Source organism: Gobio gobio (assembly GCF_949357685.1).
Source record: "Gobio gobio genome assembly, chromosome: 10".
In the NCBI taxonomy this organism is placed as follows: domain Eukaryota; kingdom Metazoa; phylum Chordata; class Actinopteri; order Cypriniformes; family Gobionidae; genus Gobio; species Gobio gobio.
The window spans coordinates 54,081,629-54,136,419 of record NC_137116.1 but is presented as its reverse complement, the minus strand read 5'-3'; the positions used below and the strand labels follow the sequence as shown (position 1 = coordinate 54,136,419).

Genomic DNA, 54,791 nt, shown 5'->3' with positions numbered 1-54,791 from the left:
GGTGGCTATTCTTGTGTCCTTTTACTGATATCCAATAAACCATTTTCAACTGTTGCCACCTATATACCACAGGCATTTCTCCCATTTCCACCTGTAATGCAGCAACTGGAGATGTCCTAAAAGCACCACAGCAAATTCTTAACGCCTGAGATTGTATACTTTCAACCTTTTTAATCTGCGATGCTGACGAGCCCCTGCTCTTTCTCTTGGTTTCTTTTCTTCCTGAGCATAGTTGCCAATTGGATGGGGGCGGAGCCTGATGATTCCTAACACCTGAGGCCTCTGCCTATTTAAGAGCTGCTGGTGGCACTTCAGTTTGGGGCCTACCTCAGGAAACCTGTTGTTTGTGGTTTTGGAGTTTGTGGTTTCTTTTGTACAGGATGGTGAGTTTCATTTGTCTAGTTATATTAGGTTAGCGGGAAAGCATAGGCAAGTAAGCTGACCCGGAAGATTCTTTTGTGTTTCTCGGGAGTTAGGAAAGCATTTACTCTGAGTTGTAGTTTAGATTAGTTAGCTCACCAGTCATTATTTTAAGTTCTGTACGTTTATATCGTTGTTTGTTCTGTTACTTTCCATTGCCAATAAATTTTATTTTTATTTTTTTTATTGCCCTGGCCTTTTGATGTCTTGTTTTGATACCTTCCTGAATGGCTCTTATGTTGGTCCCTATTTTGGGTCGTAACACCAGTCATTTTCGCCGTCATCACAAATGAGAAGTCGCGCGCTGTGAGAAGATTTTGTGTCTGTGCACTCATCCGAAAGCGCGCACACGTCTCACAGCGCGCAAATATTGAGTTCTCTTTAAAGTTTTGCTCTTGAACGGACAAACTCACACAAAAACTATGTCAACATGCCCATCTTGATGAGTATCCTAGCAGACATGGTCTTTATATGCCTTAAAACTACGAATATCCGAACATTAGGTCTTTAAGGGGCAGTAGCCTTTACTGCTGTCTGTTTAATGTCAAACAACAAAAGACAAGGACATCACTCACTGCTCTTGAATAGATTTTGTAAATTTAATAGGATTAATCTTTAATTTATACAGTCAAATATGCAATGTTATTTTACATTTGATCCATTTCTGTACCTGAAAACTAATGTTAGACGTACCTGAAAAACCTGAAAAGCATTGTTTGTTTTATTAGTGTCTTTGCTCAATAGTATTTATTTGTGCTGCTGCTTGTATTTAAATTATTTGTTCTTATTATTATCTTTATTTGACAGTAGTCCTTTTTGTTTGTTTGGGGAAACACTGCCATAGAGCCATATGATGTTTGTCCATATTTCTACACGGTAAATTAAGAAATGGGAAAGTAAAGTAATAAGTGGTGAAGTTACTTTTCAAATACAGTAACTAGTAAAGTAATCTCATTACAATTTACAGATGTAACTAGTAACTAATTACTTTTTTTGAGTAACTACCCCAACACTGATCACAAGTGCAGCAGTATCTATTCTACATCACTCATAAATCACAATAACTCATCAAATAAGGCTTTGGCGGGACAAAAATTTGTCTTGGCGGCCGCCAAAAAATGTTCAATGCAGGAAAAACCCTGTATTCAGAGTTACAGTGAAGCTCCTCCTCCTCTTCTCCCTCCCTCCCTCTGTTTCTCTCCCTCTGTGTCTGCCATCTCTCCGCTGGTGTTCAGTGGCAGCGCATCTCTTCACTACAGAGGCAGCTACATTCTCTCTTCCAGGATGTCGGGCCTTCTGACCAGCTCTGTTCTGCTTTTCCTCTCTCTGACGCTGTTCCAGATCCTCACACCAGAGGCAAAGGTAAACCAAACACTACATCAGACCCTCATCATGCGTGTTTGGTGAGACTGAATGCTTAACTCACTCGGATTTCTCTATAGCTACAAATTTAGCATGTTTTCTTTTTGCCTCTATGCAGATAGAATAAGGGTTTGCATTTGCTGGTAAATGTTGATTTCATTCTGTTTAAAGGGGACATCCCTGTTTTATGTCGCATATTTGTTTATGAATCATGCACATGGATGATTGTGAATATGAGAAAGTACACCAACGTGTTTTATATACGTTACTCTTAGCTGCGTGTTAATTTCTGCCGAACTGATGGAGATCACTCGAGCCAGATGGCGTGAAATAGGGCGTACAAATCATCATTGCCTGGCAACAACAGAGCACATATAAATCATGACTGAATTCTGGACATTTCTCTGAAAGGCTCTTGCAAACAACTAGAGATCACATTAAACATCGCATGCATTGTTTAATAACAGAGCTCTGTGTTGTTTTATGATGAGAGACGGCATTGGTTGTTGGTTGTCATTAACTAAAACTAGGTCTGTGATTTTAAACATCTATTGTTAGGGTTACAAGATTGAATTTTGATCCCTTTACAGTATTTATCATTAAAATGGCAGTCTGTTGTGAATTAAAGTAGCTGGTAGAGTTTGTTTTGCGCATCTGTTGCCGTCAGGGTTTCAGCACCACGGACAGCGTCTTCGCCGATTCAGAGCTGATTGTAAAAGCCAGAGATTTTGGGAATGTGTGAAGGATTATGGGCCGTATCTGAAGGACAACACAGGATCAAATCAATAGGGGAGGAAGCACAATCTCATTAGCAGAACAAACAACCCAAGCGGAGGAGGAACGCTGCCATGGCAACAGCTTTCAGAGAGCACACTCAGTCCTCACATCCATACTAGAGGTGTAACAGTACACAAAACTGACGGATCGGTACAGCAGTTTTACAAAATTGCTTTTTATTTATTTTTATTAAACAGTGGTTGAACAAATTGTGTCTGTCCTTAAATTAATTCAATTATAACTAAAAGTTTGTTAAAGATAAAGCTGTAAACTTTACTCGTTACTCACACATTACTATAATATTAAAGGACAGAGCCCAAACTATGAGCCTAAATTCAGCTGCTGTTTATGTTTAGATATAATAATCAACACTCAGATAACACACTGTGTGCAAACATGTAAACTTCACATAAGGCAGTTTTTGCATTAACTTCTAAATCTTAATTTTATATTTTCAGTTTGTAATTTGCATTTTAATTTTATTATGTGCTTTTATTATTTTTATTCGTTTCTGTTTCTATTTAGCTTTGTTTTTAGCTTCTATTTAGCTCAGTTTTAGTAATTGTTTTCAGTATTAATGTTAGTATTTATTTCAGTCAGTTGCCAAGGCAACATTCCTAATTAATGTGATTTTATTTTTATTAGTATGTTTTTTTATATTCATATTTAGCTTAATTTTAGTAATTATTATTAGTGTTAATTAGTGCTGTCAAATCGATTAAAGCACAATTAATCGCATCTAACAAAAAGGTTTGTAAATATATAATGTCTGTGTGCGTGAGCGTGTGTATATACATACATACAACACACACACACACACACACACACACAAACATACATACTAGGGATGCACCGATCCACATTTTTTCACTTCCGATCTGATCCCGATACCTGAATTTGGATATCGGCCGATACTATTCCGATACCAGAGCTGTGTTTGCTTTAATATTATCATTATCATTATTGTTGATTTTATATGATGCTGACATAAACTCCACTCAACAGGCAAGTATGATATGAACATAATAGTGACCCAAATTATCACGGTTATCAATTTATATTTGAAAATCAACAAACAAAAAATAAATCAAGCAGCTCTAAGCACTTTTTTAAGCTAGATTCTGTGGGATTTCCTTCCTTATAATGGCCGTCGTCAATGGTAACGCATAATGCATAAATCTCTAATATTATATCTGTAAATATATTCTCAAGCAATATTCTCATCAGTGTTCTATCAGCTATGACACATTTAAACCTAGCATTTTTTGTGTAAGAGCCCATACAGTATTCTAGTGAAATAAAGCATATATTTTCATATGATTTGATAGTTTATTTGATTAAATATCAAAAATCCAAAAGGTGTGCATCATACCTAACACCTAGATGAACACTTTACAGTCAGTTTTATGACTAAGTCATTCTCTTCAAATGCCATTTAAGTTAGAAATGTGTATAGCCTACCAATGTTGTATGTAACTTTAGAGACGGTCCCTAGATTCGCCAACGTCAAGCCAACCCAATGCCAGTCATATCAGATGCGCTGTGGTTCTGCTGTGTTTTGTTTGAAAAAAAATTCGGTGCTGAAATAGAACAAAAACTGTCAATCACTGTATGATGAGTGAATCTCCTGCGCGCATCGCACGTTTATCTCTGCTTTGAGTGTAGATTTCAGCGAAAGTGAGAGCCGCGCGCTCTGAACAAAACTACGCTAATCTGAACGCCTCTGATTATTATATTCATAAACTCAATATAAACACGTGTGATTGGTTATAATGCGCAACATGATTATAACAGATGGCTTTTGAGAAAACCATAATAAGTGCAAAGTGTCTTAAATGTCACCCTAGTCTTGTCTGCTTTTTTAAATGTTTGATTGCGTTCGTTGTGTTGTACGACGCGAGGGAGCTTCCACCTCTCTGAATTACGGTTTTGCAAACATTGTCTTTCTCTGCGGTGTTTCCAGTGTGACGTATTTCCACACAGCTAACATGTTGGCTAGCCACAATGCTGCTCAATGCTATCCTGCTGCAAACTGCGGAATGGATTTCCTGAGTGGGGCGTGTCTCATAACTCTGTGTCTCATTGAGCCGCGCCTCCGTTCAGGAAATCCATTCCATAGTTTGCAGCCAGCTAGCAGACAAGCCGGCGGGAATCACTTTTGGAAAGCGCAGACGTGGCTCATGGGTATCGGATTTCTCCGCAGGTTGGATCGGGAAAATCCGATACGTGAATTAAGCTGGTATCGGTACCGATACCGATACTGGATCAGATCGGCCCCATCCCTAATACATACATTTACAAACTTGTGTCAGATGTGATTAATCACTTTGACAGCACTAGTATTAATAATTGTAACGTTACTGCTCTGAGACACAAAGGCTGAGAATCAAAACGCAGCTTTATTAAAGGATAATCCACAATCGTAGTCATGAAACTGGCAAAAGGTCATACACATGCAAGCAATCAAGACAGGAGAGCCAGGAGAGCCAGGAGAGCCAGGAGAGCCAGGCAAACGGGTAATCCACGGAACAGGCGAGTTATCAAAAACCAAGAGGCGAGAAACCAGGGAAAACACTTAGAAATGCAGTAATACAACAAACAAGACTTCGCAGTGAATGACAGAGAGAACACTGTGTATATATAGGCAGAGGTGATGAGGTAATGAGACACCGGTGTAAGCAGTGAGTGCTAATGAGTCCAGGCAAAGGATTATGGGTAATGTAGTCTATGATAGAATGACAGGGGTTGGAGTGCCATCTGGTGGTGATCACTAGGGGTGTAAGAAAATATCGATACATGTGAATATCCCAATATTATGTTTGGCCATACTGTATCGAGTCTCAAAAACACTGTATCGATATTTATGTATTTACATCCAAGATTTGCGTCTTGGGTTTAAACCACAGACTGTATAAAACCCAACCGCTAGATGGCAGTGTTACCTAACGTAAACTGACGTGCAGACGGAGAAGCGTGAGATGAAGGTGCGTGTGTTTGTGTTTGTATTAGCAAACCCAGCTCACAAGACGATATAATTATTCCGCTCCCGCGGTCTTTGGCTTCAGATATAAAGAAGCCACTAAGGAAATCGACAAGAGTCATTTTGTTTGCAAAATAGGCCAAGTTAAAATCCAATACTCGGGAAACGCGTTGAATCTGAGAGCTCGCTTAACATCCGACGTCATCCGCGCTGCAGAGAAGCGTTTCGATAGAATACAGCACGTTTTCCTCTAAATAAACACACAACAGAATTGGCAGCAGAACGGAAGCATCTGATCATAGTGATGTGGATGTGGATGCACCAGCTCTGCAGTTCAGTACTTTAAATAGCACGTTATACAATAATAGATTGCTTTAAAAGCAAACAACTTTACAGTATTAAAAATAAAACAAACAGTCATTCAGTCATGGAATGGACTATGCACTTTCTGTTGTTAAATAGTTTCGAAATTAAAAACCGCTATACTTTGAATCTTTAAAACATATACACAAAGAATCCTGCACTTTACTATTTCCCTTTACTTAGATTGCACAAAATAGTGATTAGTGATATAAATTATACTGTATTAATTAAATAAAATAGTTACTTGTCAGGTTATACACATGGTTGTGTTCTTTATTCTTTTAAATTAGATCTCTCAACAAAAAAAATATCGCAATATATTGCCTCTTACAATATCGCAATATATAACAATATATCGTATCGTAACCCCTGTATCGTGATACGTATCGTAGCAATACACAGCCCTAGTGATCACGGGCACACACACTGGTGAATTGTGACAACAATAATAGTATTTTTTACATTTCTAATTATAATGTTATTTTATTTAAATTACTGAAAACTAATTTTAGTTTTAGTTAACAATAACAACACTGATTGGGTTACACTTAAACTGTTAATGTACTGTAAAATGTTTTAATGTAAACATTGTGTTTACACTAGTGGTGGGCCGTTATCGGCGTTAAGATGCTGCGTTAACGTGAGACTCTTATCGGGCGATAAAAAAATTGCGCGGGGTTAAGTCTACTAATTCCCACAGATTTTGCGCTCGCATATGAAGTGCACACACACATACCGCAATAAAGCCGCCTCTGACATACAAATGCAAAAATGAGCTCCTTTTTCCAGCTTATTAATGGTCAAATACACTCAAAAATGTCTCAATGCCCATCTTGGTGAGTTTTAACGTAAACACAGTCGTAATCAGCTCACAGGAACAGTGTTTGGAATCCATGCGTGCGTCAGGTCTTAAAGGGACAGAAGTTATTTATTATTCAAATTACAAAAAGACAAACGATCACTTACGAGCACACATATTCTGAATGCCTTCGGCAGAATTCAAATGAGCCATTTTAATCTAGATTAATTCCAACATTACGGTGAGATTAATCTAGATTAAAAAAAATGTATCTATGCCCACCACTAGTTTACACCATTATTATTCATCTCCAGCACGTTTTACAATGACACGCAACTGTAAAGTTTAACTCGCAGAGGATGTTTGTAACTTCTCAGATAGTTGTTCATGTTATAAATCTTTCCATTGGCGCAGTAATGCGGAGTAGAGCAGATGGTTAGGAACCGGAGGACATCAACACCACTTCAACTCATGATATGATCAAGACCTTCCCACCACCCACACACACACACACACACACACACACACACACACACACCGTACGTCACACAAGATTGTACGTCCGGGGCGCGACAGACGTCATAATGCGCTAGAGTGAGTCATTAAATTAACTCAGAGGAACCCAGTTCCTTTAGTTTCATACGCAACTATCCGCCTCATTTATTATGAATCATAACAGCCCTGAAATCCCACACAAAGCTCAGACTGAAGAAGTGACTCAACACAGAAACATTTCATTTCTCATTCTGGCGATGCAGAATATGATGTACAATAACACAAATCTTGCACAGAGGGTAGTTTTTGAACACCACTGCACTCACTTTGCCCTTTAAAATAATTGCGGTGAAGACAATGTCATGACTCAGCTCTCCGTTTATAACCTCAGGCTTGAGCTGGCCTGTTCAGTGGCTATGAGAAACACATTCAAGGCTCCCTAGACCATAAATCACTGCTGAGACGCAGGTCTCCCATCAGTAATGGTGGACATTGATCATCAGAGCCAGTGGCAGAACTACTATCCTCTGAAGAGGAGCTGGTTACTCACACTGTCAGAATGTGCTTGCTATGCACAGTGATTTCTGCTTCCTGCAAAGCATCTTTCTTTTCCTCTCAATAGTGTGCTTGACTCATGGAGACGAGGTGTGAGGATGAGAACAGATGAGAGGAGAGGAAAACGTGCTTACTAATGCTTCCTCTGAATGAAATGTGGCCAACTGTGTCGAATGCATGAATGATTAGTATGTAAAGTGTCATATTGAAGTGGGAGGTTCTACAAATCTACCATAACATCTTCCCATCTTACTGACATTCGGCATTCAGTTTGTCTAATTGCTACGATTAAATTTCATAAAACAAGAAATGCAAAAAGTGCAGCAAGGGGTGTATGATTTCAGTCTTTTCCCGCTAAAACCTTTTAAAACAATGCAAATAGAGCATCTATAACCATTTGTAATCAATTCAATTTCATACCCAGACAAATATGCATCACAAACTTACCGTCATATACAGACCGTAAACATTTATACTATATGAATGGTACCATTCCATCATTGTTGCTATAGATGATGCAAGCGATTTCAGTCATTTTAACAGAAAATAGCAAATAGGCAAAGAGGCGGGACGTGGGCGGAGCTGAGGTGATGACTAACAGACAGCAGACAAACGGCAATCCACCTGTCACTCAAAGTGGCCACGCCCTTAATTATGCAGAGCTTTAAGGCTTTATATAATGTAAATGAATGAGTAATACAAAAATTCACCTCCTCACAGTCGTCATGAAGGGCAAAATTAGCCGTATAGACCAAAACCACAATTTGTCCCAGACTGTAAACATGTGTTCTTCTGCTGTAAAGTTGGGCATTTTAACATGAGCTCAATGAGATTCTGCAGAGGTGGACAGTGAGTACATTTACTTTATTATTTTTTCTGGAAACTTATGACTTTTACTTCACTACATTTGAAAGACAAATATCGTACTTTTTACTCCACTACATTTCTATCAAGGCCCTCGAAGTAGAAAGTCGTAGCCGCTTTGAAAGACAGTGGATGATTTGTTTTCTTCTTTAAAACGTGATTAGTTTTTTTTTTTTTTTGTAGACAGCCTATCAGTAATCACTCTTGTAGGATCACATGAAGTTCAATGATTTCCAAGTATTTTTTGAACACTATCAATTGATGGCAAAATAGAAGGCGGCAGTTCCCAGACGCAGTGCGTGCAAACATAGTCATACTTAAAAGTTAAAATTCAGAAGAGCAGACGTGGATAAGTCTGAAAGAGTGCACACAGAAAGCTGCCTCTCAGACGCCAGACCACAAGTACTGAATTTAAGTCTATTGAATCTACTAAAATTGTATTATAGTTAATTAAAACTAGACTAAAACTAAAACAATTCAGATGCCTAACATGTTATAGTCAAAAGACTGACTAAAACTAAATCACAATTTGCTGTCAAAATTAACATTGGTATGAAATATGGTTGGTCAAATTATTTTTATAGATTTACCCGCCAAGTCGCCATAGCCTTGTGGATAGAGCGCTAACGCATAGCTAACGTACGACAATGATGTTAGTTAGCATGCAAAAACGTAGTTGGGCTAATAATGTTAACTAAAGTCCTTTCAGAAATGTGTTTTACATAATCCTGTCAAATAAACACAATGTAGAAACCTTTCTTTTCTAGTATGATTTTAACTTTGATAAGAGCTTTGTAACTTTTAAGCAAGTATTTAAATGAGTTCAAGGTATGCTAGCATGTCAGATTGAGCATGACTGGCCTAAACCACCATGATGGAACAGCGTGCTTTCATACAACAATGCAACAATAATAAAATAATGCGTTTACGTTTACTTTTGATACTTAAGTACTTTTAAAAGCAAGTACCTCTGTACTTTTACTTAAGTAAAAATCTATCTTTACAACTTTCACTTGTAATGGAGTAATATTTAACCAGTAGTACTTTTACATTAACTCAAGTAATGGAGTTGTGTACTTTGTCCACCTCTGCTCTAGTGGCCAGTCCATGAACTGCAGTTTAAGTCACTTCCGTATTGGCTTCAAGATGACGCGATTTATTTTTAACGGAGGGAAAAACTCAATTTATAAACATACCATGTACAGACTAGGCCTTAGTAGTTACTGAGAACACGTTACACGCCACTGCTGAAATCCACCCGCATTTGCCGGTTGTTAATGTCAAGCCCTGCTAACAATAATTCAAATTATTTTAACGGAAACTGCCACAATGACTGAAATCGATTACAGCATCTTTAACCTATAATGTAATTTCACAAATCTACAAAACTCCGTCCACCAAAGACACATCAACTGTCAACGAAACTAATCTTGCAGTGACATACAGAGTAAAGTTAGACCACATTATAAACATAAACATTTATATATGAATGGAGAGCCCCATTCCATCTAAGTTACCATCGACTTACTATTACGCAGATTAACGTTAACTCCGTCCTCCGCTCCACCATTACTGGAAATCCATAGCCTCTGGCTGCGTCCAATAACTGGAAAAGGCTGCCTTCTGATGAAAACGAGACGATAACGAAATAAAAACCAGGTTTGGGTGAGAAAAACTATTACGAAAATCTACTGTCATTTTGGTCGACGAATAAAAACGAGAGGAAAATGTTAGGGAAGCGATCCAGTCAGAAGTTGAACTGATGTCCTGTGTAAATGATGAGCACATTTGAATTAGCCTTTCGCTGGCCATTGTCCAATCACACATCATAGCAACCGTTACTATGTGAGCAGGTCCGACAAACATTGCTCAGCATCATTACTAACGTTAGGCTATATACATACTAAACGCATAAATATTTCAGATGATTAAGTAAAGATACCATAATCACAAAGGTATAAATATTAACAAAACTAATTAACGACCGTGGGTAATGTTACTTAACCAATTTGAAGCAGTTGTAGAACTTTTTTTATAGGCTATATATAACCGAGAGAAATGTCCACACATCCTCTCCAGCAGCTTGAATGTTCCCCGTTTTCATGGCAACTCTCAACGGCCACCAGGACTTATACAGTTTTATAAAAGCTATTCATTATTTGTTGTAAAGTGTAAGAATCACCTCAGAAAAATAAATTGACGCCTAGGACATACGCTGTCAAGGTGAGATGGTGTAGCCAGCCTATGTCTGTGTCATTATTCCAACATTATGTTCATTACTTGTTATGAAATAAAAAAGTTTCATAACTCAGAAAAATGAAATTTCCTCTCTTCAACATTAGCCTGGTGTGAGCGCGGGCGCGTGCTCTTCAGTTGTGGAGGCGCGCGCGCTGTATAATCACATCACAGAAAGACGTTGGATCAGGTAACGTTATTTGAACAAAATGGCTACTCACAATAGACAATAATAGACCATACCATATGAAAGAAAACTTACCCGGCAGTGCAAGAGCATGACTGGTCCACAAGGCTGTGCTGGTTGCATTTAAGGTAATGTTACAGGTCATGGGGTTTCTCAGATTTTGCTTGAGACCATAAGCATTAGCCTCAATAGTCATGTCTCCTTCATTATATTTTGATAATATCCCTCCACTGCATACTGTAATCCCTTTTGCCGATCTGGAGATATTGCTCCAAAAAAGGTCATTGACACGCACGGTTATACCTACGTCATGGCAATCTATCGCGCTGGTCGTGTTTGACCATTTGTTCGTCCGACGCAACAGTAACTAAGGGGGGCGGGGCTTGGCGAACGGCGGGAAAACAGGGCGCTGTTGAGCTTCTACAGGCTCACGTGACAGCGCTTCAGAGCGGCTCAATCAATCAATAACACACATTTATGACAGGTTATTGTTTATGAACAAATGCTGAGGAATAATGACAATGTTTACTTTACGATGTTTATAAGGTAATATGTTTTAGACGGTTGTAACAAAGCATATTTTATCTCCCTCATCTGAACTGCAATAGTAAAGACATTTCAAAATAAGACATTTCAAAATAAGAGTCCCGGTGTATTTCGAGCTTGTTTTATATTTAAAAGTCACGCAATATATAAACGTTTTTGGTTACACAAACTGTATTTAATTTAATTTTCATTTAATTCATAGTCAGGAGGAAAGACTAGAACAGTATTTGACACATATTATTCAATTAAGTATCAGGGTTATAATTAGGGTGACCACCATCAAACAAACCAAATGTGGGACAATTACTAAGTTTGTGTGGGACAATGTGGGACATGTTACCGACACTAAAACATAACCTGAAACTGTTACACAATGTCTATCTATCTAACTTAATAAAAACATATGTATTCTGCCTTTCAGATGATAAAAATACTTTGTTCTTTAGTCCCTTCCAGAAAACACCATTACATCACAATGTAACATTTTACATGTCATTTAAATTCAACATCACTGAGCCCAAAGGCAGCAGGCATCAGATCTGACTGAACAAATAAAATATAAAGCAACATGAAATATTATATATTATACTTATATATTATATTATATGTTAAGAATATAACCAATTTACCGAATTATCCATTCGTTTTCTACATGGAACGAATCCGCTCCACATTTTGATTGACAGCCGTCACAACCTACTAGTGACCGTGTTTACTCCTTTCTTTTCAACCATTGGATAGGATTTTAATAACGGCTGTTGTTGTAGGCTATTTGTGAAAGGCGGGATGTTACGTCTGACGAAGCGCTGTTAAATATGTCTAGGTGAAAAACGATGCCGCAAAAAGAATAAATGAAATACTTTCTTAAAAAGGCAAAATAACGCATGCATGTTTTCTTAATATGATAATTAAAAACCAACAGACTGATGAAAATGCGGGACATTTTCTCAATATGTGACGTGCGGGACAAGGGGTGAAAATGCTGTGCGGTACAACGCAAAGCGGGACGGGTGGTCACCCTAGTTATAATAGTTAACTAAAACCATTTAAACATATTCATTACTTGAAATTAAAGAAAAAACTTAAACTTATTTGAAGCTTTAGCTTAACCTGATATACTAACTAAAACAGAAATCGAACATTATAAGAACTATATAGATGTTTTTAATAAACAAACAATAGAAAGTTGATTGAACTCTCTTTCCTGTATTTTTAATGTCAAAAACACAATTATGTCAAAATGGCAGTTTTGACTTATTCAAGTAGCAGTCGGTTATGCTTAAATGCTCAATTAATACATTACAATTTAACTAAACTCATTAGATTTCAGTCGACTAATTCTACTGTAGATGTAGTCGACTAAAATCTTATGATATTTAGTCGACTAAAACTAAAAACAATTCAGGTGACTAAAATATGACTAAAACTAAATGGCATTTTAGTCAAAGGCTATGACTAAAACTAAATAAAGCTGTCAAAATTAACATTGCTTCGGAGGACACATTTCAAGGAAGGAAGGCATCAAGGCACGTCCGAATCCAATGTTAGCTTCACTTCCTGTCTCCTGAGAGACCTTCATCTGATGGATTTTTGAAAGCGTCATAGATGCATCCTTCGCTGCCTTTGATATCCCACAATTCTGTGCGTTCCATTCAGTGACCGTTGAAAAAGAAAAATGGCGTCTGAAAGTTATGTTTGCAGGTCAGTTTGTGTGTAAATGTACGTTTTTGACAAACGTTTTCCACTTCCTTCTAGCGAGAAATATCTACTGTAGTAATTAAATATTGGCTTAGTTACCACAAAAGCTCGAGCTATTTTGCTGTTGATCATTAAACTGTTACGCTGCCTCAGAAGTCTGCCTTACCTTATTTTTTTACGGTCTTTTCTTACAAGTCAGTTGCCTAGGTTTCGGATGCAGTCTCTCTGCCTGTCGCACTTCTTGTTTCGAGGTTTCTCTTCATCTGTTGTCCTAATGTGATTTGTGATATCACACACACGTAAAACCCCCCAGCAGCCCCCCTGGATATACTGTAGCTTTACAAAAGATTTTTAAGAGTGCAATGCATGTAAATAAAGTGCTTTAACCCCTAGGAGTCTGAGCTGTTTTGGGGCCCTTTAGAAGTTTTGACATGCTCTGACATTTGTGCATTTTTCAGTTGCTTATAAACACATTAATGGCAAAAGTGTAATTACACTGTATTCAGCACAAACTGGGCTACCATAATATCTGAGCAACATGTATGTACATGCTTGTATTTTTGAGAGAATAATGTTTATGCATAATTTTTTTAATTAAGGCTTCAAAACACACAATCGATATGTGTTCACAAGCCCTTTGATTATTGGGAGTTTTTGCTTTACACTGATGTGAGAATCATTGAGCCTACTCATTCACATAAAACAATATATTCATTTACATTTTGTAAAACACTTTTTCTTTACTCAGGCCTTATGCGAGTAGGCAACTCATGAATAATAATGTGATCAGTCCTGAGAAACAAAGACCTGCATAATAATGAGCTGCATAATAAATGAGCATTAGGTAGGCCTACTAGATTTTAGGTTTACTAGATAAGTACAGTAACAGTGAAAAAAAATAGTTTTTTGGGGGGGAAATCTAAATGTTAAATTATCTGCCAAAAAAGACACAAGATTTCAAATGTTTTTGAAAGAAGAGCTAAAAAAAAAAGTACAATTGTGACAATTGGTAATGATGAATGTTATAAGTAAAATATTTGGGATTTAAAACAACATAATGCAATGCAATTATGATTTCAAATATTATCTGGTGACTTTAGGTTGATCGGGACACTTTTTCCCAGTCATTTCAATGGCAAATATTTGGAATACATGGAAACGGGAGACATTTTTGACCAATCATCTGCTGTATTTCTCTTCCTCTGTTTCTCAGCCTCTCTCTGCCATGCGTCTCAGAAGAGACCTGCGTGATTCAGGGCCCTACGAGGGCCAGATGATGTCTTATCCCGTCGCCGACTTCAAGAGTCGGAGCAATGATCTCTACTACCAACCAGAGGTCCTGAGAGCTCAAGGTCTAGGACAGGCCCTCCAGCGATTGGTGGAGAACGATCAGAGGCGGGAGCAGGAAGCAGCTTATCTGGCATCAATGCTGCGTCTCCTTAACGAAGCGCAGAACAACGGACAGGGCAAACCTGAGGAAGATGAGGAGGAGGAGGGCGATTTCCAGGGGCCGTACCCACCGGACTACGATGAGACCGAGCAGGCCGTGAGCATGGCCAAGCCCCAGGGCATTCTGGATCCTCAGCTTACTCAGGCTCTACTCAACCGCTACAAGCAGGAGAGGCTGATGCAGGCTGGACTCGCTCCCACAACCAACAGGATTCCAGAGAGAGAGCAGGACAAAGACCAGGAGATGCTCAGGTAACGGAAACGTCTCAGGTTACTTGCGTAACCTATGTTCTCTGAGTAGGGAACGAGACGCTGCGTCACTTTAATGACGTAATGGGACGCCCTCTGGGTGTGCCGATTGTCTGAAGCCCTTATAGAATCACGCCAATTGATTGGCTGATGGCGCGCACGTCGCCCCACCTGACGTAGTCACCTATATTAGCGCTCGCGCGCGCCATCTGCTCCTCAGATTTCTCTGCCGAAAAGGAAAGCCTGTCGGCAGTGCGAAGAGCTTGGCAGCGTACGCAGCGTCTCGTTCCCTACTCAGAGAACATAGGTTACGCAAGTAACCTGAGACGTTCTCTTTCATAGGTTCACTCGACGCTGCGTCACTTTAATGACGTAATGGGAACGATATACCAAACACGCCAAGCTAAAGCGCTGCCGTATCTGGCTCAAAGAACACCAGATAACCTACATGACTAGGTTAAGCAGACAGGACATGCGAACCCGGAGCCATGTCGAGATCCAAACTATAGAATCTCACAAAAGTGTGCGGAGAGGACCAACCTGCCGCCACACAAATGTCTTCCAAAAGAGCCCCTCTAAAAAGTGCTTGAGAGGAAGCCACACCTCTGGTAGAATGCGCTCTAATATCAAGAGGTGAAGGTAAACCACGCACCTCATAAGCTAAGGAAATAGCCTCTGTCACCCAATGGGAAACCCTTTGCTTCGAAGCGGCAAGCCCGCGGCGGCCAGCACCGAAGCATACCAACAGCTGGTTAGATTTCCTCCAGCTGTCTGAACGGTCAACATAACACTTCAACGCTCGAACTGGGCAGAGCAAATGAAGTTTCTCGTCTTCCTCCGAGTCAAACGGAGGGGGGTGAAAGGAGTGAAGAGTAATAACCTGAGAGCGAAATGACGTGGACAAAACTTTGGGCACATAACCTGGCCTAGGTCTTAAGGTAACCTTGACTAAGCCAGGGGCAAAATCCATACAGGTCCCACTAACAGAGAGAGCCTGTAGATCGCCCACTCGTTTCAAAGAAGATAGAGCTAACAAAAGAGCAACTTTGAGAGTCAGAATTCGCTCAGGAGCTGACTCCAAAGGCTCAAATGGAGCCAAAGTTAGCCCTTCAAGGACCACGGAGAGGTCCCAAGAGGGAATACCAGGGGAGCGTGCCGGTCTCAGGCGCCTAACCCCTCGCATGAAAGATGAAACCAGTCTATGCTTGCCTAGCGGGATTTCGTCCGACTCCCTACCGGCAGCTATAGCTGCGACATAGACCCGAAGGGTGGTGGCCGCTGCTCCAGCAGCAAATTTCTCCTGCAGGAACTCCAGAACTGAACCAACCGGGCAGTTAACTGGATCCGCTGCATGAGTCGAGCACCACGACTCAAAGACCCTCCACTTGGAGGAATAGAGCTTCCTTGTGGAGGGGGCTCTCGCATTAGCAATGATCTCCTGAACGTCTGCAGAAAGACCAGCGTTTAGTATCGTTGGCCCTTGATGGGCCATACCCACAACTTCCAAATCTCCGGGTGAGGGTGCCAAATCCTGCCCTGAAGTTGTGTCAAAAGGTCCTTCCTGACCGGTATCTCCCATGGGGAGGAGTCCAGGAGGAGAACCATCTCCGAGAACCAAGTCTGGGATGGCCAGTGTGGAGCCACCAGCAGGAGGCTGGCCCCACTCTCCCTTACTCTGTACAGAACCGCCGGAATCAGTTTGATGGGCGGGAACGCATAGAGTTTCAGATTGGGCCATGGATGCGCGAACGCATCTATCCCCAACGGGGCCGGAGAGCTCAGAGAAAACCAGAGCCGACACTGGGACGACTCCTTCGAGGCAAAGAGGTCCACTTCCGCTTTCCCGAACATCTCCCAAATCTGTGACACAGTTTGAGGGTTCAGCATCCATTCCCCTGACCGGAGCTTCTGTCTCGACAGATAATCTGCAGCGAGGTTCAAGACTCCGGGTACATGGACTGCTCTCAGGGACAAAAACTTGTCCTGAGACCACAGGAGGAGTCGGCGCGCATGCCTGTCCAGGGTGCGCGACCGTGATCCTCCCTGGCGATTTACGTGAGACACCACTGCCATATTGTCGGTCCTGACAATGACATGATGCCCCCTGAGTGAGGGGAGAAAATGCTGAAGGGCCAGGGATACCGCTCTCAACTCCAGGCAATTTATGTGCCAGGAGAGAACTTCCCCCTCCCAGATCCCCATAGCTGGTCTGCCCTCGAATACCGCACCCCAGCCGGTAAGAGAGGCGTCCGTCGTAACCATTTGGCGACGGAAAACAGCCCCCATCTTGACCCCTTTCTGAAGAAAAAGAGGGTCCCGCCACATTGATAGGGCACGAAAGCAGCCGCGTGACACCTTCAATAGGCGAAGGGCCGATCCTGTTGACCGAGCCCCTGAGCGTTTCATCCACCAGAGGAAGGGCCTCATATGGAGCAGTCCCAGGGGAAGCACCGGGGAAGCTGCGGCCATGAGACCCAGGAGCCTGCGACACGTACCCACAGAAACATGATGGCCTAGCCTGAAGCGGACCAAGCATGTTGTGATACTGGAAATCCGAGCAGGGGCCAAACGGGCCTGCATCGGAACGGAGTCCAGACGAACACCTAAGAAGGTGGTCTGCTGAGCCGGAGTAAGAACGCTCTTGTCTGTGTTCACTCTCAAGCCAAGAGATTGAACGTGTCGAAGAACGACATCTCTGTGATGACAGGCTAACTCCCTGGAGTGGGCCAAAATGAGCCAGTCGTCCAGGTAATTGAGAATACGGATGCCCTGGAGCCTCAGCGGGGCCAGAGCAGCATCCATACACTTCGTGAACGTCCTTGGTGCCAGGGCAAGGCCGAAGGGAAGGACTTTGTATTGATAAGCCTTCCCTTTGAAGGCGAACCTGAGAAACTTCCTGTGTCGTCTGACAACCTGAATATGGAAGTAAGCATCTCTCAGGTCTATAGTGACAAACCAGTCCTCCGCACGTATCTGAGACAAGATAGTCTTTAGCGTTAGCATCTTGAACTTCCCTTTGTAGAGGGCGAAGTTCAGGCGGCGGAGGTCCAGGATGGGACGCAGACCGCCGTCTTTCTTCGGAACAAGGAAATAACGGCTGAAGAAGCCACATTTCTCTTCTGTTGCCGGAACTTCCTCTATTGCCCCCTTTAGGAGGAGAGAAGAGAGCTCTTGTTGTAGCACAGAAGCCTGAGAGGCGCTGTTTACTACCGTCTGAGCGACCCCGTCGAAGCGAGGAGGGTTGCGACAGAACTGAAGCGTGTAGCCTGACTGAATCGTGCGGAGGACCCAGGATGATATCCCTGGCAAAAGTTTCCACTCGAGGAGGAAATTTGACAAAGTGGGAGGTATGATGAGGTGCGGTGGACATACCTGAGTTGGGGTGTCGAGCTGGACCTCTGAGGGGGGTGTGGCCATCCGCAGAGGAGAGCACGTGGCGTCCTGGCGCGGAGTAGGCAGTGGAAGGCTGGGCCGCTCTGGTTCCCGGAGAAGACCGGATGTGTCTCCGTCTGGACGAGCGGCGGATGGTGAGCCAATCAGACGTGAGGGGAGAAAGCAGAGAGCGTCTCCTTCCTCCAGCGCCGGAAAAGGCGAGGATATATTCGGTTCTGTATTCCGAAGCGCGCTGGGCGGCGGAAATGACAGAGCTGGATAGGGAGAGCTGGTGGGGGGCGGGCAGAAACGCTTGCGCGGTCTGACCCAGCCCCGGTCGTGAACTGCAGCTCCCCTTTTTCTGACCGGAGGGTCAGGAGCGACTCGAAGTGGCCGAAGCAGAAGGTTTGCTGGGCCGCTTTGGGTCGATGCGTTTGTGAGGACGTTGACGGGGAAATGGACGACCGCGAGCTCCCCAGACCGTGGTGGGTGGAGGATAACTCTGGTCGCTCCTCCGGGCGGTAAACTCTCTTTTGAAAGAGGGGCGATCTCTGGACTGAGAGGGGGAGGGGGAAGGAGCGTCCCTCGCTCTCCTCGGCATGAACTGCTTAAGAGCGGCAGACTGGGATTTTGCAGATCTAAACTTCTCAACCACAGTGTTAACCGCCTCCCCAAACAATCCTGACTGGGAAATCGGAGCGTCCATAAGGAAAACTTTCTCCTTATCGCGAATCTCAGTGAGATTAAGCCATAAGTGGCGCTCCGCCGCCACCGCGCCCGCCATAGAGCGCCCTACAGCGCGAGCTGTGTGTTTAGTTGCTCGTAACGCCAAATCCGTGGCTTTACGAAGCTCCTTTACAGCTTCCGGCGTCAAACCGGTGCCCTCGTCCATTTCCTTCAGTACATCCGCCTGATATGCCTGGAGAATGGCCATAGTATGAAGGGCCATGCCAGCCTGACCAGCCGCCATGTAGGATTTTCCAATCAGGGCAGAAGTGGTCCTGCACGGCTTAGTGGGAAGAAGGGGGCGGGACTTCCATGAGGGAGCTGAAGATGGCGCGAGGTGAGTGGCCAGCGTGTCCTCAACCGCGGGAATAGCGGAATAGCCCTGTTCCTCAAAACCCACGAGGTTAGTGAAATCAGCGGCTGCCGCGTTAGTTAGGCGGGCTGAGAACGGCTGCTTCCAGGATCTAGAAATCTCACTGTGTAGATCACTGAAAAATGGTAGCTTCCTCCGCGGAGGCCTAGAATTAGGGCCGCTGAGGAATCTCTCATCCAACCGAGAAGATTGAGCTTCGCGGGGTTCATCCGGCCACTCGATCGCGAGCTTCTGTGTAGCGCGCGCGAGTACATCCACGAGCTCGTCATACGCCGCTGATGGCCGCGCTTCCTGGCCGCTTGGCGGGAGAGCGTCGTCAGTATTTGCAGCACCGAAATCCTCGGAGTCGGATGCTGCAGTGAAAATGACATCCTCCAGTCCGAAGGAAACCGCATCGCGTGCCTCCGGGCTGGGACAGAGATAATCGTGCGAGTATTCCACAGGCGGAGTCCCGCGCACATGCTCGGGGGAGAGAGGGAGAGAAAGGGCGAGGCCCGTCTGCTCGCACTCCACATCCTCGAGCTCTACATCCGAACCCCAGGTCGCGGATCCAAGAGAGGCCTGCGCGGCCTCGGGAGCGCGACGGGGAAAAACGGATGACTCCCTCTCAAAAACCGCGAGCCTCGAGCGGAGGGTTTTGAGAAGGAGGTTATCGCAGTATTTACAGTTAGAGAACCCCTGAACCGCGTCGCGTGCGTGTGGAAATCCCAGACATTTAACACACTTACTGTGGGGATCGTCGATCGCGATGAAGCGAGTGCACGGCGGTGGGCAACGTCGGAATTCCATAGCACTTCACCACAAGGAGAACAAAGTTCCACAATCCGCGGTCGCTGAAGTGCTGAGGTAAATATCGACTGTTTTTGGGCCAGAAAAATCGATAACCGAAGGGCATGAAATGGCCGCTTCGTGAAGGCAGAGAAATCTGAGGAGCAGATGGCGCGCGCGAGCGCTAATATAGGTGACTACGTCAGGTGGGGCGACGTGCGCGCCATCAGCCAATCAATTGGCGTGATTCTATAAGGGCTTCAGACAATCGGCACACCCAGAGGGCGTCCCATTACGTCATTAAAGTGACGCAGCGTCGAGTGAACCTATGAAAGAGAACATGCGGATCAAAAGCAAACCAATGCCTCAGAGTCAGGGAGAGATAGATGGATGATAGAAAGATGAAAGAGATAGATGGATGGATGGATGGATGGATGGATGATAGAAAGATGAAAGAGATAGATGGATGGATGGATGGATGATAGATAGAAGAAAGAGATGGATGGATGGATGATAGAAAGATGAAAGAGATGGATGGATGGATGATAGATAGAAGAAAGAGATGGATGGATGGATGATAGAAAGATGAAAGAGATGGATGGATGGTAGATAGATAGAAGAAAGAGATGGATGGATGGTAGATAGATAGATAGATAGAAGAAAGAGATGGATGGATGGATGATAGAAAGATGAAAGAGATGGATGGATGGATGATAGAAAGATGAAAGAGATGGATGGATGGATGATAGATAGAAGAAAGAGATGGATGGATGGTAGATAGATAGATAGATAGATAGATAGAAGAAAGAGATGGATGGATGGTAGATAGAGAGATGAAAGAGATGGATGGATGGTAGATGGATAGAAGAAAGAGATGGATGGATGGTAGATAGATAGATGAAAGAGATGGATGGATGGATGGTAGATAGAGAGATGAAAGAGATGGATGGATGGTAGATGGATAGAAGAAAGAGAAGGATGGATGGTAGATAGAAAGATGAAAGAGATGGATGGATGGTAGATAGATAGATGAAAGAGATGGATGGATGGATGGATGGATGGATGGATGGTAGATAGATAGATAGATAGATAGATAGATAGATAGATAGATAGATAGATAGATAGATAGATAGATAGATAGATAGATAGATAGATAGATAGATAGATAGATAGATAGATAGGATGGATGGATGGATGGATGGATGGATGGATGGATGGATGGATGGATGAAAGAGATGGATGGATGGATGGATGGATGGATGAAAGAGATGGATGGATGGGTGGATGGATGGATGGATGGATGGATGGATGAAAGAGATGGATGGATGGATGGATGGATGGATGGATGGATGGATGGATGGATGGATGGATGGATGGATGGATGGATGGATGAAAGAGATGGATGGATGGATGGATGGATGGATGGATGAAAGAGATGGATGGATGGATGAAAGAGATGGATGGATGGATGAAAGAGATGGATGGATGGATGGATGGATGGATGGATGGATGGATGAAAGAGATGGATGAAAGAGATGGATGGATGGATGGATGGATGAAAGAGATGGATGGATGGATGGATGGATGGATGGATGGATGGATGAAAGAGATGGATGGATGGATGGATGGATGGATGGATGGATGAAAGAGATGGATGGATGGATGATAGAAAGATGAAAGAGATGGATGGATGGTAGATAGATAGAAGAAAGAGATGGATGGATGGTAGATAGAAAGATGAAAGAGATGGATGGATGGATGATAGAAAGATGAAAGAGATGGATGGATGGTAGATAGATAGAAGAAAGAGATGGATGGATGGTAGATAGATAGAAGAAAGAGATGGGTGGATGGATGGTAGATAGAAAGATGAAAGAGATGGATGGTAGATAGATAGATAGAAGAAAGAGATGGATGGATGGTAGATAGAAAGATGAAAGAGATGGATGGATGGTAGATAGATAGATGAAAGAGATGGATGGATGGATGGTAGATAGAGAGATGAAAGAGATGGATGGATGGATGGATGAAAGAGATGGATGGATGGATGGATGGATGGATGAAAGAGATGGATGGATGGATGGATGAAAGAGATGGATGGATGGATGGAAGAGATGGATGGATGGATGGATGGATGGATGGATGGATGGATGAAAGAGATGGATGGATAAAAGAGATGGATGGATGGATGGATGAAAGAGATGGATGGATGGATGGATGAAAGAGATGGATGGATAAAAGAGATGGATGGATGGATGAAAGAGATGGATGGATGGATGAAAGAGATGGATGGATGGATGGATGGATGGATGAAAGAGATGGATGGATGAAAGAGATAGATAGATAGATAGATAGATAGATAGATAGATAGATAGATAGATAGATAGATAGATAGATAGATAGATAGATAGATAGATAGATAGATAGATAGATAGATAGATAGATAGATAGATTTTAATGTGAAAATATAAAAATAAAAACTAATTCAAAATATTAATAAAAACTATAATTGTATATAAATTATACTAAAATAACAGCCAAAGCAATTTATTATTTGATTTACAAAAAAAAAACATTTTTGGAAGAGCATGCACAGATGATTTTGTCCATATGTTGATTTCCTGTGCGCGTTAAGCAAACACTCGTCAGTGTGTGTGTGTGTGTGTGTGTGTGTGTGTGTGTGTTATGAAGGTATCTCGTGGAGAAGATCCTCTCCGGCTTGGCATCGGGTGGCAATCAGGGAAACCAGCGCGCTAAACGGGACCTGAGCGTGGGCGTGGCCAGCATGGAGCGATCCGGAGGCCCCGCCCTCAAACGCTCCCGCCGCTCGCTAGACTCCGCCCCTGGCCCCTCCCCCCAGGCGGAGTCACTGCTGAGGGTGAAGAGGCTCGACGACGACCTCGACGACGGCATCATCTCAGGCCAGAGCAGCAGAACGCCACACGCCGGCCTGCAGAGGATGAAGCGCATAGACACTGACCTGCCGCCGCCCAAAAAAACCAGCCGCAAGCGCAGGGCCCTGACCTATGACCCCGCCCTGATCGCACAGCACATCCTGCAGTTCCTGCCAGCCTGAGGAGGGCAAGGGAAATCTAGACAGAGCGAGAGTTTCACTTGCCTCAGATACGCCAGCATTCATTATCATCTGCCTAAATCTAATCTAATCCGGCCTGCTTGCCAAGGCCCTCTGATATGATGCTACTCTGTTTCGATGTTATTCTATAATAAATTCCACACACATAACCGCTTATGGAATATGCTTTTTGTTTTTCCTGCCACATTGTACAGGCGTTTTAACACTGACAGATCCGGCCGCTGGTCCCACAGATCGACCGGGTCATGCAAGAGTGCGTTTAGGCCACAGATTAAAGGAGCGTTTGCTGGCTCTGCTCTCGTCATATCCATATATCCTCATAAATCCGAGCTTTCCTACAGCCGTCAGTGTGTGTGTGGAGAACCTCCTTCCCTCATTTCAGATCGTAAGCGAAGCAATTGTGATGATTTTGAACCGAACTGCAGCTCTATATGGAAAATTAACTCGATTACAGGTTGCAGAATATTTCCCTTAATATGAACATACATTAGCGTATTAAACCATAGTAGGCCGTTGATAATACACATTGTGGAATTGAGTTTACATACACTACCATTCAAAAGTTTGGGGTTTATTTTTTTTAATTTATCTATGTTTTGGTTAAGAAATTAATAATTGTATTCAGCAAGGATGCGTTGAATTCGTCAAAAGAGACGAATTTCTATTTCAAGTAAATGCTGTTCTTATGAATTTCTTGTTTCTTGAGCACCAAATCAGCATATTAAGATTTCTTAAAGGGATAGTTCACCCTGAAATGAAAATAAACTCATCTTTTATTCGCCCTGCTGTTGTTCTAATGCCCCGTGTCCTTCAATCTTTTTCGGACCTCATGAGCATAAATGTTAAAAGCGTCCTGCACGCACGCCTCCATATAATGACAGTGAAAGGGCGATCAGGCTAAAACTACACGAAAATTACACAAAAATATAACGCAATGATAAAGTGAGACATGCGGCGTATATGGAAAGTGTTCAGGAGGCATAACTATAAGAAACCGTATCATTCAGTCAAAACCACTGAGCTCGGCGTGCGTTCCTGTGAGTGTGTGTCACTCACGCACTGTTGTCATGGCAACCGGTACACAAAATTTACTTCAGGAGGTTTACCTTATTATTAGTATCATTGCTTATTATTTACCTTATAGAAGAGACAAGAGTTTGTTTCTACTGAGCCTGATTTCTCAAAATGGTGCGTGTGTGTGCTTATCGTGGTTGCCATGACAACAGTACGTGAGCGGCTGCTGATGGCTCACACACACACACACTCACAGGAACGCACACCGAGTAACGGCCGAGCTCAGTGTTTTGACTGAATGATACGGTTTCTTATAGTTATGCCTCCTGAACACTTTCCATATACGCCGCATGTCTCACTTCATCATTGCGTGATATTTTTGTGTAATTTTCGTGTAGTTTTAGCCTGATCGCCGTTCACTGTCATTATATGGAGGCGTGCGTGCAGGACGCTTTTAACATTTCTGCTTTTGAGGTCTGAAAAAGAGAAGGACACGGGGCATTAGAACAACAGCAGGGTTTTTTCATTTCAGGGTGAACTATCCCTTTAAGAAATCACATGAAATAAACCATATTCCACATTATTAAATATATCAAAAATATGTCATGTTGTATATTTCATGTGTATTTATCATGTGTAACAATACAACGTATTAAAACAAACAAAAATAGTATTTTTAAATTGTAATCATATTTAACATTAGTTTTTACTGTATTTTTAATCAAATAACCGTATATTTCACATCAATACATATATCATAAATATATAACGTTGTATATTTCACATGAAATATATAATGTGTAAAAATACAACATAAAAAAAAATATTTTTAAATTGTAATGATATTTAACAATATTAGTTTTTACTGTATATTTGATCAAATAACTGCATATTCCACATTAATAAATATATCGAAAATATATGATGTTGTATATTTCATATTGTGTAAAAATACGACATTAAAACAAAAAAGTCATTTTAAATTGTAATGATATTTAACAATATTAGTTTTTACTGTATATTTGATCAAATAACTGCATATTCCACATTAATAAATATATCGAAAATATATGATGTTGTATATTTCACATTGTGTAAAAATACGACATTAAAACAAAAGTCATTTTAAGTTGTAATGATATTTAACAATATTACCATTTTACTGTATTTTTTTTGATCACCAAACTTTTGAACAGAAGTGTAAGGGCCGAACAGAACCTGCTTCATCCAGTCAATTTAATTTCACAAATTAATTGAATTTATATTTACAGCAAATAACAGAGCAGTTGTGAGTTTTACACGCCTACTATCTGTGTGTTCTTTGAGAAATGACGTCTTTGTTTGAAAGAAATGGCCGAGAAGGAAAACTCTCAGAAATGTCTTTATTGCAGAAGATGGTACAGGTTTAAACAGCACAACACATCAGATCTTTATTCAGCACCACACCAGCTTAGGCGTTTCCTGTCCTCTCTTTCTCTGATTGGCTGTTAAAGTGGTGTGCCATCTTAATGTCATTTGCTTGATGAGATGTTGTTTGTCCTTGACTTGGCTTTGAAACACTCTGTACTAATCACTGTCCCAACTCCCTGCCCTCTGGGTTTGTAATCTGACTATTATGAATTTGTGAAGGAAATCGTGGCTCTGAGTATATAAATGCTTTTCGATATTCGTGCAGTCATAAAATCTTGTACAAAAATACATATCTCTGCACTGCAAGTTTTGTCAAACACCAAAAATCACTGTACGTGCTAATAAAGTGAATGTGAACACCTACAGTTTGTTTAGAAGTTTGCTTTGCTTTTAAACTACAAATGTGGATTAGAAATGATTTAACATTTAATGCATTGCTTAATAAAAGACAAGGACTTGATATGTATGCAAACGATGGGTGAAGACGATTTTCAATACATGCGATATTAAACGGACACGCCACTATTTTCAAAAATAGGCTAATTTTCCGACTCCTCTAGAGTTGAACTGTTGAGTTTTACCGTTTTCGAATCCATTCAGTCGATCTCCGGGTCTGGCGGTAGCACTTTTAGCATAGCTTAGCATAGATCATTGAATCTGATTAGACCGTTAGCATCTCGCTCAAAAAATGACCAAAGACTTTCAATATTTTTCCTATTTAAAACTTGACTCTTCTGTAGTTACATCGTGTACTAAGACCGACGGAAAATGAAAAGTTGTGATTTTCTAGGCTGATATGGCGAGGAACTATACTCTCATTCCTGCATAATAATATTTGAGATATATTATAATAATAATTCCAGACATAAAATATATAAATCTCTCATCTCAGGGGGATCATTCGAATATACTACCGGGTTTCCACTGATACAAAGCTTAAAGCTAATCGCTGAAGTAACCCTTTAAATACATTGTTTCAGTTGATAGGTTGAAGTTTATAATATAATAAATTGATTATTCCAGTATAAATGGTTTTTGATGTATTGCTAAAAAGAGCAAAAACTGTCCCTGGTCTCCCCTACTACCACATTGTGTCATTTCCATGTGAAACGGCAAGAAAAGAAATGAGGGATGGGACTCGATTTCATCCATTATTTCTTGACTGGACTGTACAAAGTAAGTGGGCAGGAGGCCAGAAGCATGCTTTAAAGGGTTAGTTCACCCAAAAATGAAAATTCTGTCATTAATTACTTCCCCTCATGTCGTTGGACACCCGTCAGACCTCCGTTCATCTTCAGACACAAATGAAGATATTTTAGTGTAAATCTGATGCTCTGAAAGGCCTCCATTGGCTCAATGGCACTTTACACTCTCAAGACCCTTAAAAGGCACTAAAGACGTCGTTACAAAGTCCATCTCACTACAGCGGTTCTAAAATAACTTTATGAATCGACGACAATAGTTTTTGTGCGCAAAAAAACCCTAAATAACGACTTACATAGTGATGACAATTTCAAAACACAGCATCATGAAGCTTCAGAGCGTTATGAATCAGTGAGTCGTATCATGATTCGGATCGCGTGTCAAACTGCTGAAATTTGGCGATTCAAACCGCTGAATCGACTCACTGATTCATAACGCTTCGAAGCTTCATGATGCTGTGTTTTGAAATCGTCATCACTATATAAGTCGTTATTTAGGGTTTTTTTGCGCACAAAAACTATTCTCATGGCTTCATAAAGTTATTTTAGAACCACTGTAGTGAGATGGACTTTGTAACGACGTCTTTAGTGCCTTTTAAGGGTCTTGAGAGTGTAAAGTGCATTGAGTCAATGGAGGCCTTTCAGAGCCATCAGATTTACACTAAAATATCTTCATTTGTGTCTGAAGATGAACGGAGGACTGACGGGTGTCGAACGACAAGAGGGTCAGTAATTAATGACAGAATTTTCATTTTTGGGTGAACTAACCCTTTAAGAAACTAATAGGTCAACAATAAAACCGATTAACAGAATTATAATACTGAATCTTCAGATGTCGTCTTAAACACATGCATAAGAAACGTCCAGAACACATCATCTGAGACCCGGACTATAACTCAAACAGACACAAGCTCTCCTCTATTTACAGCCAGCGTTATGAGATCAGACTAATGCTCCGCCCTCAGGGGAGAAAGGGCTCTGTTGGATACGGTTGCCAGGTGACCGTTTCTACGCAGACGGGTTATGTAAGCTGACTTCACAGGATGAGAGAAGCGTTTTCTCTTCACGCGTTTTGTGTCATCATTATTTGTCGAGGGTGAAGATCACAGACGACGTGGTGGAGCCTGAGAGAGTGAGAAAGAACAGCCATGAGAGGAGAGGATGCTGAGTCCAATGCTAATGCTAATGACAAACTAGATCTTACCAGCAGTTTCTGACGGTGGAGAACAGCTCAGCTCGTTCATGCTGCCAATAACAAGCCAGTCACTGAGAAGAGAGGATGAATATGATCACATGATAATCAACAGAATTAACATGTAGCAAATGTAGGAATTTTGTCCAATAAGAACGAAAGCAGTGCAGCTCGCCATATCCCCTTATTACACTATCAACAGAAAAGTACTTTTTTTGTATATCTGTATTAAAATAATTTTAATATGAATATGTTAAAATATGATATAAAAATATAGGTTAATGTATAATATATATGTCAATATGAAACCAGTGTTATTTTAGTATTATTTATAGTCTATTTTATGTTCATATAGTTTAATTTTAATTTTAGTCATTTTATTAATATTAGTTTATTAATTTAGCTTGATTATTTTATTTCAGTTTAGTTTTGGGCAGTTTAGCACTTCAACTTTTTCATTTTTAATATTTTATTTAATTTTAATAGTTTTTATTTCAATTAACAAAATAGTTAATGGCTTTTAATATTTAAGTTTTATTTAACATCAATAATAGTTAAACAAAATGTATATGTGTATGTTAAAATATATTATTTAAGATTTTTTTATTGTAATAATATTTAACATTACAATTTTACTGTATTTTTAATCAAATAGCTAAATATTTCACATTAATAAATATATATAAAAATATATGATGTTGTATATTTCACATGAAATATATAATGTGTAAAAATACAACATAACAAAGTTGTTTTTAAGTTGTAATAATATTTTACAATATTACAGTTTTTACTATATTTTTGTAACTTTTATTTTTTGTATTTATTATTTATTTTTTGTAACTACATATTCCACATTAATAAATATATATAAAAAATATTATGTTGCATATTTCATATGAAATATATAATGTGTAAAAATACAACATTAAAACAAAAAAGTTATTTTTAAATTGTAATATTTAACAATATTACAGTTTTACTGTATTTTTAATCAAATAACTGCATATTCCACATAAATAAATGTATATAAAAATATATTATGTTGCATATTTCACATGAAATATATAATGTGTAAAAATACAACATTAAAACAAAAAAGTTCTTTTTAAATTGTAATAATATTTAACAATATTATAATTTTTACTGTATTTTTAATCAAATAACTACACATTCCACATTAATAAATGTATTTAAAAATATATTATGTTGTATATTTCACATAAAATATATTGTGTATATACAACTTTAATTATTATTACAATAAATTGTAATAATTTTTAACAATATTACAATTTTACTATATTTTTGATCACCAAACTTTTGAACAGAAGTGTAAGTAGGGTGACCACCTGTCCCGCTTTGCGTTGTACCGCACAGCATTTTCACCCCTTGTCCCGCATGTCGCATATTGAGAAAATGTCCCGCATTTTCACCAGTCTATTGATTTTTAATGATCATATTGAGAAAACATGCATGCGTTCTTTTGCCTTTTTAAGAAAGCATTTTATTTATTATTTTTGCGGCATCGTTTTTCACCTATATTTAACAGCGCTTCGTCAGAAGTAACATCCCGCCTTACACAAATACAAAAGCCATTTTTTAAAGCATATCCAATGGTTGAAAAGAAAGGAGTAAACATGGTCACTAGTAGGTTGTGACGGCTGTCAATCAAAATGTGGAGCGGTGAATTGTTCCGTGTTCCCTGTCAGAAAACGAATGGATAGCTCTGTATATAAATGAATAAATAAATGCAGTTCTGTATACACATTTTTATATATATATATATTAATATATAAGATTAACTAATTTAATGTTGTTTTATTTGTTTCATTATTTATTTAGTTGGATTTTAGTTGCACTTGGTCAGAACTGTTTCAAAAGTAGTTATCTGCATGATGCCTGCTGCCTTTGGGCTCAGTGATGTTGAATTTAAGATTATACAACAGTTTCAGGTTATGTTTTAGTGTTGGTAACATGTCCCACATTGTCCCACACAAACTTCGTAATCGTCCCACATTTGGTTTGTTTGATGGTGGTCACCCTAAGTGTAAGGGTGAAGAGATTTACATCTAAATGGTTTAAAAATAATGCTAACTAAAGTCTCTTACAGTGGGCTGTAAAATATGAATTGTTTTGGAGATTTTAGGAAGAATAAGTGAAGCGTTTACCATCCCCATCCTTGGCATTTTCTGGCAGCAGGGCATCTTGGCGATTGGCTAAAACAAAAGCCAGCGTGGAAAGTATTCCGGCATCCAGGACCCCCAGCATGGCCAGTATGAACGCCCAGTGAACAGAGCAGTTCCCTGGGGAGAAACTACTCACACGCTCCCCGCACAGCGCCCGCATCTCAGCACACGCCCAGGAGTCTGGGAACAACACACACGCCAGGGCCAGACAGAAGCCTGGGGCAGAGACAGATTCAATCAGGAACACACACGAGAGAGAAAGATGAACACAGGTTTCAGTGTGGAGAGATTCTCAGTGTCATGTAGCTTTGCACAGAGGCTGTTCTTGAAGGATGACAGAGCAAACCCACAGCCTGTGACCCCAGAGCCTCGTTTAGCACGCAGAGGTTAGCCAATCATAAATGAGGTCATTTACATCCTCCAGAAGTCTTAAAGTCGGCTTTCCTGTAGCTCAAACAGTAGAGCATGGCGCTAGCAACGCCAAGGCCATGGGTTCGATTCCCAGGGAAAGCAAGAACTGACAAAATGTAAAATGTGTGCCTTGAATGCAATCTAAGTCGCTTTGGATAAAAGCGTCTGCCAAATGCAGAAATGTAAATGTAAATGTTAAAGGTACAATAGCAACAGAAAAAAAGCATGTCTAACTCTTTAACTTTAGAGTCATAAGGAGGGTCATGAGAAACTAAATTCTGACATTTTGACGCAAAAAAACCCCTGACTAACATTAAGTGGAACAAAAAAAAAGCTGTGCTTTAAATTAAAAAAGAAATTATATGAGCTCTTTCTATAAATCACTTATATGCTGATCTTTGGATCATACTGTATTTCACCTCAAAATCAATAGAAAGAAATGATACATATATATATATTGCTTATAGAAATTGCTGCCTCCTTGTGAAAAAACTGTGCCATTATTTTAATGAGAATCGAGCCCAAATTTGTATTTTGAGACATATTAAATTGAGAATAATGAGTACAAAAATAAAAAAAAGGAAACCGTCTGATTGTATTACAGTAAGGACTGTTTGAGGCTAAATTAATTGCTTAATGTCACAAAAATAGTGTCATAATGCAACACAGTACCAATAAATTTATACCAATATATTAAATTTTATTAAAATTATATATATATATATATATATGTATATATATATATATATATATATATATATATATATATATATATATATATATATATATATATATATATATATATATATATATATATATACATAAAATATATATTGGGGTCAGTAAGATTTAATACTTCTACTCAGCTAGGAGTGACAGACATTTATAATGTTACAACATATCATATATATGTTTTATAAAATCTAATGTGTATCTAAATGTAAATTATAAATTACACAATGATCACAAATGTTCGTTGAGCAGCAAATCCTCATATCAGAATGATTTGTGAAGGATCATGTGACACTGAAGACTGGAGGAATGATGGTAAATTCAGCTTTGATCACAGGAATACATTACATTTTAAAATCCACTCAAATAGAAAACAGTTATAATATCTCACAGTATCCTGTTTTTACAGCCTTAGCATCAGACAGAACGTGTTTTTTGCAGTGAGAGGTGCCTCCTTTCAATCGTTTTCTATTGGCGGTGAGCATTTTGCACACTGTTTATGTGCTCCGGACGCCTGAAGTTGAAAAAAAAAAATCAACTCTGAGCAGAAAATAAAATTGTCCAATCGAATGAATAGAGACAGAGCGACACGCGTCATAATCTGAAGACCACGCCCACCGGGGAGGAAACAATCCAACGCTATCCATTGACTTTGTATTGCGTGAAGCGCCTCATTGTCATTTCGGACTTATAACAAAAAACAGAACAATGTCTAAAAGCTGATATGTGACAAAGTGTACAGCAAACAAGCTAAACAAAACCCACAACCAAAAACCCAGAAGTTTTTATGAGCTGTTGACCCAAAAAACGAGCGTTTAAGGACAAAAAAAGTGGATACAGGCCATTGAGACAGAGCTGTTATATTACACTGAGAACTACACACACTACAGGAGACAGGAAATATAATATATAAACATTATATGACATTTGGATATTTGACTTAACAGTGACAACATGTTTACTGCACACATACGCATACTGAGTGTCAGGATCCCAAAATGTACCCATTCTTCAGCTGAAGCGTCACGTTTTACTGCCTTTATCCACGTTTGTCTCCTTAAACTCTCGTTTTTTTGGGTCGACAGCTTATAAAACTTATTTTTGTGTTTTTTAGCTTGTTTGCTGTACACTTTGTCACATATCAGCTTTTAGACACCGTTCTGTTTGTTTGTTATAAGTCCGATTTGACAAGGATGCGGCCTCACGCAATGCAAAGTTAATGGAGAGCGTTGGATTGTCCCCCCCCCCGGTGTGGGCGTGGCCTAAATACGCTCCGTCTCTATGGAGAGGCGGGCCTTCCGTTGTGGTGACGGTTACCTTAATTAGGCTGATTCAGGGGTCGCCTAACAACATTTAAAAAAACGTAGCGCACTCCTCTTTTCTAAATTAAAGCTACACTTTAATATTTATGATATTTTCCCCCATCTAGTGGTGAAAAGGTATATGACCATCCAGTGAATATTAGTTTCTCAATTCCGATTTCGTTTTAACTCCTACGGTGGCCGATTTAGTCCAAGATTAACATGGCTTCCAGCTCGACCTCGTCCGCATTCGACACGGTGCCATCGAGTGTTAAAACGCCAAAGGCCAAGCTTGAATTTACGGGTATGTCCCTCTTTGGCTAATGTACTTTCAAGATGGAGGGGCAACATGGCGACCCGCATTCGAACCCTCACCCGTATGTATTTTCAATGGCATATTATAAACTTACGAGAATACTTTATTACTTGAAAGAAGTAAATATACATTAATGAGCATATCTTTTTGAAAGAACTAAGTGTTTTTAGCTAAGAATAAACTAAAAAAGTAGCTTTAAAATAGTCAACCAATAAAAAAAGGCATTTTTTTAAAACCTGAAAAACGTGTTCTGTCTGCTCAGGGCTTTAGACTTGAAGAAGTGTCTCACCTGCTGTGAGCTGCAGCCAAGCGCATATCTTATAGACCGTGGCTGCGTTGCAGAACCTGAACAGACACAGGCAGCCCACGCTGGCCCACACCAAAGTGAGAGACATGCACACCAGCACAGCGGGAGACTGGAAGGCAGGGAGCGGGGTCAGGGAGTGAAGAGACCCCCGGCATTCTGGGACGGGCCAATCAGTCTCCAGGCAGACCTCGAAGAGACCCAGCGTCCCGGATGGAGGGGCCGGTCCACCTCCGCGGTAGTGCAGCTCTCGGGTGCCCACCCAGGACGGCTGGATGAGAATGACCACCTCGATTACAGCGAAGCAGAGCGTGCAGATGGCCCACAGCACGCCCACCGCCCGCGCGCTCCGGACGAACTCGGTCTGATACAGACGGGCCACCTCAGGCGAGTGATGCTGCATGCTGGAGTCAACTGCGGAAAGAGTACAATCTGTTCGGTTTAATACAAAACTAAACAATTCAATATTATGCAGTGACAACAATTCTAAACAATTTTTTATCTTAAAGGGTTAGTTCACCCAAAAATGAAAATTCTGTCATTAATGACTTACCCTCATGTTGTCGTTCGACACCCGTCAGACCTCCGTTCATCTTCGGAACACAAATGAAGGTATTTTAGTGTAAATCTGATGGCTCTGAAAGGCCTCCATTGGCACAATGGCACGGTTCACTCTCAAGACCCTTAAAAGGCACTAAAGACGTCGTTACAAAGTCCATCTCACTACAGTGGTTCTACAATAACTTTATGAAGTGACGAGAATAGTTTTTGTGCGCAAAAAAACCCTAAATAACAACTTATATCATGATGACCGATTTCAACACAAGGCATCATGAAGCTTCAGAGCGTTATGAATCAGTGAGTCGAATCATGATTCGGATCGCGTGTCAAACCGCCAAACTGCTGAATCACGTGACTTTGGCGATTCAAACCGCTGAATCGACTCACTGATTCATAACGCTCTGAAGCTTCATGATACTGTGTTTTGAAATCGGTCATCATGATATAAGTCGTTATTTAGGGTTTTTTTGCACACAAAAACTATTCTCGTCGCTTCATAAAGTTATTGTAGAACCACTGTAGTGAGATGGACTTTGTAACGACGTCTTTAGTGCCTTTTAAGGGTCTTGAGAGTGTAAAGTGCATTGAGCCAATGGAGGCCTTTCTCAGCATCAGATTTACACTAAAATATCTTCATTTGTGTTCCGAAGAAGAACGGAGGTCTGACGGGTGTCGAACGACATGAGGGTAAGTAATTAATGACGGAATTTTCATTTTTGGGTGACCCTTTAATGTCCATGTGATTCGCCCATAACAACCCATATTAAAGGGATGGTGGCACTACTGTCTATTGACACCAAGTGCATATAGTGTGCCTTGTTGGCAAGTGCTATTCACACTAGCTCCGCCTAACAATGCCTGTTTGGGCCAAACAGGATAAAAATAAATGTAGCTCATATTTCAGCATCTTCAGTGAATCGATCGCGTCAAAACCAAGATCTTTAAAGGATTAGTTGACTTTTAAATAAACTTTTGCTGATAATTTACTCACCCCCATGTCATCCAAGATGTCCATGTCTTTCTTTCTGTAGTCGAAAAGAAATTAAGGTTTTGGATGAAAACAGTCCAGGGTTTTTCTCCATATAATGGACTTCAATGGGCCCCAAACGGTTCAAGGTCCAAATGACAGTTTCAGTGCAGCTTCAAAGGGCTTTAAACGATACCAGACGATGAATAAGGGTCTAATCTAGCGAAACGACCAGCTTCTGCGAGAAACCGAGCAGTATTTATGCTATTATTTTACCTCTTATCAGACGTACGTGATCATCTCTGAGCTCAACCATAACTTCCGCTAAGTGAGGTCAAAATAGAGCGTGGTCATAGATGTATACGTAGATGCCTCATTAGCGCTTGTACGGATCAATAGAATGAGGCATCTACGATCAATATATCTATGACTACACTCATATTTTGACCTCACTTAGCGGAAGTTATGGCGGAGCTCAGAGATGATCACGTTCGTCTGATAAGAGGTAAAATAATAGCATAAATACTGCTCGGTTTCTCGCAGAAGCTGGTCGTTTCGCTAGATTAGACCCTTAATCATCGTCTGGTATCGTTTAAAGCCCTTTGAAGCTGCACTGAAACTGTCATTTGGACCTTTAACCGTTTGGGGCCCATTGAAGTCCATTATATGGAGAAAAACCCAGGACTGTTTTCATCCAAAACCTTAATTTCTTTTCGACTGCAGAAAGAAAGACATGGACATCTTGGATGACATGGGGGTGAGTAAATTATCAGCAAAAGTTTATTTAAAAGTCAACTAATCCTTTAAGCTTTACTGACGACGCCGTCAGTAAAGCTTAAAGATCTTGGTTTTGACGCGATCGACCCGGGTTTGAATCCGCCTTTTGCAGAGCTCGCTCTTCTCTCTTTTCCCATCACACGTCACATCAGAAAGGCCTTTATTTTCAACAAAAATGAAGAAAATGTTCTAAAAGTGGAAATAAAGTGCCTAACATAATGTTTAATAATAATAAAAGCATCTATTGTGTAGGGTTAGGGGTCGGTGTAGGGAGGGCTTTTATTGTCCCATTAAGGCGGCATACATTTAATAATTTTAATAAATATAATCATTTACACTCTGTGTTATTATTGCATCCTGTTAATGTACAACAATACTGAGGTGCAAATAGTTTGTATCTTTCAAAATAAAGTATAAATCGCATGAAATGACTATTTACACACATTGCAAAGAACTACTCTTACATGGTGTAAATAGAATATATCACTATTTGCGATTAAAATATTTGCGAATTAAATATCATCTATCGTTAAAAAAATATTTGATTTTCACTTCATCTAGTTGCTATTAACACTTCCGCTGCCTTAAAGGGTTAGTTCACCCAAAAATGAAAATAATGTAATTCATTCCTCGCCGTCATGTCGTTCCACACCCGTTCATCTGAACACAAATTAAGATATTTTTGTTGAAATTACAGATTGCCGATTTCAAAACACTGCTTCATGAAGCTTTGGAGTGTATCAAATCAGCGGTTCAGAGCGCCAAAGTCACGTGATTTCAGCAGTTTGGATCTGAATCATGATTCAACACACTGATCATAACGCTCTGAAGCTTCATGAAGCAGTGTTTTGAAATCGGCCTTCACTATATAAGGCGTTATTTCGTTTTTTTGGCTCACCAAAAATATTCTCGTCGCTTTATAATATTAATATTGAACCACTGTACTCACATGGACTGATTTAAATATGTTTTCAGTACATTAATGGATCTTAAGAGAGAGGAAATATCATTGTAGCCATCAGATTTCAACACAAATATCTTCATTTGTGTTCCGAAGATGAACGGAGGTCTTACGGGTGTGGGACGGCATGATGGTGAGGAATAAATTACATTATTTTTGGGTGAACTAACCCTTTAATTTACAGTCCTGTTCCTCATGTATACACTATGTACTTATATTAGTAATTGCAATAACTGTGTAATAAGTAGGTACTAACCCTGAACCTAAATCTAAACATAACCGTAACCTGTGTAGTTACCTTATATTCCTATATATATAACTATATTATATATAGTCCTTTCTTAGGGAAGTACACTACTGTAAGCACGTACTGTAAAATAAAGTGCAACCAAAGGGATAGCTCACCCAAAAATGAAAACTGAGAATTTACTCAGCCTCATGTCATTCCAAATAATGCTTCATGTCTTCTGTGAAACGCAAAAGAAGATATTTTGAAGAATGTTGATAAACAGTTTCGGTTCCCATTGTTTTTTTTGTCCGTACAATGGAAGTCAATGAGAACCGATACAGTTTGGTTTCCAACATTCTTCAAAATATCTTCTTTTGCGTTTCACAGAGGTTGAATTCAATCACAGTTATTCATACAGGTTTGGAACGACATACGAGTGAGTAAATTCATTTTATTCACTGGGTCTTTAAGAGTTTAGCGTTTTTGACTTTCTCTTGGTGAACCTGATGTTGGCTTGATGTTAGGTTTTTTCTGATCATACAAAATCAGCTTTTACTCTGGTACAACGATTGCATCATATAATAATATGCTACTTGAAAAATAAGATTGTACTAAAATCCATGTACCATTAGTTTTTATGCTAACACTTCACAATAAGGTACATTTAGTTAACGGTAGTCAAAGTGTTCACTAAAATGAAAGAGCAAATCATTTGTTACAGTATTTTTTAAATAAAATACAACTGTTCATTGTTAGCATAGGTCCTTAAATAATATTAACAGATTATTAGATTTGAATAATGTATTAGTAAATGTTAAAATTAACATTAACTAAGATCAATAAATGCTTTATGTTAACTAATGTAACCTTATTGTAAAGTGTTACCATTTATATAGTACTCTATGGTAATAGCATATCATATTCATTTAAATTACACTTCAAAGAATGCCATGCCGTTACAATGGAGCATGTCCATTAAAAAAAAACATTGTGTTACTTTTATGGTACAAAGTACTAACATGTAAATACCACGGCCATTTTTATCCCTAAAATATCACAAAGCATTGCCAAATAATAAAAAAAGGACATGATGCAGAGATGAACAGCCAAGAAAGCGAATGCCAACAGGAAAACGAACACAAAGCCTGATCTCAACATAGTAAAGGAGCTCAAATAGATGGATGAAGGGTGATTCACCTCTGCTCTGGTGGATTCCAGGTCTTTTCCTCCCAAAACAGGAACTGCGTGACAAAATCACATTAAAATGTAATTACTGGAGAGCAGCATCACGTAAAAGCGTGGGAGTGAGCGAAAGAGAGAAATTGACCTGAATGGAGGGATTCTTCTCCTCCTCTTGCTCCCGGTGGGATCACGACAGGATGTGCGACATTAAAAACAGGCCCATGCTGGTTGCAACCATCTTCCTCACACATATGGAGGGAGAGGAGAGTGGGAGAGGGGAGGGGGAGCGCAGGGCCATTCTGATTGGGAGGAGGGTCTCTGCGTCTACACACACACACACACACACACACACGCTAAAGCAATGCAATCCAATGATGCACAATGAGAAAATGAAATTATCTGTCAATCCCTGTAGGGAGAAAAGAGTTACAGCTCATCAATCCTAAGAGCCTTACACTGCATGCAGAGATGAAAGAGGAAGTGAGAGAATAATACATGATGCAGAAGTGATGCGGTTCAGATGAACGCGTGATAAATGACACAGAAAGACAGCAGCAGAGGAATAAAGGTTTGAATGGTCAAAGGAAGAAGCTCATTGAGCAGGTTCACTGACAGACGACATGATCATTAATGCTTGCAAAAGTACTTTAACTAAAATAAATAATACACTTTGGGTGAATATCATTCAAATATTTCACCTCAAAATCTAAATATTCTCTCTCTCTCTTTATATATATATATACACACAGCTCTGGAAAAAAAAAGAGACCACTTAACATTCATAAAACACACACATATATATATATATATAGAAGAGAATAAAAACCTAAAGAGGTTTAAGAGATTGTATTGAATGCAGAAATATATTAAGTGTAATTATATATATATATATATATATTCTAGTAATTATGATACGATTTAAGAGGAGATTGTATAATGACTGTGTGTGTGTGTGTGTGTGTGTGTGTGTGTGTGTGTGTGTGTGTGTGTGTGTGTGTGTGTGTGTGTGTGTGTGTGTGTGTGTGTGTGTGTGTGTGTGTGTGTGTGTGTGTGTGTGTGTGTGTGTGTGTGTGTGTGTGTGTGTGTGTGTGTGTGTGTGTGTGTGTGTATATATTCTGTCATTCAAAGGTTTTTGATCAGTAAGATTTGTATTGTTTTTAAAAGTCTCTTCTGCTCACCAAGGCTGCATTAATTTTATTACAAATACAAAAATACAGTAATATTGTGAAATATTAAAATGTAAAACAACTGTTTTCTATTTGAATGTATTATAAAATGTAATGTATTCCTGTGATCAAAGCTAAATTTATCATCATTACTCCAGTCTTCAGTGTCACATGATCCTTCACAATTCATTCTGATATGAGGATTTGATGCTCAAGAAACATTTATGATTATTATCAGTGTTTTGAAAACAGTTTTTTAGGATTATTTGATGAATAGAAAGTTCAAAAGAACAGTATCTTTTTTTTTGGGGGGGGGGGGGGGGGGGGGGCTTAATACTTTTATTCAGCACGGACGCATTAAATTGATCAAAAGTGACATTAAAGACATTTATAATGTTACAAAAGATAATTTTTTTAAATAAATGCTGTTATTTTGAACTTTCTATGTATCGAATCCTGAAAATATGATTTGTGAAGGATCATGTGACACTGAAGACTGGAGTAGTAATGATAAATTTGGCTTTGATCACAGGAATACATTACATTTTAAAATATATTCACATAGAAAACAGTTATTTTACATTTTAATAATATTTCACAATATAACCGTTTTTTTTGTATTTTTATTAAAATAAATGCAGCCTTGATGAGGACATATATATATAATTAAAAATAAAATTACAACACACAATAAGGTATAAATACTTGAGTAATAATATCCAATACTAAATATTTATTGTGGGTTTGTTTGCATTATGGTAATGAGAATTAAGCGAGAATTGTCATTAATTGCCATAAAAATAATGTCATAAAATAGGGGGGAAATATATATTTTAATTTATTTTGCACTGAACATGTTTTTGACAGGTTTTATGCCCTTTATCTTTTCACAAATGTGACCATAGAAAGAACTTTTAAGAACAAGGAACAGACGGGTTTTATTTAGATTGCAACATGTACCAACAGTTACACAGAGAGAGTTTCCAAACGTTTGTGCCACTATACGCGTGCAAAAAAATATCATAATGGAAATATACAAAAACACAAAATAACACTGTTTTGGGAAATATTGCACTTTTTATTGCTTTAAGTTTAAGGTTGTTTTGTAATTTCCACAGTTTGAATGTCTTGGCCTGGAGTGATACGATGAAAACCGGAGTGTGTCACAACTAAACACTACAGCTTCACACTACCGCACTTCTGCAATAACTTACAAAATTACTTTAACAATTTGCAGAGAGTGCACCTTTTAAAAAATTATTTTCTTTAAGATGAAACCGATTCCATTCATAAAATGTGTATTTGGCATAATTGGCACAATGAGAATCTATGAAATATGTTTAAAGGGATAGTTCACCCAAAAATGAAAATTATCCCATGATTTCCTCTCCCTCAAGTCATCCTAGGTGTGTATGACATTCTTCTTTCAGACGAACACAATCAGAGTTATATTAAAAATGTCCTGGCTCTTCCAAGCTTTATAATGGCAGTGAATGGTTGTGTCATAAAAGTGCATCTATCCATCATATAACTGCTCCACACGGCTCTGGGGGTTAATAAAGGCCTTCTGAAGCGAAGTGGTGAAAAAAATCCATATTTTAAACTTTATAGACTAAAATAACTAGCTTCCGGTGGTCAGCGGTACACGAGTCGACTAAAAGAGTGACCCGTGATGTACAGGAGCATCTCATTTAGTCGACTTGCGCACCGCTGACCGCCGGAAGCTAGTTATTTTAGTCTATAAAGTTTTAAATATGGATATTTTTCTCACACAAGCGCACCACTTCGCTTCAGAAGGCCTTTATTAACCCCTGGAGCCGTGTGGAGCAGTTATATGATGGATAGATGCACTTTAATGGACTTCAAAAACGACACAACCATTCACTGCCAGGACATTTTTAATATAATATATTGTGTTCGTCTGAAAGAAGAATGTCATACACACCTAGGATGACTTGAGGGAGAGTAAATCAAGGCTAATTTAAATTTTTGGGTGAACTATCCCTTTAAGACACAAGTGAGAAGGAACATTTGCTTCCACTGCAGCTCAGTTTGGTGTCATTTTCACTGCATCTATATACATACAAACAACAACCATCTCACAACACACACACACACACACACACACTTCCTTCTCTCTGCTGGTTTAGTTGAAAGGAAGAATTCCCTCTCCAAACTTCACGAGGTGAGCAGCGTTTTTGGCTTCATGGAGCACCTGTGTGTGCAGAGACAGACAGACACAGTTACACAGCTGTTGATCTGAATCTTTGGAAAACATACACAACAGTCACACAGAGTCAAGTAGCAGTAATGCCAATCTCATGAAGTGCATCATTCATTCATGTTGCAGATCAACATTAATGGTGCCATTCATCAAAAGAGGCCTGTGATGTGGGCGGCACAAACCTGGTTGTGGATGTATGATTCGCAGGCGTAGCACCAGACAGAAAGATCAGCGAAGCTCAGCACCAGAGGATGACCGGACACCTGCCCGTGGGTCACCATGTGCTGGTTCACATAACGCCCGCAGAGCACCTGAAAAAAAAGAGAGGAAAAAACTGAGTGCCTGTACAATCTTTAAAGGGTTAGTTCACCCAAAAATGAAAATTCTGTCATTAATTACTGACCCTCATGCCGTTCGACACCCGTCAGACCTCCGTTCATCTTCAGACACAAATGAAGATATTTTAGTGTAAATCTGATGCTCTGAAAGGCCTCCATTGGCTCAACTTTACACTCTCAAGACCCTAAAAAGGCACTACAGGGAGTGCAGAATTATTAGGCACGTTGATTTTCTGATCATATTTTTTTTCCAGGCACATTTGACCAATTCCAAACCACAGTTATCCTAATAACTACTATTGATTTAGTATTTAATAATGTATAAGTGATATATAATTGTTCATGAAGGCTGGAAATGAAAATCACCTTATATTCAGGTGTGCAGAATTATTAGGCATGTTTTCTTTTACAGATAAATTGAGCCAAAAAAGAGATTTAACTCAGACTGAAAAGTCAAAAAGTATTAAATGCCCATGAGAAGGATGCAATACTAATGCAATACTAGACATTGCAGTTAAGGCATGACCATTGGACAGTGAAATGCTCGTTGGGTCAGCAGGATCTGACAAAAACAGGTGGTGAAGAAAAGACCTGTTAACTGCAAAAGAATTAAGAATTAAGGTGAAGAATTCAGGGTGAAACCATCAGGAACCCTTTAGTCTCCAGCGCCACCATTTTCCAGAGCTGAACCTACCTGGAGTCTCCAGAAGTGAAGGTGTCAGGATCTCAGAGACTTCAGTTAGGTAAAGAATCCTAAAAAATGACCCCCACTAGATAAGAATCACAAGCTGAAGTGTTGTAAAATACATGAAGAAGGTTTTTTTATAGGCTTTATAGGTTTTATAGGTTGAGAGTGACTCTTGAAGGACCAGCACCACATCCTCTAGTACCACTGTTTGAAGAATTCATCTTCCAGAATCTGGCAGTACGTTTTGGGAGTTCATTTTAGTCCATCCTGAAGTCCGTTTTGCAGAGATGGACTAAAAATGAACTCCCAAAATGTACTGCCAGATTCTGGAAGATGAATTCTTCAAACAGTGGTACTAGAGGATGTGGTTCTGGTCCTTCAAGAGTCACTCTCAACCTATCTGTCCATAAAGCCTATAAAAAAACCTTCTTCATGTATTTTACAACACTTCAGCTTATGATTCTTATCTAGTGGGGGTCATTTTTTAGGATTCTTTACCTAACTGAAGTCTCTGAGATCCTGACACCTTCACTTCTGGAGACTCCAGGTAGGTTCAGCTCTGGAAAATGGTGGCGCTGGAGACTAAAGGGTTCCTGATGGTTTCACCCTTAATTCTTCACCTTAATTCTTAATTCTTTTGCAGTTAACAGGTGTCTTTTCTTCACCACCTGTTTTTGTCAGATCCTGCTGACCCAACGAGCATTTCACTGTCCAATGGTCACGCCTTAACTGCAATGTCTAGTATTGCATTAGTATTGCATCCTTCTCATGGGCATTTAATACTTTTTGACTTTTCAGTCTGAGTTAAATCTCTTTTTTGGCTCAATTTATCTGTAAAAGAAAACATGCCTAATAATTCTGCACACCTGAATATAAGGTGATTTTCATTTCCAGCCTTCATGAACAATTATATATCACTTATACATTATTAAATACTAAATCAATAGTAGTTATTAGGATTACTGTGGTTTGGAATTGGTCAAATGTGCCTGGAAAAAAAATATGATCAGAAAATCAACGTGCCTAATAATTCTGCACTCCCTGTAGTGAGATGGACTTTGTAACGACGTCTTTAGTGCCTTTTATGGGTCTTGAGAGTGTAAAGTGCATTGTGCCAATGGAGGCCTTTCAGAGCCATCAGATTTACACTAAAATATCTTCATTTGTGTCTGAAGATGAACGGAGGTCTGACGGGTGTCGAACGACATGAGGGTAAGTAATTAATGACAGAATTTTCATTTTTGGGTGAACTAATCCTTTAACTATTCATATGTGATCTCAAATAAGAAAAGAAGAAAAATACTCATCGAATCTTGTAATAAAAAAAATAATGCATCTTAATCACTACTAATTGTGTGGATTATTCATATTTATTTGCACAGGAGAACTTCTGATGACAAATTCACAAGGCTGTGGATTACAGGGAATAATGTTCAGTTTCTTGCACAGACCGATCGTTTCATAAAACCTCAAAGTGTCGTCAGGAGCCATGGGCATTCATTTTGTTTTGCCTGTATATGTTTATTTGACTCTCTAAGTGACGGTAGCCCTTGACTTGCATTATATGAATCACCAATGACTACGGTTTCAGCTAAAAATCTCTACATTTCTACTGAAGAAAAATAGACACCTGCATGAACAGCACATTTTCATTTTTGGGTGAACTATCCCCCTTTGACCTCAAAAATGTATGAATCTGGAGTATTCTTAAAGAGTGTCCACATACTCAAAGTTAGTAATGTGCACAAAACATCTCCATACACTCTCGCCTGAATCATGTGCTAAATCATACATGTACCTGCATCTAAAAGGAACACGCAACTTTTTTTTGAAAATAGGCTAATTTTCCGACTCCCCTAGAGTTGAACTGTTGAGTTTTACCGTTTTTGAATCCATTCAGCCGATCTCCGGGTCTGGCGGTAGCACTTTTAGCATAGCTTAGCATAGATCATTGAATCTGATTAGACCGTTAGCATCTCGCTCAAAAAATGACCAAAGAGTTTCAATATTTTTCCTATTTAAAACTTGACTCTTCTGCAGTATAATAAGTATAATAAGTATAATACGATATAAGGCAAGGCAAGGCAAGGCAAGTTTATTTGTATAGCACATTTCATACACAGTGGCAATTCAAAGTGCTTTACACAGAAATGAAGTTAAAATGGTTATAAGTGAATAAAATAAAAATATATATAGTATAATAGTTATAAAAGGAAATATAGCTGCAAGCAGCAATACCGGGGCCAAGCGCAAAGAAGAAGACAAGACATGCCAAAATGGCTGGCAGTGTCAGATCAACTGGAGCAATGAGCAATTAATCACGTTTTAAGATGATTTTAAGCAAAAGGCTGAAAATGCATTGTCTGAGAGTGTCAGACCAACTGCAACAATTAACAATTATACAGTTTAAGAAGATTAGGCAAAATGGCTGAAATATCATATATTGAGTCACTGATAATGTAAGTTAATGGTTTATCACATTTGACCAATAGGTGGCACAGATACGAAATTGATGTGGTGTGGTCAGAATAAGGGAACAATGACACATGCAAAGTTTGATGCCAATATGTCAAAGCATTGCAGAGATACAGCCTCAAGAGTCATTTTGGCATAATGGCTCAACTTCGTCGCTGCGGTTTACAAAAACGGTTTCATCTATTGATGCAAAATCCCTAACTTTTTGTTGACACAGTGTGAAGATGATACGATTCGATTTTGGTGGAAATTGGACAAACGGTCTAGGATGAGTTTGAAAAAGTAGGTTTTGATCAAATAAGAACATTGAGGACAGGATGTTTGACCAAATATGGAAAAATTAGTATCTCTGTTCTCGGCATGAGCCAATGACTGTATTATGACCAGTTTCATTAAACTAGGCTAATTTAATCAAAAGTTATTAGCATGTTTGTAAATTTTGTTATAACCTCTGACCACAAGGTGGCACTGCCCCAAAACGTTTTGAGTACCTTCAAAGCATGGTGCGGAAGACATGATTTTTGGACAAACAGTTCAAAAGTTATAAGCAAAAATAGCCATTTTTTGTATCTCCGGACCAGTAGGTGGCGCTGCGCCGAAACGCTGCATGTTGCTTCAGGTCATGCTTGTGATGACATATACCAAGATTGGTTTGAATACGATAAAGCGTTGTGGAGATATAGGCTTATGAGTGTTTTTGCAACCGCTACGCAAAATTTGTGTGCGCGTTTATCGAAAACGATTTGACAAATCAACTTGATTTGCAAGATTTTTTGTCAGCATGGTCTGAAGATGATCTGGTTCAATTTTCGTGCAAATCGGACAAACCGCCTAGGACGAGTTCGTAAAAGTAGGTTTTTTGGAAAATTTAAAATGGCGGGGAAATTATCATGACCGAAAATGACATCATAGGTTGCAATTGAATCGGCATGAGCCAACGACTCTATTATGACCAGTTTCAATATACTAGGCTAATTTAATCAAAAGTTATTAGCATTTTTGTCAAGTTTGTTATATCTTTTGACCACAAGGTGGCACTGCCCTAAAACTTTTTGAGTACCTTCAGGGCATAGCAAGGAAGTCACATACCGAGTTTAGTAACAATATACTAATGCATTTGTAAAATATAGCATTTTTTGACAAAATTCAAAATGGCCGACAGCCAAAATGGCCGATATGGTAAAATTGAATATCAGACGACTCGGCATGCCGTCCTGAATGTAACGAGACCACTTTTATGATTTTTGGACAAACAGTTCAGAAGTTATAAGCAAAAATTGCAATTTTTTGTATCTCCAGACCAGTAGGTGGCACTGCGCCGAAACGCTGTATGTTGCCTCAAGTCATGCTTGTGATGACATGTACCAAGTTTGGTTTGAATACGATAAAGCGTTGCGGAGATATTGCCTTAAGAGTGTTTTTGCAACCGCTACGTAAAATTTGTTTGCGCGTTTATCGCAAATGATTTGACGAATCAACTTGATTTGCAAGATTTTTTGTCAGCATGGTCTGAAGATGATCTGGTTCAATTTTCGTGCAAATCGGATGAACCGTCTAGGACGAGTTCGTAAAAGTAGGTTTTTCGGAAAATTCAAAATGGCGGGAAAATTTTTATGACGGAAAATGACGTCATATGGTGCAATCGAATCGTCTTGAGCCAACGAATCAGAGGAAAAAAGAATTTTGTTTCTAGCCCTTATGGTTCAAAAGTTATTAGCATAAACATGAGTCAAATTTTGGACTGATGGTGGCGCTAGAGGGATTGAGTTTGAGACTCCAAATTTGCTACGGTGACATTTCAGACTGTCCTCTATGAGTGTGCCAAATTTCACAACTTTTTACCATACGGTTCTATGGGCTGCCATAGACTTCGTGGCGGAAGAAGAAGAAGAAGAAGAAGAAGAAGATGAAATATAGCTGCAAGCAGCAATACCGGGGCCAAGCGCAAAGAAGAAGACAAGACATGCCAAAATGGCTGGCAGTGGCAGATCAACTGGAGCAATGAGCAATTAATCACGTTTTAAGATGATTTTAGGCAAAAGGCTGAAAAATGCATTGTAGTCTGAGAGTGTCAGACCAACTGCAACAATGAACAATTATACAGTTTAAGAAAATTAGGCAAAATGGCTGAAATATCATATATAGAGTCACTGATAATATAAGTTAATGGTTTATCACTTTTGACCAATAGTTGGCGCAGTTACGAAATTGATATGGTGTGGTCAGAATAAGAGAACAATGACACATGCAAAGTTTGATACCAATATGTCAAAGCATTGCAGAGATACAGCCTCAAGAGTCATTTTGGCATCATGCCTCAAATTCGTCGCTGCAGTTTACAAAAACGGTTTCATCTATTGATGCAAAATCCCTAACTTTTTGTTGACACAGTCTGAAGATGATACGATTCGATTTTGGTGGAAATCGGACAAACGGTCTAGGATGAGTTTGAAAATGTAGATTTTGATCAAATAAGAACATTGAGGACAGGATGTTTGACCAAATATGGCAAAATTAGTATCTATGTTCACGGCATGAGCCAATAAATGTATTATGACCAGTTTCATTAAACTAGGCTAATTTAATCAAAAGTTATTAGCATTTTTGTAAATTTTGTTATAACCTTTGACCACAAGGTGGCACTGCCCCAAAACTTTTTGAGTACCTTCAAAGCATGGTGCGGAAGACATACCACATTTCATAACGATAGACTAATGCGTTTGTATTTTAGCACATAATTCAAAATGGCCGACAGCCAAAATGGCCGATATGGTAAAATTAAATATCAGACGACTCGGCATGCAGTCCTGAATCTAACGAGACAACTTTTATGATTTTTGGACAAACGGTTAAAAAAATGATAAAAGCAAAAATATCCATTCTTTGTATCTCCGGACCAGTAGGTGGCACTGCGCTGAAACGCAGCATGTTGCCTCAGGTCATGCTTGTGATGACATGTACCAAGATTGGTTTGAATACGATAAAGGATTGCGGAGATATTGCCTTATGAGTGTTTTTGCAACCGCTACGCAAAATTTGTGTGCGCCTTTATCAAAAACGATTAGACAAATCAACTTGATTTGCAAGAGTTTTTGTCAGCATGGTCTGAAGATGATATGGTTCAATTTCTGTGCAAATCGGACAAACCGTCTAGGACGAGTTCGCAAAAGTAGGTTTTTTGGAAAATTAAAAATGGCGGGGAAATTGTCATGACCGAAAATGACGTCATAGGGTGCAATTGAATCGGCATGAGCCAATGACTCTATTATGACCAGTTCTATTAAACTAAGCTAATTTAATCAAAAGTTATTAGCATTTTTGTAAATTTTGTTATAACCTTTGACCACAAGGTGGCACTGCCCCAACACTTTTTGAATACCTTCAAAGCATGGTGCGGAAGACACATACCAAGTTTCATAACGATAGACTAATGAGTTTGTAAAATATAGCATTTTAGCACATAATTCAAAATGGCCGAGAGCCAAAATGGCCGATATGGTAAAATTGAATATCAAACGACACGGCATGCCGTCCTGAATCTAACGAGACTACTTTTATGATTTTTGGACAAACGGTTCAAAAGTTATAAGCAAAAATAGCCATTTTTTATATCTCCGGACCAGTAGGTGGCGCTGGGCCGAAACGCTGCATGTTGCCTCAGGTCATGCTTGTGATGACACGTACCAAGATTGGTTTGAATACGATAAAGCGTTTCGGAGATAGAGCCTTAAGTGGGTTTTTGCAACCGCTACGTAAAATTTGTGTGCGCGTTTATCAAAAACGATTTGACGAATCAACTTGATTTGCAAGATTTTTTGTCAGCATGGTCTGAAGATGATATGGTTCAATTTCTGTGCAAATCGGACAAACCGTCTAGGACGAGTTCGCAAAAGTAGGTTTTTTGGAAAATTAAAAATGGCGGGGAAATTATCATGACCGAAAATGACATCATAGGTTGCAATTGAATCGGCATGAGCCAATGACTCTATTATGACCAGTTTCAATATACTAGGCTAATTTAATCAAAAGTTATTAGCATTTTTGTCAAGTTTGTTATATCTTTTGACCACAAGGTGGCACTGCCCTAAAACTTTTTGAGTACCTTCAGGGCATAGCAAGGAAGTCACATACCGAGTTTAGTAACAATACACTAATGCATTTGTAAAATATAGCATTTTTTGACAAAATTCAAAATGGCCGACAGCCAAAATGGCCGATATGGTAAAATTGAATATCAGACGACTCGGCATGCCGTCCTGAATGTAACGAGACCACTTTTATGATTTTTGGACAAACAGTTCAGAAGTTATAAGCAAAAATAGCAATTTTTCGTATCTCCGGACCAGTAGGTGGCGCTGCGCCGAAACGCTGTATGTTGCCTCAAGTCATGCTTGTGATGACATGTACCAAGTTTGGTTTGAATACGATAAAGCGTTGCGGAGATATTGCCTTAAGTGTGTTTTTGCAACCGCTACGTAAAATTTGTTTGCGCGTTTATCGCAAATGATTTGACGAATCAACTTGATTTGCAAGATTTTTTGTCAGCATGGTCTGAAGATGATCTGGTTCAATTTTCGTGCAAATCGGATGAACCGTCTAGGACGAGTTCGTAAAAGTAGGTTTTTCGGAAAATTAAAAATGGCGGGAAAATTTTTATGACGGAAAATGACGTCATAGGGTGCAATCGAATTGTCTTGAGCCAACGAATCAGAGGAAAAAAGAATTTTGTTTCTAGCCCTTATGGTTCAAAAGTTATTAGCATAAACATGAGTCAAATTTTGGACTGATGGTGGCGCTAGAGGGATTGAGTTTGAGACTCCAAATTTGCTACGGTGACATTTCAGACTGTCCTCTATTAGTGTGCCAAATTTCACAACTTTTTACCATACGGTTCTATGGGCTGCCATAGACTTCGTGGCGGAAGAAGAAGAAGAAGAAGATGAAATATAGCTGCAAGCAGCAATACCGGGGCCAAGCGCAAAGAAGAAGACAAGACATGCCAAAATGGCTGGCAGTGTCAGATCAACTGGAGCAATGAGCAATTAATCACGTTTTAAGATGATTTTAGGCAAAAGGCTGAAAAATGCATTGTAGTCTGAGAGTGTCAGACCAACTGCAACAATTAACAATTATACAGTTTAAGAAGATTAGGCAAAATGGCTGAAATATCATATATTGAGTCACTGATAATATAAGTTAATGGTTTATCACTTTTGACCAATAGGTGGCACAGATACGAAATTGATGTGGTGTGGTCAGAATAAGCGAACAATGACACATGCAAAGTTTGATGCCAATATGTCAAAGCATTGCAGAGATACAGCCTCAAGAGTAATTTTGGCATAATGGCTCAACTTCGTCGCTGCGGTTTACAAAAACGGTTTCATCTATTGATGCAAAATCCCTAACTTTTTGTTGACACAGTCTGAAGATGATACGATTCGATTTTGGTGGAAATTGGACAAACGGTCTAGGATGAGTTTGAAAAAGTAGGTTTTGATCAAATAAGAACATTGAGGACAGGATGTTTGACCAAATATGGAAAAATTAGTATCTCTGTTCTCGGCATGAGCCAATGACTGTATTATGACCAGTTTCATTAAACTAGGCTAATTTAATCAAAAGTTATTAGCATGTTTGTAAATTTTGTTATAACCTCTGACCACAAGGTGGCACTGCCCCAAAACATTTTGAGTACCTTCAAAGCATGGTGCGGAAGACATGATTTTTGGACAAACAGTTCAAAAGTTATAAGCAAAAATAGCAATTTTTTGTATCTCCGGACCAGTAGGTGGCGCTGCGCCGAAACGCTGCATGTTGCTTCAGGTCATGCTTGTGATGACATATACCAAGATTGGTTTGAATACGATAAAGCGTTGTGGAGATATAGGCTTATGAGTGTTTTTGCAACCGCTACGCAAAATTTGTGTGCGCGTTTATCGAAAACGATTTGACAAATCAACTTGATTTGCAAGATTTTTTGTCAGCATGGTCTGAAGATGATCTGGTTCAATTTTCGTGCAAATCGGACAAACCGTCTAGGACGAGTTCGTAAAAGTAGGTTTTTTGGAAAATTAAAAATGGCGGGGAAATTATCATGACCGAAAATGACATCATAGGTTGCAATTTAATCGGCATGAGCCAATGACTCTATTATGACCAGTTTCAATATACTAGGCTAATTTATTCAAAAGTTATTAGCATTTTTGTCAAGTTTGTTATATCTTTTGACCACAAGGTGGCACTGCCCTAAAACTTTTTGAGTACCTTCAGGGCATAGCAAGGAAGTCACATACCGAGTTTAGTAACAATATACTAATGCATTTGTAAAATATAGCATTTTTTGACAAAATTCAAAATGGCCGACAGCCAAAATGGCCGATATGGTAAAATTGAATATCAGACGACTCGGCATGCCGTCCTGAATGTAACGAGACCACTTTTATGATTTTTGGACAAACAGTTCAGAAGTTATAAGGAAAAATAGCAATTTTTCGTATCTCCGGACCAGTAGGTGGCGCTGCGCCGAAACGCTGTATGTTGCCTCAAGTCATGCTTGTGATGACATGTACCAAGTTTGGTTTAAATACGATAAAGCGTTGCGGAGATATTGCCTTAAGAGTGTTTTTGCAACCGCTACGTAAAATTTGTTTGCGCGTTTATCGCAAATGATTAGACGAATCAACTTGATTTGCAAGATTTTTTGTCAGCATGGTCTGAAGATGACCTGGATCAATTTTCGTGCAAATCGGATGAACCGTCTAGGACGAGTTCGCAAAAGTAGGTTTTTTTGAAAATTAAAAATGGCGGGGAAATTATCATGACCGAAAATGACGTCATAGGGTGCAATCGAATCGGCATGAGCCAATGACTCTATTATGACCAGTTTCAATATACTAGGCTAATTTATTCAAAAGTTATTAGCATTTTTGTCAAGTTTGTTATATCTTTTGACCACAAGGTGGCACTGCCCTAAAACTTTTTGAGTACCTTCAGGGCATAGCAAGGAAGTCACATACCGAGTTTAGTAACAATACACTAATGCATTTGTAAAATACAGCATTTTAGCACATAATTCAAAATGGCCGACAGCCAAAATGGCCGATATGGCAAAATTGAACATCAGACGACTCGGCATGCCGTCCTGAATCTAACGAGACCACTTTTATGATTTTTGGACAAACGGTTCAAAAGTTATAAGCAAAAACAGCCATTTTTTGTATCTCCGGACCAGTAGGTGGCGCTGCGCCGAAACACTGCATGTTGCCTCAAGTCATGCTTGTGATGACATGTACCAAGTTTGGTTTGAATACGATAAAGCGTTGCGGAGATATTGCCTTAAGAGTGCTTTTGCAACCGCTACGTAAAATTTGTTTGCGCGTTTATCGCAAATGATTTGACGAATCAACTTGATTTGCAAGATTTTTTGTCAGCATGGTCTGAAGATGATCTGGTTCAATTTTCGTGCAAATCGGATGAACCGTCTAGGACGAGTTCGCAAAAGTAGGTTTTTCGGTTAATTAAAAATGGCGGGAAAATTATTATGACGGAAAATGACGTCATAGGGTGCAATCGAATTGTCTTGAGCCAAGGAATCAGAGGAAAAAAGAATTTTGTTTCTAGCCCTTATGGTTCAAAAGTTATTAGCATAAACATGAGTCTAATTTTGGACTGATGGTGGCGCTAGAGGGAATTAGTTAGAGACTCAAAATTTGCTATGGTGACATTTCAGACTGTCCTCTATTAGTGTGCCAAATTTCATAACTTTTTACCATACGGTTCTATGGGCTGCCATAGACTTCGTGGCGGAAGAAGAAGAAGAAGAAGATGAATAATAATAATAATAGGAACGGGAACGGTTTCAATAGGTGCCTTCGCACCTTCGGTGCTTGGCCCCTAATAATAATAATAATAGGAACGGGAACGGTTTCAATAGGTGCCTTCGCACCTTCGGTGCTTGGCCCCTAATAATAATAATAAGAACGGGAACGGTTTCAATAGGTGCCTTCGCACCTTCGGTGCTTGGCCCCTAATTAAAAGGAAATTAAAAGGAAATAAAAATAAAGATGAAATCCCCTATCTGGGGTGGAAGAAAATGGAGAGTCAGGTTTACTTTAAAAATATTTGTCAGGTAACTGTGCGTTTAGACAGTACCCTTACAGACAAATCTTCTTGGCCTAACTTGAGGGTGTTCTCTAGATGTTTTACCCGCCAGAGCAGATCTAAACGGGTCTATAATATCGTATAATAAGACCGACGGAAAATGAAAAGTTGTGATTTTCTAGCCCGATATGGCTAGGAACTATACTATACTATTTAAGATGATCTATGTAGAAAATGTAATCATAAGTTATTCTATTAGAAATGTTATAGTAGCTATTGCTGATTACTGGATGAGGATTTGCTTGTGAGCGTTTGTTTGTATGCAGATTTCACACACGTTAGTGGATGAGACCCAGTTTGTACCACCGTCAGCAATGGGACGTCTAAACCTCATGTGATTTTGAGCATCATTAGCTGTTACCTTGTAGCAGAAGAGGCAGATCCAGTTTTCAACATCACCTCCACACTCTTCACACGGCAGGAAGACATCAATGCCACCTGCGGGCACCGGTCGCACTGACTCCAAGTGCGGGCACCATGGCAACGGGTTCACCACATGCATGCCATCCTAGCAACACAATTAGATCACCACTCAAATTCACATTAACAATATCACACAGAGACCACAGAATTCAACAACTCCGTTACAAGAAGCATTCTTAAATTCACTCACATGCATGTAACCTACTCGGTGTATTTATACTAGGGCTGTCAAAAGATTTATCGATTAATCGCATCCAAAATAAAAGTTTGTGTTTACATAATATATGTGTGTGTACTCTGTTAATTATTATTTATATATAAATACACACACATTCATGTATATATTTAAGAAATATTTGCATGTATATACTGTATATACATTTATATAATCTATAATATATATAAATATAAATGTTTTATATATATATAAAAAAAAAAATCTTAAATATATACATGCTTGTGTGTGTATTTATATAAAAATAATAATTAACAGAGTACACACACATATATTATGTAAACACAAACTTTTATTTTGGATGTGATTAATCTTTTGACAACCCTAATTTATACTTGTTTATGATTTATTATTAATAGGTTTAAATTCAAATGTTATGCTTAAATATGACTAATATTTGAATTATATTCGAATTTAAAAGGCATAATTTCAGTTAGGGGGTAAAAGCTTTTGTCTGTTCTCCTGAGGCTACATAAGCAAAATATGAATGCACCACAGTCAACTGTTTATTCAAAGCAAATAAATAACATGACTATCTGTACAATAAAGTGCATAACATAAATAAAATCAAATTGAGTAAATTGCATAAACAATTATAAACAAAACAGCATCATGTATTTATGCATAGTTTAAATATAAATAACCAAAGCGCCGATCACACAGGGTACTTCTTTGCGTTTAAAAAACATGAGATGCAGTGGAATTGAAAAAAAAAGAAGTTTTTTTTTTAAAGTTGCACTTCTTTTAACTTTACATGGCTTTCTAAACAAGCGAGTGCAATTGTCAAATATGTCTGTCTAGTGCTTGTTTACATGGCAACAATGGAAAAGCAGCGCAGAAAATGTGTTCTGTGTGAACGGCTTGGTCACGGTTTTGACGTAACCAATAGCGCTTTTCCACTGTGTGGTAAGACTCGGTTTTCGGGACGGCTTGCTTTGGCTCGGTTTGGTTTTCCACTGCAGTTAGCACCGCTTTAAAATGGGTGGGATTATAGAATGATCGTTGTAATTGTGCCACCT

The 54,791-nt window shown here is 39.4% G+C and overlaps 3 protein-coding genes across 5 annotated transcripts in view; 1 reads left to right on the top strand and 2 right to left on the bottom strand.

The window, feature by feature from the left end:
• The first annotated feature begins 1,659 nt into the window (after window positions 1–1,659).
• pcsk1nl (proprotein convertase subtilisin/kexin type 1 inhibitor, like) lies at window positions 1,660–26,100 on the top strand. Of its 3 annotated transcripts, XR_013817259.1 has the most exons (5): window positions 1,660–1,782; window positions 14,495–14,982; window positions 22,910–23,612; window positions 24,859–25,162; window positions 25,300–26,098. XR_013817259.1 is itself a non-coding variant. In XM_079826232.1 (3 exons), the coding sequence occupies exons 1-3, from the start codon at window positions 1,705–1,707 to the stop codon at window positions 23,292–23,294; spliced, it is 951 nt and encodes a 316-aa protein (XP_079682358.1). In that variant the 5' UTR covers window positions 1,660–1,704; the 3' UTR covers window positions 23,295–24,017. The 3 variants fall into 3 exon arrangements, 1 of the variants encoding a protein (XP_079682358.1); XR_013817258.1 differs by having other exon boundaries at window positions 24,859–26,100; XM_079826232.1 differs by lacking the exons at window positions 24,859–25,162; window positions 25,300–26,098 and having other exon boundaries at window positions 22,910–24,017.
• A 2,041-nt stretch (window positions 26,101–28,141) lies between these two features.
• Window positions 28,142–33,791, bottom strand: lhfpl4b (LHFPL tetraspan subfamily member 4b). The gene is made up of 3 exons (XM_079826231.1): window positions 33,369–33,791; window positions 30,302–30,535; window positions 28,142–28,204 (listed from the first exon to the last, which is right to left on the bottom strand). The coding sequence occupies exons 1-3, from the start codon at window positions 33,784–33,786 to the stop codon at window positions 28,179–28,181; spliced, it is 678 nt and encodes a 225-aa protein (XP_079682357.1). The 5' UTR covers window positions 33,787–33,791; the 3' UTR covers window positions 28,142–28,178.
• A 7,451-nt stretch (window positions 33,792–41,242) lies between these two features.
• hdac6 (histone deacetylase 6) overlaps window positions 41,243–54,791 on the bottom strand; it is a 66,963-nt gene continuing 53,414 nt past the window's right edge. The window contains exons 26-28 of the mRNA XM_079828017.1: window positions 53,476–53,622; window positions 41,633–41,761; window positions 41,243–41,441 (exon numbers count right to left, since the gene is read on the bottom strand). Coding sequence (XP_079684143.1) covers window positions 41,373–41,441; window positions 41,633–41,761; window positions 53,476–53,622 — 345 coding nt within the window. The 3' untranslated portion in view covers window positions 41,243–41,372. The remainder of the gene's footprint in view (window positions 41,442–41,632; window positions 41,762–53,475; window positions 53,623–54,791) is intronic.

Bases quoted from the DNA above. Each gene is read 5' to 3' on its own strand.
- pcsk1nl (XM_079826232.1), top strand. From the start codon at position 1,705: ATGTCGGGCCTTCTGACCAGCTCTGTTCTGCTTTTCCTCTCTCTGACG. The intron at 1,783-14,494 runs GTAAACCAAACA...TCTGTTTCTCAG, and splicing joins TCCTCACACCAGAGGCAAAG to CCTCTCTCTGCCATGCGTCT. The intron at 14,983-22,909 runs GTAACGGAAACG...TGTGTTATGAAG, and splicing joins AAAGACCAGGAGATGCTCAG to GTATCTCGTGGAGAAGATCC.
- lhfpl4b (XM_079826231.1), bottom strand. From the start codon at position 33,786: ATGCAGCATCACTCGCCTGAGGTGGCCCGTCTGTATCAGACCGAGTTC. The intron at 30,536-33,368 runs GTGAGACACTTC...TCTCTGCCCCAG, and splicing joins TTGGCTGCAGCTCACAGCAG to GCTTCTGTCTGGCCCTGGCG. The intron at 28,205-30,301 runs GTAAACGCTTCA...CTCTCTTCTCAG, and splicing joins AAATGCCAAGGATGGGGATG to TGACTGGCTTGTTATTGGCA.